This window comes from Erithacus rubecula, assembly GCF_903797595.1.
Source record: "Erithacus rubecula genome assembly, chromosome: 3".
Classification (NCBI taxonomy): Eukaryota; Metazoa; Chordata; class Aves; order Passeriformes; family Muscicapidae; genus Erithacus; species Erithacus rubecula.
The window spans coordinates 58,850,741-58,911,688 of record NC_136689.1 but is presented as its reverse complement, the minus strand read 5'-3'; the positions used below and the strand labels follow the sequence as shown (position 1 = coordinate 58,911,688).

The 60,948-nt window shown below is 39.3% G+C and overlaps 1 long non-coding RNA gene across 1 annotated transcript; it reads left to right on the top strand.

Annotated features, from left to right (window-relative positions):
• Positions 1–1,202: 1,202 nt before the first annotated feature.
• Positions 1,203–50,871, top strand: LOC306800530. The gene is made up of 4 exons (XR_013773854.1): positions 1,203–1,711; positions 3,613–3,712; positions 4,697–4,846; positions 45,972–50,871. It is a non-coding gene; the product is annotated as an uncharacterized lncRNA (long non-coding RNA).
• Positions 50,872–60,948: the final 10,077 nt, after the last annotated feature.

Sequence of the window (60,948 nt, the reverse complement as noted above, 5' to 3'; positions counted from 1 at the left end):
ATCAAAATACACAGAGGCAGAGATGGAAATTAAAAGAAGAAAAAAAACCCAGGGTATTTAGCTTTGTTGCCTACCATCTGGAAGGATTGCAGAGCCTGTGCTGTGTCCCAGGGTCTGTCAGTGGCATGTTGTATGACCTTAATAAGGAAACTGCATCTTAAGGTTCCCAAGATCTTACATCTGTAAAATGAGAACAATAAGAAAGGTGCCCTGAGTTCTGTGAATAAAAAGGTGCTGTATAAAAATTGGTTTAGTACTGCTAATGGTAGTAATAATATATATGATAATAACTGGTTTGTTCTCACCATAATTTTAATTCAGACAGAATTTTGTCTGTTTTTCTGTGAACAGTGCTAAGATACAGAAAGTGGAAAAGATACAACATTGCAATTTCTCTGAATGTATTGCATAGGCACAACCTGTAAAGATTCTGCAGTTCTTTGCTTTGTTTCTGGTGTGTAACATAGCCCATAGCAGTAAAGTATTTTCAGATCAATGCTTTTCAGTAGAAGTGTTTTGCACTTTCCCAGGAAATGATCAACAAATAAAACACATTGGGAAAGGAAGCTAGCATTCACTTTCTGTTTTTGAAGGTGGCTTATGTTTTGCAAAGCAAGATGGAAGGGGCTGGATCTCCCATAGCATTAGGATCTAAAGAACAGTGTGTCTTACACTGAACTAAGAGAGGTGGAATATAATAGATAAGAAGAGTTACATTTGTTTTTATACCTTTGCATCTCAATTATTGTTGCTGTAGCTGACTCTGAGGCAGAATGGGCATAAGGATTCATGGCCATGTCTTGGTATCAGGTGTTGTCTCTCAAGAAATAATCCTGTCACTGTCTCCTTTTCAATTGCACTGGCACAAATAAAAAGTGCATTTACTTTGAAAACCTTAAGTGTGTTCTTATAAGTGTCTAGATTGGAAAAAAAAAGCCATAGCTGGCTTATTTAATGAACAATCCTTGGTTGCAATCTCTGATTTCAAAACCTACCTTCTTTCAGCACTGTTGATGAGTTCAAAGGGGCCAGACTTGGGCAGATAATTCTGATGCTCAGTAAAACTGGAAATGAGCATGTAAATGACATTTCTGGCTAGTACTTTTTTCAAGCAAAATAAGAAGGTTACACCATAGACAGAATATTTTCGATGAGAAGGAAGTCTTGGAGTTTCCTAAACACTTGGAGGAGGAACACTTTCTTCCTGAAACTTCAACATGTAAATGAAGACTTACTGGGCTGTGTATTCCTTGTCTCTTGCTAACTTTATCTAAGCATTTAAGAAGTGCTACAGAAATAAGTGTGACCAGAGAACCACAATGCTTCTCAGAAAGTAGCTTTATTGAGGAGTGACACTGTCCATTTTATGTCATCCTGAGAGCCCTGCTAGAGCAGGGAAGAGCAAATCCCTCCATCACAAATGCATGAAATGGGCTGAGGATGGATTATTAAGGTATGTTTTCCACATCACTAATTATTTTCCTCTTTCCTACCCATTGCATCTATATAAAAAACATTGCTGGAAATGCATCTGGGAAATTAGCAGAATGTTTGCTTTACTTCTTTTCAAAGTGTTTTCATGGTTTTAGGTGAGTGTTTGACTTATGTTCATTGGCCCTTGCACAAGAGACTGAAAGCTATTTCCTTTTTCCTTAATTAGAACATGTGGAATATAAGATTTCTGAGCAGTGAATTTCCTTTCAGGAGATAGGTGAGCATATGTGGTAGAAGTGGTTGTTTTTGTAAACTGGAGAAGTTGGTCCTTCCGTATTTTATAGATACTTTTTAAAGCCAAACTTGTACTTTTCATACAGACAGAAGTGCATTTTTTTTCTTTTTTCTTCCCCACCTCCCCTTTTTTATTTTTGGAATTAAATAGAGACGTGGGAAGTTAGAAATATCTGAGGGAATTTCTAGGAGGGTGGCCATAGGAATGTGGTAGCAAATGTGGTGAAGGCAACAGCCCAGCCCTGTTAGTGTGTGCAACTTTATTTCAAGTCTCTAGAGCTGGTGCTGGTGAGAAAGGGAGAAAAAATTAAACTGGAGAGGTTGTGTGCTGTTTCTTAAAATCATGTATTTTTATCTCTGCTGGCTTGTCTGTGTGGGTGGGCAGGTATGAGTCTTGGTCTGTCCTCTTGTGCAATGTCAGAGGGAAGTTCAGGTCGGTGTGGTGGCCAGCCCACATCCTCCACCCACACAGACCCATGAACAGTTTCACACATCAATCAGGGAAAACCCTCAGCCCCTGGCATCTTTGGGGCAGGTGTGTGAGCTCACAGTGACATCAGATGAGTGTCACACTGCCATGGGACACCACCAGTGCCTGCCCCATGCCCTGTGTACATCAGGTCTACCTCCTGGAATAAATCCTATCCAGCATCCCCTACAACCATCCTTTTCTCTCACAGGTGCTTTGGGGTAAAACAAATGGAAAGAAGAATGAGGAGAATGATTTTGCAAAATGTTGTAGATCTCCTTTTAACACCCCCTGCAAAGTGCCAGGCTCTTCAAGTTGTCAACCACTTCTAAACAGACAGAGAGAGGGAAAACAAAGGCCGTGTCTAGTTAAGAGCAGAGCTGGCTAGATTAGTCATGACCAAAACTTTGGAGAGTTTCTGAAGCACAGACAGATGCTGTGGTGCAGTGGGGGAAAGTTCTTGCAAAGCTACTGCTCTCATGTCCATTTAGTGCTGCTTTTTTTTTTTTTTTTTTTTAAGCACTAATACTGCCCTATGTTTTTGTTCCTTAGAAGGTGAACCCAGAAAAAATGCAGCCTCACCCTACCCAGCCCTCTCTTTTGCTGTCTCAATGTTCCATAGTAGTATACCAACACTTAAGTGTAAATAAATTGACTGTGTGTAGTGTGTAGTAGTAACTCTGCATTTTACTTTGTGTCCAGGTAAGTGTGGAAGGACATCACTGGCTTAATTTGCCCCTGGGAATTTTGTGGGGTGTCTCTGGGTTTTATGAGCACATATGAGAGAAGAATTCAGTGTCACCTTCTGGTGATTTATAAGATATAGGTGATTTATAAAGGATATCTGTATTAGCCCTTATTTTGCTAAGCAGATGTGGTGTATTGGATCAAATTTTGACATATGCCAGTGGGCAGAGGAGGAGATCCAAGGACTGTGGAGATGGTAGGTGACTCCAGTCTTGGGCATGCTCTTATGGCAAAATGACATCTGCATTATTTGTGGGTGGGATCTCAAAAGTTTAATGTCTCCAGAAATTAAATTTAAATTGTGTTTCAACCTGCCTGTAGCAGTCTATCCTCTCAGAGCCTGGAGGACAGGATGCATGCATACCATCCTTCCAGCTGCAGTCTAAACTTTCCTTATGAACAAGTGTATGAAGAAACTCAAATTAAAGAGCTTATTCAATTATTTTGTTTTTACACATAAGCAAGAGAAGGCAGGACTTTAAGAAAGAGTGGTGTTAATCATTATAGCAATCCTTTCTAAGGAAAAAAAAAAAAAAGCACTTTTTCATCCATTAAAATTAAGTGTATTCACAGACATACAAAATTACAGGGTAAGGGCCTGCTTGGGAACAAATTGCCCCTATATTGCCATGCCAACAGTGTTCATGCTTTTTCCATTTCACCAAAAGAAAATAATAGGCATAGATGCCTAGACCCATGAAAGGAGGTGGCTGCAGTTCTGCTGTGCAGAGTTGTTAAAAGCAGTACAGTAATTCTGACTCCTACAAGGTATTTCCAGCTTTGAAACACTGTTTTATTTAGTGATAAAATACAATGACTTTGCAAGTGTATAATTAATATTGCCACAATATCTATGTAGCTTACCTAGCTAAAGAGACTGTCTCAGCTGTGTTACATAAGGTTTGGTGTGACATTTATGAAAGGGGGTCTGAGCCTTTCTGGCTTAGGAAGTGAACTCACCACCACTGAACTGCTGTGTAGGAAGAAGTCTTCCCTGTAGGAAGAAGTCTTCTCTTCCCCTACTCCTTTATTTTTCTTTCCTGCCAATAACCTCTCCTGAAAATGAACTCCTGGACCAGCTACTTCAGTGTCATGGGATTTTTTTTGCTTTTCCTATAAAACCTGCTCCCTGCTTGTTTCACCCTCAGGAGCCACATGAGTAGTGGTTCTGCTTTAAGGTACTGGAATTGCTATCCATGCATAACATTGCATGGATGTTGACAAACAGGCTGATGCACAGAATGACCATGCACAAAACAGATGTGCTTGGCTTTACCTGCTCTGGTTTGCTACTTTACCAGACAAATGAGCTCACTCTCTTAATCAAGTTTTCACAGGGAAAGGGTAGAACAGGCTGGTACAGATGGTGGAAGAAATCAAGGCAGATGGAGAGAAAGAGAGAAGAGAAGAAAAGAAAAGAAAAGAAGAAGGAAAATATTTGTCAGGCTTGATAGTGTTAATGAAAATGTAAAAAAGAAAGGAGGAAAGCAATGTTTGGAGAGCAAAGAGTGACCTGACAAATGTGACCTCTGTTTTTCCCAAGGGCTTCTGACTTTGAAACCAAAGATGCCTTTAATGTTCACCAGGTGCCATGAGGGTGTTTTGATTGCCTTTATGGAAGGGAATTAGCCTCATAGCTTCAGCATCTGCACTTCAGTGAACTTCAGGGACAGGGTGTATTCTTGTTCAGATCATAACCTTTAAGGTTCAAAGGCCATGAGCAGCTAAATAATTAATTCTGTTCTTCCACAGGAGGCAATGAACACAGACCTATACTTCACACCAGTTTATCACAGGAATTTTTCCAGTCCCTGCTCAAACAGCTTCTGTCTGAACATCTCTGAACTGCAAACTGGAGCAACTGGAAAGCAAAGCAGACACAGCACAGAAGCAAAGCTGGCAGTAAGATTATTCCTCATCCTAAAATAATACTCTGAAGTTTGTATTTTGTCAGTTGAGATTATAGTTCAATTTCTCAGAAGAAGCAAGATGCTATTTTGCTGAAGACATATGGCTTTCTGTCCCCTGTTGTTATATAAGCAAATTGTTGGTACTTATCATCCTCTTTCTGGCTGCTTCCTCACCACAGGTAATTGTGCCTCTGATATTACCTAGATATCTCAGCCTTGCGTGTGACCTGAGAGTAAATTTTAGCTCTTCAGGTAATTGTCTTGTCCTGCAGATGATGGATTTATAGGAATATTGCATACTGCCAATAAAGAGAAACAAACCAACTGATCAGTGGGGTTTTTACTCCCCCTCCCCCTTTCCTCTGAGCGAACCAAGGGCCAACCATTTCTGGACAGCTCCCCCTCCCCTTCTTCCTCAGGGGATTCAAGCAGCTCATCTAATCCTTTGGTGCTGTGTTGCAGCAGGGAGGAAGGTACGATAGGCAACATATCCTCAACAGAAGAGATTTTCTGGGAGGAGGAGCAAGAGCTGCCCAGGCGCCAGCTCAGGATCACTGAATCAGGTCACTGGAGTAGTGGGGTGAGTAAGTTTGCCTTGAGAGGTCCTGTCCAGCAATGACTCTTCAATACTTTGATTTTCTCAGCCTTAATTCTGGAGCAAATACATGCTTTAGGAAGACAATATGATAATGTCTCTAACATATCTAGTTGAGCTGCAGGATGTCATGGGTCCAGATGTGCAGCAGGATGGCCACTGCTTCAGCTCATCAGTCACCTTCTGTACCCAATATCTGTTCATTCTACCATCTCCTCCCATATCCAATTATCTGTTTTACATCCCATTAATTTCAAAGTACAGGACCAGAGTAACTTCAACAAAAGACAGGGAAGCGGTTTAAAAGGGCCTGGAAATTTTGCAAATTTGCAAACAAATGTCTGCAAATGGTCATCATATTTGTAAAGTCGTGGCAGTCCAGTGAAGTTGTCACTGATTGGAAAAGAGACAAAAGGAAGACTTGAGTAGCTGCAGGACAGCCAGTCTCACCTCAGTGCCTGGCAAGATCATGGGAAAGATCCTCCTAGAAACTGTTCTGAGTCATGTGGAAAATAAAGAGGTGGTTGGTGGCAGCCAACGTGGCTTGTCTAAGGGCAAATCATGCCAGAAAAAATTGGTGACAAGGTTACCATATTGATGGATTAGGGAAGAGCAACTGATGTCGTCTACCTGGACTTGGGCAAAATATTTCACAATACCACACAGCACCCTCTAAATTGGAGAGGCACAGATTTGATGGCTGGATACTTGGTGAGTAAGGAAGTGGCCGGACGGTTTCACTCAGAGTGTTTCAATCAATGTCTTGATGTCCAGGTGGAGGACAATGATGGGTGGTATCCCTCAGGAGGCAGTACTGGGGCCAGCACTGTTTGGCATCTTTGTCAGTGACATGGACAGTGGGATTGGTGCACCATCAGCAAATTGGCCAACAGCACCAAAATGTGCAGTGCAGTCAACAGGCTGGAGGGAAGGGATGCCATCCAGAGGGGCCTTGACCAGCTTAAGAAGTGAGCCTAAATTTCAACAAGGCCAAGTGTAAGATCCTGCACCTAGACTGGGGTGCAGGGTGTACCTGGTCTGGGGTGCACCCAGACACAAATGCAGGCTAAATGGTTAAGGAATGGATTGAGGAGCAGTCCTGAGGAAAAGGACTTGGGAGCGTTGATTGAAAGGAAGCTCAGCATGAGCTGGCAACGTGTACCTGCAGCCCAGAGATCCAAGAAAATATTTTTTAATGAGAATGATAAGGCAGTGGGACAAGTTGACCAGAGAGCTGGTAGATGCTTCTTCTCTGTCAACATTCATGTTGAATGGGTGTTTGAGCCACCTGGTCTAGTAGAAGGTGTCCTTTCCCATGGCAGGGATGTTGGAACTGGATGATTTTTAGGGACCCTTACAGCCACAACTGTTTTATGGTTTTGGGATTTGGAATGCTGATGTGCACCAAGGATCCAAGAGTGGATTAATTCACTGAGCTGTACATAATAATGTTGTTAGTAGTCACATTTCATACTGTGGCACAAATTGCACCTTGTCTTTACCTTTGTGTAAAAGCACTGGATTTGTACTGTAGTAGTGCTTCTTATTTAAAGTGAAAAATGACTGCATAAAGTGGTATTTGAATCCAGAGGGAGCATTTCATTAATTAGTAAATAATGGTATGAATTTGAATCATATTGCCTTTTTCAGTTTTTCTTTGAGGAGTGCCAGCTATGAAGGTGTGTGCACAAATAAATTGTTTCCTTATGTCTCAAAAAACATGTTGTGGAGGTTTAATTTAATTTTATTGACAACAACAGTTTAGAAAGGAAAGGCTATTCAAAGACAAGAAGTATAGAAGTAAGATTTTAATTTTATGAGTTTTAAATAAATTATTAGATACATATTCTGGAGTGACAATATTAACATGCATATGTATAGATATATATTTTTGTCTTGTTAATGTCAAAATATGTTTGAAAATTTTATGGAAAATTTCCAATGCAGGTGCAAAATCTAGGTGCCTGTTCTTTTGACTTCATGTTAGGATAAAAAGAATTCAGTTGCTGAGTGGGATTTAGCAGTGCTACAAGCATAGCTGCGTGCTTTGGGGCTGATTATAATCACTAGGGAGATTGAAGTGTATTGAAAACCAGAAAATCTCGACAAGCCTTTTAAATGAATTGTTGAAGCCCTCTAAGAGGATTTCAGAATAAAGGTATCTGAATGCATTCACATGTGTGGGGAAACCTGAGTGCATATGTGCATTCCTGGGCCCTGGAGTAATTTCATGTAATACTAGCATAAACTAAGCCTGTGCTACTGTAAAGTACATGTTGACTTGAATAGTGCCTTCCAAATCCTTTCAGAGCCATTATTAGTGTGAGGACACTTCTGATAGAGAACACAGACCTTCTTCAATGGCACTGAGTGATTTTTAAGGATGCTTCAACATTGGGGACTGAATAATTGAGCCTGGAAGAGAGTGATTCAAAGTAGATTTGAAAGAATAAGAGCAACCAACTTGGATTGGTTGCATTGAAGCATTTTCATCTTGGAAATAATACTGACTTTTTTGTGTTTAAGTGGTTTTCACATGGTTAAAAATAATAATTTAGTGCTTATGAAGTCATCTCTAGTTTGTGTTTAAGAGGAAGCTGCCTCAATATGTGCAGCTGAAAGGTTCTCCTGCTGCATTCCCAAATTTAACCTTCACTTTTCTGCAGCGTAGTTCTGGTTGCATTGTGAAATAAAAAACTGATATAATCTTTACTACCTTTATTTCTTTCTGCAAAAAGAATTTTGTTTCTGTAGTAGAAGAAAAACCGTATTTGAAGGTGTTTCTACCAAGGTACAGCTAGAAAAAAAAAAAGTCAGAAAAGAATTCTCATTATTTGCATTAATAAAATATCAACTAATTCAAATACATACTTGGCAAAAAAATTTCTGAAATTTTGACCATGTTCTAAATGATCACCTGTTACTGGTGATGAATCTTTATGATTGTATGAGTGAACAGAGGAAAGCTTGCACTCAGATGTCCTGAAGTTAGTGTTCTGGATGTATTTTGATTGGTTGTTTTTTTCACATTTTATTCCTCTTGCAAATTATCCCACAAGGTTATGAAGACATAGGTAAGCCAATGAGTTCATGAGTTTGAGATACTTAACCTATATACTGTGTATACAATTTTTTCATGTTGTAAAGTGGATATGAAATGGAATCATAGAATGGTTAGGATTGGAAAGGACTTTAAAGAGCACCCACCTTTCATGGGCAGGGACACCTTTCACTAAACTCAGGTTGCTCAGGGCCCCATCCAACCTGGCCTTGAGCACTTCCATGGATATCAACAGCTTCTCTGGGCAACCTGTGCAGGTGCCTCACCACCCTCACAGCTAATAATTTCCTCCTAATACCAAATTAAACCTGCCCTCTTTCCATTTGAAATCATTATCCCTCGTCCTGTCACTATCTGTCTGTATAAAAAGTCCCTCTGCCTCCTTCCCTGTCCCTACCCCACCCATTAGGGTATTGGAAGGCTGCAAAAGGATCTCTTCTCTGGGCTGAGCAACCCCAACTCTCAGGCTTTCCTCACAGGAGAGGTGTTCCAGCCCTCTGATTTTTTGGCAATTCACCAGTATGAACTGCCAATGAGTGTTAGAGTAGACCGAGTTTGCACCATCAACTCTGTTGCATCTTTGAGACGCTGTGGATTTAACGTATTTAATATATGTATAACAATGCATTTGAAGAGACCTGTGGTGATTTTCTGTGCATGTATCTGTTATGAAAACTTTATTGCAGACAAAAGCTCTTTTTTTCTCATTGTCCAGATATCCACAAATACAAACAAAATGAGAGAGGGTGTTGATAATTGTTATTAATGTTTTCTCTATGTACCTAGTTTTTTCAAATAGCCAATTTACTGCTAATGACAACCTGTTCCCTGACCAGCAATTCCATCTACAGTCTTAAGTGTGAAAAGAAGATACTGGGGTAGAGGTAATTAAACTTCTGGAGGAGTTGTTCATTATACTAGCTGCTTCCTTTGAAAATTCCTTTAATATTAGTAGGAAATTAAGACCCATAGAAGTGAAAATGCATTGATGACAAGGGAACAGAGACATGGTACTGCAGTGCTTACAGCAAAGACAGCTGATGTGGGAGATGTCAGAACTCTTGGGGAGATATCTCTGCATATCTATGCCATAATTGCTGCATTCCAGGTGCAGCAGCTCAAGAAAATAAATCTCTGAATCATCCCTTTTTAAAAAAAAATTGTGGTGTTGAAACAAAATGTGATTTTTTTTAAACTTTACTATTGACCTCAGAGTTCCTAAGGGAGGGAGAATAAAAAAAGTGTTGGATTATGAAGTACTGGCACACCTTTGTCTACAGAATACAGGTGGGTGTAAATGTAATAATGTTGTAGACATATGAAAAAGGGACAGAGTAGACGAGTACATCTGCTGACAATCTTTCTTTTTAATTTGGAGCCACCTGAAGGCAATAAATATCTGGATAATAAGTCCATTCCCATACAGCTTCTGGTCTTTCAGATTAATAGTGTGCAGCAGGGGAAGGGATAAAGGAGTCTACCTTTAACTCTGGCTTCTGTTCACCTTTTTGTAAGCCTGAGAACATTTCCTGTCTGCTTGGTGATGGGAAATGCAACCAAAACAGGCCTCAGTGAGTGACATTTCTCATCACTGGCTTTTGACATTGAGTTTTCTGTACCACCTCAGAGATGCTGCAACATGCATGAAGGGGAAATGAGGCCAGATCTTTGCCATGCTTTGCAGTTAACTCACTTCAGTATTTTACCTTGTTGGTTTCTGGGTATATATTGCATTGTATCTAAAAAGCATTTCCCAGTTATAATTCCTTAGAGCCCAGTATTGCAAGCAGCAGGTGAATACTGTCAAATAAAATACATGTACTTCTGTGAGAGGCATATTTTGAAATAAGGAGTTTTACTTTGGTCTAGAATTTATATATAGACTTTCTACTTATAGTTTACACATTTTTGCTTTTGTAGCTTCCCGTACTTTCCTTCCTGTCTGTGTTCTCATATTTCCTTTCTAAATTATAGATATGAGGGAACAACCATTTTCCTTGAAAAGGCCATTACTTTTGGGGATAATCTATGGCCATTTTAAGAAAAGTCAGCAGTTCACAAGGGTGTTGCCTAACATGGGATTATATGAAATAGGACTTCAGGAAAAACAAACCAAGATCAACAGCCCTCAGAACCCTGCAATCTTGAGATGAATAGTACTGGGAAAAAAAATCTTCATCCTGCTTGTTTTTCTAGGAGGGTTTTGTGCCAGATTATAGCTCTTGCCCTGTCTCTGTCAAAATTAGCTTTGCAATGCACATTCACCTGCCATGTGAAGGGCGTGGCAAGGAAAGGGGGATGACTGACTGAAGAAAGGAACAGCAGAGAGAGAATTTGTACTTTGGCTATGTTTAGTATTGATGCTACACTAAATCACTGTAAACATGTGTCAGGGGTGTAGATTAGGATGTTTGCAACTTTACTAGAATCTGTTGCCCTGTTGAATTGTTTAATTGCATTAATGAGAGAATGTGAAGTGGAATGTAAAGAATTCTTCTTTGGGAAGAAATGGTGAAGGAGACAATCAACTCACCACGTTTTTTTGGACTTGTACTGGAAGATATCCTTCTATTTGTTGGAGATAAGAATTCAGAGTTTCAGTTTTGAAGAGACACAGGCATGGACAAGTGAAAACTGTATTTCTGTGAGAAATTGTACTGGGAAAAATGACTTGGAAAAATGTGAAATACTGAGAAATGCTTTGCTCTCCATTTTCCTCTCCTTTTGCTTGCATCTATAATAGAAAGTTTAGGTGGCTCTTTGTTGATTTTCTGTTATTTTTGTCTGCAGATTATTGTGTCTTCCAGCTCAGCAGTGCGTGGTACATACTGATGTAGAGTAAAACTCTGGGTCTCATGTGTTTTAGGCCGAATGTGCAACATGGGTGAACGGGTTCCAGAAAACCCAGGGGAAGAAGCTGGAAAATCCATCCTCTGGTCTCTGCTTTAGGACCTTAGCAATTATTGTCCTTTTCTTCAGTGGGTTTTAGGCCCTGCAGAAGTGCATTGCCTGTCCCTACATAGGCAGTGTGTTCATATATAAAAACAACTCAGAGGTTTCTGTGATGTTGTGAGTTGCATGTATATTTATATACTTGTTTATCTATAGTTATTTTTTAAAGAGAAGGCTTAGTATTTTACTTTTGACATCTTTGTACTCCTCTAGATGTTATTTACAGGGTCAGTTTTGCTGTTATTACTTCATCTTTTGAGAATGCTGAATAAGGATTACATTTGATGTGGCAAATTCTTGCTGTTCTACATATTGTCCTGTTAAATGTTCTTCACAGAATTGTATGATGGAGCTTAAACATAGCTGCTTTCACTAGATAAGGAAAGTAATGAAATTCTAGTCTGAAATAATGGTACTGTGAGGTTGTTCCATGTTTAAGAGAGACTTGGTACCTGTATTAAACCAAGGGTCTGATTTGACAGTGGACAGGAAGGCTGAGTCTGACCTAAGAAGTTAAACTTGCCTGGGAGTATCCTCTGGCACTGAGGATACGGACAGCCCATGATGAAATCATGCAGCTCTCACCCTCCAAAAGAAGGTGACCACATCCAATCTTAGGGGATTTATCTCTGGGCTGTGTTTTTCCCCTGTGGTGCTGGGGAGTCTGCCAAACCTGTGCCAAGAGCTTGTCTAATAACTGAGCTGCAAGACAATTAAATTCTACTGTCTGGGTTTGCTTCTTGGCGCTGTTTAATTTGCTGATGAAAAAGAGGCCAAAGAGGAGTGTTTGACTATTTATCTCTGGTTGTGTTTATTGAGGATCAGCACTCCAACTGATGCATCTCATGTGTTTGGAAACTCATTTTGTCTTATCACTGCTGAAGGCTTGGTTATGGTTTTGCATTTAAATGACACACATGCTACTTCTGCATATCTCTTGGAGGGGAGAAAAAATTAGAAATTGAAAAAGCAGCACTGTCTGTTACACATGAGGCTCTAGGATGATAGAATTGAGAGAACTTGCCTTTGTACCATGAGGTACTTTTTGCTGTTCCTGTAGGATTTCAGGGGTTGATAGTGATTTCTTTTCACCACAAGATACAGTAAGCTCTTCTGTGTGCTTTGGGTGCATGCCTGTGTCTCTGCACACCCTCACTCATACATGCACTGCCCATAAGGGGGTCTGTGGTTTCTGTGCATGACTTCCATTAAGTGACAGTGACAGGTCACGTGCGTGCTGGGGGCTGGGCGCAGCGGGAGGTGGTGCACATGCACCTTCAGCATTAGCACAATCGACATCCTCTCAGGAGAAGGGTGGCTGGGCCTTTCCCTAGGAAACATATGCCAAAACTATTACCACAGTCTACGTCATGGCCTGCAGCAAGCTGGACAGGATGTTAATGAGGAGGGAATTGTGGAAGGAATCTCAATGCATCCCATATTATTGAAACAGAACGCTGAATAAACAGATTATTTCCATTGCGGTGCCCTGTCAGCGATCTCAGTATTTTGATCTTGATCAGGTTTCTGCTGATAAAGGTTTATTTTTCATTACTTAGTTGATATGGGTTTGGGGGTGTTTTAAATTCAATAAATAAATAAATAAACAAATGCAAACATCTGGGAGGTTATAAAAGACTGTGGAGCCAGGACAGCTCATTATTTCTCCTTGACGAAGAAATCTCTGGTGCATCCTGTGATGTCTGTGACAGTGTGTAATGAGGCACTCCACTATGTCAAACCTAGAGTAGTAATTCTGTCTTATCTGCTGCAATAATGAGACTTTTTGCACTACTGAACTCAGCAGAAGTTATAGGTGTAAAGAAGATGTGTGCGTTTTGCAACTATTTACAACAGGTGAAGGCCAAGGAATTAAAATTGTTTTTTTTTTCATTCAGGGACCTTGCTTCAGAACCTAGCTTCAAATTTAAATTGTGTTGATGATTCCAACAGTGCCTGGCACTAAGTTAATTTCATATTTGGTAATTTTCTGTAGTAGTCCTTGTTCAATATTTTATTGCTTACTTTGCTTCTATTTGTTCTTCCTTTATCTTTTTCTTCCTGTCCCTCTTTCCCTCCCTGAAGGTTTGCCTGAGTAGTAAGAGTGAGATAGCTAAAACAAATACCATTGGTGATAACAGCTGTCCATTTAAAGCAATTTTTTAGATACGTTTTAGATAGCAAAATGCCAAAGCAATATCAAAACACATTTTTTTCCTCAGATTCCAGCTGTTAAATATCTGCATTGCTATGGATTGATCATAAGCCCAACGTTACTATTAGTTTGATGTCCCTTGAAATGTTAGGCTGTTTTTTCATAAAATTAATTAAATATGGCCGATGTCATAGCAAGTCCATTTTATAATTACATTTCAGCTGCCTTGTCTTCCCTGGACAATGGATGTATTTTTTCCCACCCCTTGGCTAACGTGCAGTAAGTAGCATGAGGTAAGCTGGAGTTGTAATGTGAGTTAGCAGGGTGACGTGGCTCTTGGCCTCCTGAGAAAGCACTCACATACTCCCTTGTCCTTGTGATGGTTTCACCAAATGTCAGCTCGTGTGTGCTAAGAATAGGTCTTGCTGCTCTCTGCCTCGACAGAAGTGACCTCAGCCCTGACCTGGAGCTTCCCTGTCTCGGGTGGAGATTGTTCATGTGCCAGAGCCACTCCAGTCGCAGCTCCTCAGCCCCTGAGGTGAAATCTGTGCCCTGCTCTGCTAGAAATGAGAGCCTGGGTGACACAGACCCATCCAACAGCCCTCGACTGGCAGTCACTGTCACTCATTGTCAACCTGAGCTTGTTTTCAGCAGCCAGCTACTGGAAAAGGTCTCCTGAAAACATTTATTTTTTTTTTTATTTTTAAATTTTCCTTTGCAGGGAAGATACCTGTTAATATGAGGTAAAGAAAGCAAGAAGTTGGATTTGATCTATTTGTTTTTGTTCCACACCATCATTCCAGGTGACCTAGTTTAGGATTGTGATGAGATCTGAAGAGTAGAGTATTGAAAATGTTGTTTGTGAGAGCCTGTGTGCCAGAACAGTATGGGGTAAAATCATCTTAATGAGATGCTAGATCATCTATAGAGTGCATCTCTCAGTAAATACAGTGGATTTATTTTCCTTAAGGGGAACACAATGAACCTTTTACAGGAATGCACTTTTCTAAGGCTGAAAAAAATAATAAGCAGATGCTTTAGTTCTTTTAAGGGTTAAACAGAAGCAAATTTGTGCAGTACCCCACAGTTGCAGCTGTCATGGCAGTTGTTGTCAGCTTGCTCTAGATTCACAACTAATGATGGAATATTGGACGAACTCTTGTGTAAATTTCTCCAGAAATAAAATAACTTTTTTGGTTTGTCTAAAAAAAAAAAAAAAAAAAAAACCAAACAGAAAAACAAACCAAAACATAACTGTGGAGATGTTTTATTATTGTGAATCAAGATCCAGAACCTGAGAATCCAAAACACTACTGTAGCTTCCATCTGAAAATCAAGGCCTGTCAGGCGGCATGAGATCCACTCCCTTTCCAGCTTTATTTGACCCAAGAGGAAATTCATTGAAATGCTTGCTAACCTTTACTGAGCAAGAAGAGTCACTTAATAAACATGATTTTCCCCTGGGGAGTTTTATTGCCTGGCCTAGGTTTAGGTTTCCCTCTTGACATTTTTCTACCCATGTTCTGACTCTTCCAAAGAACACAGTAAAGAGACTGGTTGCATTGATGCTCCCTAGAAGAAACACAATATTTGTTGATCAGGGCCTTAGCCAAACAATTACACTATACAACAGCCAGTAAGAAGGGCAGATTTTACTGTTCTCAGCTTGCAAGGGGAATGTCATAAACCATATGAGTTTTCATTATCTCATTCTTTATAGGGAAAAGGTGAAGTATGGGCAACTGTGGGGAAACAGAAATTTTTGCTTTTCCTTTTACTAGCATCCTGCTAGTAAATTTGTACTGACTGCAGGTTGGGTTATAAAATGAATGAATAAAAGATGAATAAAGGTTATTTACAGAAGGGAAGTTGCCTTGCTTTTTTTTCCCCCATCCTGATTCTGCTTGATGACATCCTCTAGTTAATTAGTTAATTTCCATGAGCAAAACTCGTAACAATATGTTACTGTTTTTCAAATTACTAAAAAAAAAAAAAATTAAAATCTGTTTCTCACTTTTCTCTCCTTGTTTAGAGTAGAATCCACATCTCTCAAATGGAATACATGCAGGACTCTATTGATTTTTCTTCTCTTAGTCTATATCCATTAACCACAATAAATTCCATATTGAAATAATAAATGTCTTCCCACCAGGAGAATGGCATTGCTTTTCCTTTCACTTCCAGACCTGAGAAATTATTTGTGCTTGTTTGTTTGCTGTGTTAGCATTTCTTTGCAACTCATGTGTCACCAAAAAACCTCCCTTGACAGAAATCTTCCACTTTTTAATTGTCCCACTCCTGCCTGAGTGTTCACTGTGAGTGAATGTCTCAATCCAAGGGTATGCATTAGAAATAGAGCTGATAGCCTATTTAATAGACTTGCAGGCTGAAGTAAATAACAGAACTCCATCAATAGGAGGTGAAAATTCAGACACAGTTTTATAGATGGATTGGCCTGGCTACTGCTAGCATTTTTCTTGTTTTTAAAGCCTGTGTTTTGAGACACATACTGACACATGTACATATGCAAATGCATGGTTATGTGTGTTTAATAAAACAGAATTCTTTTTGGGCTGGTTGGATACCTAATTCTCTACAGAAAACAAAGGTAATGAGCATGAAGCCATCACTTGTCAAATAATTTTAACTCAGTTTTGCATTATACCCTGATATATCTCTGCTTTGCCCTCTGATGTGAACACTACATTATGTTGCACATTACTTCTTAACAATCATGCAAGCAGTACCCATCCTTTTACCACTCTTGGACAGGATATTTATAGAGCATAGGTCACTCTTATCCAAATAACTTCATTGTTGTGATTTTACTAAAGAAAAGTGAAATGTGGTTAATATGAGATGTTTCGGTATTTTAAAATTCTTTTTGGCCTTCAAAGAGCATAGTTCAGTTTTCTGGGCCAAAGGACTTTCTTCATTCTTAATGCTTCATACTTCATTTTTTAAAGAGTTATCAAACTTGGAAATAATTTTTCTGGTTTCTTAATATGCTTTAGCTTCATACACAGCATTTTTCTCCTATTGTTCTTTCTTGGTAGGATTGCTTTAGAGATAACTGGGAGCATTGAAGCTTAAGCTAACATGACTTGGGGTGATGGCTTATTACTTTAACATTGATGTAAGCAAAACTGGAGATTCTACCTAATAATTTGCATGAATAATACTTAACTTTCTCTTCCATAGCTTTTTCTAGTCAATCACTTGGAGGTGGACACAGAATAAAACATCAGCTATCAAGTTCTGACTGATGCATTTTAGAATTCTGGTTTGCATCCCCTGGTGTACATCTTCTTCCCTTGATTAAGATACATTTCCCATCATGCTAGATTTTCATCAGCTTAAAATGCATCAAAGTATAGATATATGATAATAAAATATTTTTAACATATGTTTTAGCTAAGGCATGTTAACAGCTCACTTTTAAATCTTCATCTAGATAAAGCCTATGGCACCATTCCACATTGACTTGTGTATAAATAAGGGAAGACCTTTACTCCATCCTTGGATGCTTGGCCAGGCATCTGTCATATTTTATGATTCATAGTCTAATGAATAATTTTGTGCTCGATGTGTTAACCAGAACTGAGTCTTTTCTTTTAGAGCTGTATGAGTAAGTGGAAAGTCACAAAACTGAGAGTTTTATAGGTGAATTACTGCTGGTAATAAACTAAGGTTTAAATCAAAATATGAATTTGCTTGCTTGCCAAAGATACAGTTACACATTTTCTCTGGCAAATTGTTCTGTAGTTATTGTGTCTCAATTTCTGTTCACAATGCACACTCTGTTTTCATTAATTATACATATCCAGTGTGCCCATGATTTTTACTGTGGAACAGCATATATACTACACACAGATTTTGTATTTCAAAAATTGACATGACAATGGTATATTCTTCAGTATTTTATGGCAATTTTATCAGCACAAAAAAAATTCTACTGCAACCTCAAATTAATTTCTTGCAAAGGGTATTTCTGTCCCCCTCCGTGTTCATTTGAATGGTGTTTAAGGCCTTCTCTAATTATCTGAAAATAAAAAACACATAGAAGAGAAAATGAAGCAGGAGATGGCACTGGCTCTAACCAAGGGCTGATTACACTTCTGAGAGATAGGTCTTGGCAGTAAAGTACCTTAAGCCTTGAGGGAAATTTCATAACTGTTGATGATTTATAATATTTGATACAATGAAAAGAAGGAATTCTGCCTTATATAGTGCAATTCATGCCAATTACCCTTTACAAATCAAAATATAATGTATGTTAAGATCTGAGAATTGGGATATTTTGATCAAAACCAATGTAAATGCATTGTTATTAAATGGCAGTAATAATGAACAAAATAAGCACAAGAACAGCTGATGAAATTTTCCCCCCCCCTTGTCAAAGAGCAATATTTGAACACACTTGCTGCTCACAGAGCATTATTGACATGACTTTTGTTAGCTGTGATATCCTCTTCCTGCTCTGGTCCTAAAAGACCATGCTTTTAAAAGGCATCTCCCATTCCAGATTCCCAAAGTAGGAAGGGATTCATAGATGGAACATGACAGTAGAAATATTCTTATTTATAGGGTTTACACTCAGATGACCCATTACACTGGGTAAGAGGTTTTGGTCCAAGAGATAAATTGCTTTTGGTTTTTCCATCATGCTGTGAGTGAGTTAACATTATGAGAGAAAAGAGATGAGATACAATGGTGGCAAGCAGAATTTAAAGGCTTACTTAGTCTGCAATAATTGGAAAATATTATAGAAATTGTGAAAGTGAAGCATATAGGCATTTTCCACAGAACAATGTACTTAGAATGTTTTAGGAGCAAACCCAAAGGATATACAAGTCAATGATAAACAGTATGGTTGCCCACATGTCCAAGATACTGTCCTGTCCCTTGAGGAGATACAGGTATTTGACCTGAGCCCAAGTACCTAATAACAATATATTTTTAAGTGACTCATCAGTGCTCTGAGAAAATGCAGGATATACCTATCACAACAAGAAAAAAATAAGACAGTTAACTTATATAACATTCTTAAGCCTTCAGATAAATTTTGAATCAAATATTCCATTGTCACATTCTGTTGTCTATTACCAGGTTTAGCTTATTTCTTCTTTTATTAAGGATTAATAAAAGGATTAAGGAATACATTTCTACTTGTTTTTACACACATTTTTAAATAATTGTGGTTATAACAAATCTTTAGGTAAAATGCTGAGAAAACATTTTGTATGTGCTTAAGAAAAGACACAACATAGGGTTTATGACTCCTCTGTCATGCAACTGAACACATCTTGATATTTAGTCTTTTTTTATTGAAACTTACCCTGAAACTTTTGAACAGTGCAACTCATGGAAATCCAACAATGCCAGAATGAAGGCTGGACCAACATATCTTACTGCGAAAAGAAAGGAAAAGGTAAATCAGCATTCTGATAGAGTTGGAGGTGAGTAGAGGTGGTTGGAGGAGCCCTTGCCTTCCTCAGTTTTCTAGCTTTCCAGTGATGTGTGCTACAACTTAGAGCTGGAGCTGTTTGTCAGTGGGACTCACATAACATAAACAAAAAGGGCAAGAAGGAGGACCTAGGAACTACTGACCAGCCCACCTCACCTAAATCCCTGGAAAGGGGGAGTGCCTCACTCTGGAAGACACATGGAGGATGAGAAGGCGATCAGAAAAGTGAGCAGGGATACACTAAAAGTAAATGAGGTTTGACCAACCTGGCTGCCTTCTATGATGGAAGACCCTCCTGGATGGAGGAGGGAAGAGCAGTGGATATGGTTTGTCTTGCCTTCAGCAAGGCTTTTCACACTGCCTCTCACAGTATGCTCATAGGCAAACTTTGGAAGTGAGCACTGGATGAGGGGTAGTGGGTTGGATTAAGAACTGGCTGAGCAGCAGATTCCAGAGGATCATGATCAGTGACAGGGTTTAGTTAGAGGCCTGTCACTAGTGGTGTCCCCCAGGGTTCTATACTGGGTCCAGAGCTGTTTAACTTGTTCATCAATGATTTGGATGTAGGGGCAGACACCTCCTCAGCAGGTTCACTGATGACCCAAAACTGGGAAGAGTGACTGACACCCCAGAGAGCTGTGCAGCCCTTCAGAGGGTCCTTGACAGACTAGAGGGATGGGCACACAGGAACCTTTTGAAATGCAACAAGGGTAAATGCAGGGTCCTGCACCTAGGGAGGAATAACCCTGACCACCAGTACAGGCTGGGTCTGATCTGCTGGAAAGCAGCTCTGTGGAGAAGGACCTGGGGATCCTGGTGGCCAACAAGCTGTCCATGAGCCAGCAGTGCCTGGTGGCCAAGAGGGCCAATGGGATCCTGGGGTGCATTAGGAAGAGCATTGCCAGCAGGTCAAGGAGCTGATCCTGCCCCTCTGCTCAGCCCTGGTGAGGCACATCTGGAATTCTGTGTCTAGTTCTGGGCTCCCCAGGACAAGAGTGACACAGGGCTGCTGGAATGGGTCCAGTGGTGGGCAACAAAGATGATCAAGGGACTGGAGCATCTCTCATGAGGACAGGCTGAGGGAGCTGAGCCTGTTCAGCCTCAAGAAGCAGTGATAGAAGGGACCCCATCAGTGTCCATCAGTATCTGAGGGGACACTGTCAAAAAGATGGAGCCGGGCTCTTCTCAGTGTCAAGCAACAGGACAAGAAGAAATGGCCAGAAACTAATGCATAGGAAATTCCACCTAATTATGAGGAAGAATTTCCTTACTGTGCAGGTGGCCAAACCCTGGAACAGATTGCCCAGACAGGCTGTGGAGTCTCTCTCATACAAGATATTCAAGAACCATCTGGACGGAATCCTGTGCCATGTATTCTAGGACTACCCTGCTTGAGTCAGGAGGTGGGACCAGGTGACCAATTGTGGTGCCTTCTAATATGACTTATCCTGTGATTTATTGAAATACAAAATTTATAAATAGAATATAATAAATATATATATAATATATAGTATAATATATATATATAATATATAATACAATATATAATATATAATATATAATATACAATATATATAATATATAATATATAATATATTATATATTATATATATTATATAATATATAATATATAATATATAATATATAATATATAATATATAATATATAATATATAATATATAATATATAATATTAATATAATATGATAAATATATAATATTATAGAAATATCCTATTATTATTATTATTATTATTATTATTATTATTATTATTATTATTATTATTATTATTAATATCTTAAAATAATCTTAACTTTAATCTTAAACTGAGCACAGCACAATTTCTGGCGTCTAGGAACTGTGCATTAAATACCTAACCAATGCACTTCTCCTCAAGTTTCAGTTAAAACTGAAGATGCCTCACTCTTGATTATTTTTACACTGCAGATTAATGAGCTGAAATGGGGAGAAACAGTTGTAAAGCAACTGAAAACCTCACTGTGATATAAAGCAAAGAAAATCTCACTTCTTGATAACAAGTACACCACATCTGTAGAGTTTTGTTTTATATTTTGGGAAAAGTTTTTGTGCCTGTAAATTCCTTTGCTTGGTGTTTTTTATTTTAATATGATTTTTGTGAGCTGGTGAAAAATATTACTGCCTGGTTAGGTGCATGGTTAATCTGTCAGAACAGCACAGTATTTGCAATCTTTTGAAATTCTAATGTAGTAATCCAGACCCCTATTAATGATGCTATGCACTATTATTTATTTATTCCATACACTTTATCTTATAGAAGGAAAGTTTCATGTTTTGTTTTGTTTGTTTGGTTTGGTTTGGTTTTTTTAAGATGTATTTTGGATTGGATGTTGGTGTCCTTAGAAGTCAAGACTTTGTGACCGAGAGGGAAGACCTCAGAATTAGAGTTACAGATTTCTCTGTTGTATCACACCTCTGGAGGTCCCCAGCACGGGGTTTGCAGAACTTTGTCTCCTTTCCACTCTTTGCTCTACTTGTTATAATAACTCTCCCTGTAATCTTCATTAGTGCCTTCCAGTGAATTTCCTCAGTGCTCTGGAAGATTACTTTAAATAGCAGTGGCATGTGCACATTACAGGCAGTCCACTAGACCAAATAACACATAGTTTAAAATTGAGGGCATTGTGCTCTTTCTTGCATGGTATTTTCCTGTAGGCTTTTTTCAAGCCACAACTAAAGTGTTTGCTGTTTCTAAAAGCAATTTGCAACTGTTCATACTAGCAAATTTTAAAAAAGTGAGAGATGAGTGCTTACAAGATTCATTTCTTGGTCACACTAATTAGTTGTTTACAGACACTCAGTTTTGGAATCTTACTGGACATCTAGCAGGCCAGACATTAAATGTTCAAAAGCAAATGCATCATGTTGGATGATGGATATCAAAAGCAAACTTGATGGAGTTGAGTCACCTTAGGGACTTCAGGTCCTTTTGACAGTTTCACCTTTGATGTTTCAAGGTGGCTGAAAACTTGTGTATAGTTTAGAGCTGCTGAGACTTGGTTTTAGATACAGCTATTTAACCTTTGGCAATCGCAGACAACTTCATAGTTCTTGGCTTCATGAAGGATGATGATCTGCTGGGGAATGACTGTTTTATCAGTGAGAATGCAAAAGTGGCTGCAGCTCTGTTTGTCTGCTCAGTCTCCTTTAAAGCTTCAGTCCTGTGGGTGATACATTATCAGGCCCATTCCAGTTTCCTGTTTATATAGGGTCTGGCTTTGATGCGAGTACAACAGATTAAGAAGCAGAAGCAGAGTTCCTGTTTTAGTACTTTCTCATCAAGATGTATATAAGACCAGTGACACTGTGCTGACAATTATTAAAAACATCAGACTGGTGAGCACATATTTTTACATCAGCACCAAAGATTTAAAGGCATACAACCTCAGCAGCAGCCCCATCAGCTCATCTTTCATCAAAGCTGCAGATTAGGAAGAAATTTTTGCATTTTGTCTTACATGTGTTTTAAACTAAGGAAAATCATTCTGAAAAGGCTGATTTGTCTATACAAGAGAATTTTAAAAAGTAATTCCTGCATTAAATTAAGTTCACAGTTTTTGTCTGAAGTCCATTTATCAACCAAAAGGATCTGGAATCTTGTTTGTCTTTCCTGGCAATTTCTTAGTTGCATTTTGCATTACAAAGTCATATGATTTCCTTGCAGTTTCAATGTCTTTAGCAAAGTTTCTTGCCATTATCTCTCACTATTTTGGTTTTTTTTTTTTTTTTGATACATTTTAGTTCCTGCCACAATAGAGCTCCTCTTCCTTGGGATTTGGATAGAGTAACTTGTTGCACTGACTCTTGCCACTCTTGCTAATTATTTTTTGGTAGCTCAAAAATTTGGTTTCAGTGTGGAATCTGGTTATTCCTTGCCTAATGTTCTGTCAATGTGTTGCCTGGTACAGCAGTGGACCTCCAGCAGAGCTGTCTGCAAACCACATACACGTCTTATTCAAAGACAGAAAATAGAAAAACACTTATGGTGAAATAATAACAATAATCATCATCATTATATAATTATTGGTGCTTGTAAATAAATCTAATTTGAGTGGCAAGTGCTATATCTTTTGTCACAAAGATGTGCAGTTATTCAGAGTAAGTTTGTAAAAATTCTGCAAGAAACTGAGCTCTAAAGAACATCCCAGCTTTTTGGAAACTCATGCAGGCAGACCAGGACACTTTTTTCCTTTGGTCTGTGGCTTCTCTTGGGAAAAGCTTTGTGATGACCCTGCTCCACTTTAACTTTTCCTGAGCTAACTTTCCAAGTAGACTATAAATACCAAAGTGTGTATTGTAATGCAACTTGACTGTAGTATCTATCCCAGTTAACCCTGGAAAACTAACTCGGTTCTTTCCCCCAGCAATAGTGGCTGCAAGACTTGGGTGCTTAGGGTACTCTTTTCAAGCTACACCTTGTGTTAGTAAGTTTGCTAGTGTTCTAGTTTAATTGGTATGTGAATGTAACACACCAGTTTCTCTTTGAGTTGGTGATGTTTACAAACTCATATTCTATTTGCCTTGTTTGGGAGTTTCATCAAGAAATATTCCATATGTCTATGCATATGAATTCCATAACACACAATATAATCTAGTAACAGTACCTATGATAATTACAGCATGTTACCAATAAGAGAAAGCCTATACTTTCTTTGAATAATCATTTTGCTCTCTAATTACATTTTAGAACTGCCTATATTTAATTTATGCTGTGGTATTTATGCTCTTAATGACTATGTGTTCCTTTCTGCTACTTATGGCTGTGTTGCTTAGATTTACTTAATGAACAAGAATGTTTAGAAAATAGAAAGAGCATAGTCTGGTATAAAGGTACTCCCATCAGAAGTGGTTTAGTTGTCAAATGTTAAAACTAAACAAGAACTAATTGTGTATAAGAATTAAACTAGGACTTGCACTTACTGAGGTACACACGTACACATTGGAACTGCTGAACCCAGAGGTGGACTGGGTTATTCTTATATTAGTTTTTGAAGTTATTAGCTCTTGAAAAGAAAAAACAAACAAACAAAAATAACAACTTAAAATGAAGTGAGTTTACTAAGCTGAGTTTGCTATCTTTACTGAGGCACTATGCCACTTTGTGGAACCTTCCTTCTCCACACCCATCCCCAGTAAAATCAGTGGAATTTAGTTTGCAAAGGGCTCACAACTGATTGTTGTTTAAAAATCATGGTTACTGCATGTGCTTGTGGAACAATAGACCTTGAGAAGGGTTTTCTAGGTATGTGATGTGAAAGCAGATCTCATCAATTGAGGTGGTGAATTGAGGTAATACATCTTTTTTATAATCTACCTGCCAATGAAAAAGATGTAAGGAATCTCTGTGAACACAAATTGTGATGTTTATGTTATCAACAGATCTGAGAAAATGGCATATTGGTCAGTATAATTCTTAAATTTATTTTTTAGGAATCCTGAAATATCATGATTTTGATTTTTCTTTGCATGTCAAACTTCTGACAACTTGCAGGATGACTGAAGAACCAAATTCTTCTCCAGACAAACCCTTATACCTTCTGTGTGTTACACAAGTATATTCATGGGGATAAATGCCTTAGAGGGGCTTTAAACTGTATAAGGGAGCCTAATAGGATTTAAAAGCTGTAAAGTTGGTTAGCAGAGTTTATAGCCTACTTGGATGGCTATGGTCTGCATTTTTTTCAGGCCAAGGTCAGTGGTATAAATGGTGCTGTTAAAACTGCCCGTGAAAAACTGAAAAGCATACCACTGATTGAGACAAGGCACTTTCAACAAATATTTGTGTTTGCAAAGCAAACTTTTGGAGGTGGGGCAGAAAAGTGGAGGACAACTTTTTCCAGATCTAGACTGTAGCTCCAAAGTTTCGGTTGACATTTTATTTGTTAAAATTTTCTTTCTCACAATATCACTCTTGAGAATTTTTGTCACTTGTCTGGGAGCTATGGCTGGTGACGAAAAGAGGGTATTTGCTTTCCTGAATTGTTTGAGCTAATGTCTGTGGGTGCAAAATGAGACTTATTTTTCTGAAGTGGATTGTGTAAAATTTTCTACTTGGTGCCACTTACTGTCATAGTCACAAGGCCACTTAATACATGGCTTGTGACCAATTGCTTCCAAAAGGAATGGAAATGTCACAAGCCAATTATTGCAACATAAATGACACAGTGCAACAAGACTATACCTGCATTCCAAGAGTGTTATGAGGTGGGGGGCTTGCCTTTTGAAACCCTGTGGTTACCTTGCTTAATTACTTGTCTGTCCTGCACAAGGGGAGCCATGGGGCTTGGCTGATCCTTGTATGATGCCTGTGGGCAGTAGGCATTGCCAGCACACTGGAGTCAGTGTTAAAAAATTCTAGTACCACCACTTGGGACTGGGTAAACTGAGCCTTCAGCTGTGTATCAGAGCACTGCAGCCATCTAACCCTGCTCCACAGGTCCTCTTCATCCTCTTGATACAAGTGCATGTTGAATTTCAGTCAGACAAGAAATGTAGACCTGTGAATTTGGACCTGTGCCAAGGCTTGTTTGGCATGCTCATTGTCAGGCTGTTACAGGGGTGCCCTTGGCCAGCAGGGAGTGGCTGGAATGATAAGTAAATACAGGCAGCATACACGCAATATTTATACCAGGTTTGATATATTCTCTTTTTTATTTCTCCCAGGACAATGTTTTGCTCTGCTTTAAACCCACCCCAGTCTCCATGAGAGTCTCCAATATTACTTCTCTCCCTCATATCTGTGAGAGACTTCATAAAGATAAGGTGGTGGTTCACAGACTATCATAGTCCTTACAAGGTTAACCTTACATGGTTAATACAGTGACTTTTCCCTAGCCAGAAATGACCTTCTGCTCCTAATTCATGACCACTTACCACATTTGCTGTTCTCTCTCTCTTCATGCAAAATGTAAATATCATGTCACTGTGCATATAATAAAACTTACAGAGCTTTTAACCATTTATATGGTGCTATATACACAGAAATGGAGCAGCCAGCAGATAAGAAACATAACTATATCATAATGTAACTGTGCCATCACTACTGGAAACCTCTTGCTTCAATTGATTTAGCAGCATGTAACATAAATTCTTCCTGCATTAATCAGGCATTGTATCATGAACACAACAATAGAAAAAAAAAAAAAAAAAAAAGGAATTTAGAAAGCCCAACCTCAGGAGCATACCACCTCTGTTTTTAACAGAGAGATAGAAAAATCTTTTCTCGTTGGCTGTTCTATTTACTCAAGAAGAGTTTCAAGAAATTGCAGTTCTATTGTTTTAGGCAAGAGATAGAAACCAACAAACAGAACAGTTCCAACAAACTGCCTGTAGATGATGAAAAAAATAAAATAAGTTTAAAATAACAATTTAAAAAAGAAAAACAAATATCAAACCCTATCAATCCCTTGCAACATATCTCTAGGCAGAGCTACAGCCCTTTTTCCCCCTACTTATTCCAAGTAGGGAGGGGCAGAGTGGCCTGCAGAGTTTGGCAAGCTATCCCATTATTTTGGAGCACATTTAGCCCTCAGTTTCATAAGCATCATGAGCAGCTTCAGTTTTAAGCTTGAGATTTTTGTACATGTAATTGGTATTTTATGTAATAAATATGACAAATGGGATATGTTTTATTAGCAATAAGTTACTGAAGTTTGTTATTGTGCAAAGGTATACATATAGAGATAAGTTTTACTTACTATTAAATATTCAAAGCCTGAGTTACATGGGATAGTTGGGATTTAAAGCATGGGATATTTTTCCTCTGTGCTGGCTTTTACTGTAGGCCAGTGAAAGAACTTGGCAGTGTTTGTTTATGGTTTCTGGAATATGTCTAAACTTCCTAAAGCACATGTTTTCCAGATGCTAAAATGAAGACACCTAGTGTTTTTTAGCATTGGGGTTGATATTTTTATCCTGCAGTGATGGTGTTGGAACGAGCAACGTTCAATCAATATGCTACATTTTCTTTTTTTCCAAGGTAGCTGTAAGGGTATTATATAGGGAAGAGAGCTGCAAATGTGTGAACTGAAGTTCATATGACAAACAATTGTCACAGCTCCTAATGCCAAATGCAACAAACTAGAATGAGCAGTGCTGGAACAAAATAGAAATTAGGAAAAAAGAAAAAAGGAGTGGACTCTGCCTTTAAATTAGTAAGCAGTGACCCTTGTAAGTATGAAATAACCCATAAAAGAGCTCATGTCGCAACAACTATTTGGACAACCACATGGAATTAAGGTATTTGCATATCCCAAGAGGCTGTTAATTTTTAAGATGTACTTTTTCCTCTGCTTGGTGGCACATATGCTGTCCTCAGCTGACTGTTATTGTGCTGCATAATATTTTTCATATTTGTTGAAAAAGTTTAATTGAGCAAGTTTCAACCACGGATAAATATCAAATGTGTTCTGTGATTAAATTTTGGATTTGCATTAGATACCAGCATTTTAAGTTCTAGACATAAAACTATGCAACGCTGTCCAAAGGCTCTTAAAGGAAACCACAGGCTGTTTCCCAAGCTGGTTATACAAGGAGCCGCTCCAAGGGACTTGGTGCCGCAGCCCGGGAAGGCAGGAGCTGAGCTCCCATGGATTTTTGCGGCGCGCTGTGCCTTGCACAGGAGCCAGCTGAAGTCAGCCCTGGTGCTCCGTCAGACAGTTCAAAGGGAGCAGAGCTGTCATCATCGCTGGCAAGCCCGAAGGGTAACATGAGGACAGGGCGAGGCTGCCAGAGCCGCTCCCGGCGCTGAACTCTCCCGGGTCACTCCTCCAGCCCTCGCTCCAGCCAGGCACAGCAGCTGGGATGTGCTCCTGCCAGCCCGCTGGGGCTCTGGCTGGTGGGCTCAGAGCAGCACTGCCCTTCTGGCCTTGTGTGCTGGGAGCCCTGGGTCGTTCTCCCAAAGGTCAGCTTCCCTTGTGTGCTTGCTCCATCCGGACTTCAGGAGTTTCAAGTTTGTGCTCGTGTGTTGGGGTGTGTAGACACTGCAGAACTGCTGTTGGCCAAGGAGATGGTGCAGATGGCAGCAATGCTTCTACCATTTCTGCAAGGTCTTGTACCTGCCTTTGAGGTGAAAGCTCACCATGAGCTCTGTGCACACACACCACCTCAAAAGAAGCCCTGCTGAAAATTTACCTTTGCTGCTGTCACACAGAGCGACTAAAAACCCAGCTCATGCATTTTCATTTAAATATAGTCTTTCTAGCCCATGTATTATTCAAAGGAACGTTATCTTATGGAGAGCCCTATTATTCAACTGATTGCATTAAATGTTGGCATAAACCTTTAAGTTAAAGAAGTAGTTATTCTTCTCCACCATGCCTATGCTACCAAATAATTTATGAAAAAAGTGTGTGTATGCGTGCGTGTGTGTGTGTGTGTGTGTGTACGTTGCCCGTGTGGGGAATATGTGATCACACAGCCCACGATAAATGTTGAAGCGTTCACTGGTTCTGTGATAGGCAGGCTCACTCAGGATGTGCTTTTTCTTTGACAGTGCCATGTAGCAGTGCCTTGATTAATGTTATTACTCTAAGGAATATAATAAAAAAAAAAATCCAGAGGAGCAAGAAAATTATTGTTACCATAAAAGCCATTCAAATGAACATGCTTATTAACATACCTCTCAATTGCACAGAGACTAAAAGACACAGAGTGTGTTCTCCTCTTCCAGGTTGCTCTGCATATTTTGTCATTATGCTGCAGAGCTGTCGCGACTGCTGTCTCCTGGTTATGATTTTCAAATCCCAGTTGATGATTAATACCTTTGGCTCAGACAGTTGTAAAAGGCCGGTGTTGTACCTGCATACATTTTCATGCTGCTCTGACAGCAGTGATGTGCATTGCAATGTGGAGGGGCATGGGGGGTGGAAGGGAGCTGTGAGAGAGAAAGAAAGAGGGTGTCATGCAAGAAATAATTTTTTCTATGCGTTTTCCTGGATTGTCAGGTCAGCACATTTAAAACACACTAGAAAGCACACAGGTTAGAAACACATCACATGAATGCCTTGCATTTCTGCAAGGCCTCTTATGCTGCCACCTTGTACTTAAGAGCATCCTAAAACCTCCTGTGATGAGATAGAAAATGTAGAATTCATGGATAAGGATAAGAGGCCTTCAGTGACCTCAGGTAAAAAGGAAGAGTGGATATGGTGCAGAATTTCATTCAGATTCTGCTGGAAACTATATCTTTGCCAGGGAAAGATTGTTCCTGGGCTGTGTAGGGTAACACAAAAAATTAAGAGAATGTAGAATATATGCCTTGTGGCAATGGCAAACTTAAATCTGTACGCTCAAGGAATGTAAATGTAAACACGAGTAGAAAATTAATATGATATTAACAAAAGTGTTACAGGATCCCTGACATTCCTCATTCTTTTTTCTGACTGTGCTCTGTCTATGTCTCTTTCTTCGATCTTCACCTGTTCTCCACATAGCCATCTTTCCTTTTGGTATCTTCTGATCCACCATAGAATCCACCCATACTGTCACGAGTTCCCTTGGATTCCCTCTCAGAGTCCCAGTGCCTCTCACCTGATTTTTGGGCCCCACTCACAAAAGGGAAGCATTTTCAAAGTTTTTGTTCATAGATGATTATCCAAAACAAGCCCAAGGCACACAAAATGGGGTTGGACTTTATGATCTTGAAGGTCTCTTCCAACTAGTGATTATGTGTGTGAAACATCAGTTTGAAGAACCTGTGTGGACAGCTGTGCTGATGTGATTTATCGTGTAAATGGATCTGTGGAAAATCCAGTATCATTGGATTTTGCACTGGGGTGCTGGGTGAGCTGTATGTTGGGAACAGTGCTGCTGTACCCCTTCCCTGGGCGAGTGAGGATGTTTGCCACGATGGAAGCATTGTTTGGGGTTTGGCAGAGGCCGGAGCAGGGTGCAGGAAGCGCTCATTTCCCTCATTTCCCTCATTTCCCTCACACATTTCACTGCTGCCAGCTGCCCACAGCCACTCAGCCTTCTGTGGCTACCTGCTCCAGCCTGCTGCTCCCCACAAATGATGAGGTGGCGATGATCCCACAAAGGATCAGAGCCCGTTTCGCAATGCTCTGCTCGGATTAGGGGATGTGTGTTCCCACTGAGTCGGTAAACGCCGGCAAGCGGGAATGTCTCAGCGGACAGCGGGGAGCTGGGCAGAGCTCTGCTTCAGAAGCTGCTTTTCCAGCAGGATGCAAAGGAGATCCTGGCAGACAGATGGCTGGCTGCCCGGTTTGCAGTGCCTCCTTTCAGACCTCAGTCTCAGTTCCTCCCCCTGCAAAAGCATTCATTATGTTTTGTCACTCGATACATTAGTTTGTTTTAATGCACTGCAGCCCCACATACATTTAGCAGTCTCTTTCTGCTTGTTTTATGGGGCTCCACTGTGTTTGGAAATGAATTAAAGCATCTGAAAGGCCTGGCAGTTTCATTAGAGAAGGACGGTCCAATCCAAATTAGTGTAACTCATTTAAAATTGAAGTAAAATGTTTTAAGGAGAGTGATCTGATAAATATTGGCTTAAACTAATTGGATTTTCAATAGACAAATTACTGCATTTTTCTCATTACTTAGTGCTCTGTAAGGCTTTCACATAGTATGTGAGAGTTCAGTACATTGCTATGGAGCTGAGAAGGATGAGTGAAACCACTGACTGAGGATGCTTTCCAGGTCTTTGGAGGCTGGATGGCTCAGGGATGCTGAGTGGCTCGGCTCTCCAGGCAGCTCAGCCTGTTGGGGAAGAGGTGTTGCCATTTTCTGGTGATTTTTACAGAGATCTGCTGATCCTCATCCTCATGGCTTGTGTGAGACTGTCTATAGGCTGTCTGTGGCCTCTCCAAAAAAGGTGCTCCCCAGGATAAACACAACATAAAGCCTCTCATGTTACATGTAGAGTAATCTGGGCTTTGTTTATTTGGGGGTTTTGTTTTCATTTCAGTTTATTGGTTATTTGTTTTATTTTGTTTTTAAATTAGCAAAAGCAATGCTTATTTCCACCTAATTTCCAGAGGACAGAAAACCATCCATGCCTTTCCAAAGCGAAGTTCCATATTACAATAAGCTATTACATACAACCAAATGTGATCTAAATAAATACACAATTGTTTCTTCTTTTCTTTTTTTGTTTTTTTCCTTTAAAAGTAGAAAATAGAAAAATAGAAGTAGAGCAGAGGTTCTTAAACCCTTATCTGATGTTGCCAGTAATCATCATTTGATTCATTTATTTGTTTCCTGGTACTCGTTCAGTTCTCCTTTCTTGAATGTCAAACCAAGTATCTTATGGAGAAAGGAGGTGCTCCTCAAAAAAGTATTCAGCAAGGTACAAGAATATGGGGCCTGGGAAGTGAGACACCCTCTTGCTCCCTAGTACTGAAATGTTTGTATGAGCAGCAGCAGAAACAATGTATTTTAGTGTCTGTGTGGTAGGAAATTGCATGTGGATGCAATTTGATAATATTGACAGTAACAATGGTGGGTATGCAAATAATACCATGATATTCTTCTGTCTAACTTCCTGCCTGGGAAAAAGTAGGGATGAAAAATGGAGTGGTGCTGTGAGGACCAGTACTAAATTTATTTTTCTAATTCAAAATATTCTACAGCAGGCATGTCTATGTGATATGTGTTCTCTCAGTTTAGGAGAGTCAGGAGCTGCCTGCATGGCCATGGCATGCACATATGTACTTTTACAGGGCAGATTTGATGTATCTCATATGCAAGCTTGACCACCCCAGTCCACTATCCCAGCTGAAAATGGTTTCAGTCAGTCAAATGAATTTCCATGTGATTATGCTGGTGTGCTTATTTTTTGTTACCTTTTGAATAGATAATTTAAAATTGCTCTCTATAGGGATGTTCTCTCTGCTTGTCTACCTATCAATCTTGCTATCTGCATGCAGAAGTATTTGATTAGTGTATTTAAAGTAATAAAGATGTCAACAGTAGTGTCATATTGATTGATGTTAATTATAAGTCTTTAATGGCTCTTCTGGTTTGGCCACTCTCCTTGCAGATTGTGATTTTATGGTTAAAATAATGCCCTGCTGTCCACACACTCGGTCATAAATTGTGGTCTATCTTTCTTTAATGACTTTGCATGCAGTGGTATAATCCCAATAACATACATTATCTTTGGTAAAAGGAAGGCAGTGACTTTCATTGAGGTGATGGATGGATTTATAAGGACTAGCTAACGGACTGGCTGGGATCAAACCAGAGGTAAAGCTGATTGTCCTGCTCATGCATTGCCATAAGCACAAACAGTAGGCAGGCAGTCTTGGATAAGTGATGATTTTCATTCAGTTCCTCTCTTTCCACTCCATACCATCAGTAAAAGTTAAAGAAAAGGCTGAGATGTGAATCAGTCTCGTATCAAAAAGTTAACTCATTATTAAGTAAAAATCTCTAGGTATCTGTCAGCTGTACTGAACAATAAAGTAATGCAGATTCTTGCTTTGTGGACATTTCCTTTAAAGTAAAGAAAGAATGCATGTTTCACCTTACAGAGGCATATTGCTTGACTGAGCTCTGAGAGAGGTTTCACCTTTTTTGGGGGAGTTTAATCATTTTGCATGCATGTGAAAAGTGAAATATCAGGGGTCCATACAGTGATGTGTTCAGGGATGCCCACCATACATATGGATGTGTGCCATGTTGCACATGCTCCTTTTAAAGCAGATTCACTATAGTGATTCTGAAACACCACCTTCTTGCTTCTCAATCCATAATGGGCTCAGTGGAGCTCCAGCACAGCACAGAGAATCCCATCAGGCTGTGTTCATGCAGAGAGGTGCACACAGAAGCCTTCAGAGCAGCCTGTGCTCTACAGGGCCTGGGGTATGACTAGTGAACCAGGCTAAAAAGATGCATGTTTCCTTGCCTCTGAAAAGATGGGAATAGAAGTTAATTTGGAAAAGACACAGTTACAGAAAGTGATTTCTTGGAACCCTAATCCTGGCCTTTACTGCTTGGTAGTTCCCTGTAGTTATACTGTGGTACATGGTAAACAGCACAGAAGTCCAAGGAAATTATTAGTAAGGAATGTGCATAATTTTGTTTGGCTTTGTTATATTTGCTGGATTAAGATGGGTTTCATAAAATTAGTGCTGAGTAGAGCTGTAGCACAAACAATGGTAAAATATATGACAAGATTTGGAAGCATTTGGATTTTATTGCAGACTGCAGTTCCAGAACTGCCTTCTGTAGTTTCCTTATACAGCTGCTGCTTGATGAGTTGCTTTCTAAATCAACCTGATTGCTATTTGTTTATTAAGCTAAAAAGCTGTATCACTTTTCCACAGAACAGCAATGTGGATACACTTAAATGCAGTAAGAAAGTCAACAAATAAAAAAAAAAAATCTCCCAACCTCAAGCCAGAGAAGGATAACAGCATTTGCAAGAAGGACTTTTAGTCCCTTGCCACCAAATTTTACTAGTGTTAAGTTTTCTGACAAAGCAGTGGTATTCCTTTGCCATATTGTGAAGTGGATGCTTCCAGAAGTCACACCAGCAGGACAGCCTCTGGCTGATGAGCTGGGCAGGCAGCTGTACTTGCAGCTTTGGAGTTTTGGTTCTGTCATGAGAGACCCTGATGGTGGGTGTCTGCATCACGTTGCTCGTGTGAATCTTTTGGGTTGGTTTTGTTTTGGGATGGTGGTGTGTTTAAATTGTTTTTGCTTTTGTTTTTGTGTTGGTTTTTTTTTAATATTTTATTTATTCTGTAATTGATCAGATTTTTTTTTCCTCTGCAGTGTGTGCTGGGGTTGAGTTTTGTGAAGCTTTCCCCAGGTCCTCAGCTTTCCCTTGTCCCAGCCCCTGCTCTTTTTTGTTTACAATAAATTAGCAGTAGTTCCTGTGTTGGAGATGAAATTATAAAAAAAACAAAGCAAAACAAAACAGCATAAAAAATCCAACCCCAAGGCTTCAGTTTAAAAATGCAGGTTAATCCTCCACAGCTTTCAGAAGCATTTCTGTAGCATGCTACTAATTAAGATAAGGTTACCATTTTAAGTTATACCAGGAATGCAATTATAGCTCTTACTAAGAACTGTAGCAATCAATTTTATACAAATTATTCAGACCTGGTAAGGTGGAATGCAGTTGTAATAGGACAAGAGAACACACTGTGGTTTTATTAAATATAATATAGATTTAAATTATTGCTGAATGTTGTACTGCTGTGCATTCAGCAGGAATCCATGTATCTCTTCCTAAAATCTTTTCTTAGGTAGGATTAGTTCAGCATTATTTTCCTCTCCTTTTCCATGTACAGTTTCTACTGATTTTTGATTTTGAGAAAGGGATGTATAAATGTGAATAGTGTAGAAATTGGTGTAAAGGAGTGTTTGGTATGCATGTACAAATGGATACAACTGCAATTTATGACCTATGTAGCTTGTAGATCTGTGTATTTTCTGCAGACACTGGGCACAGGTGATCAAATCCATCTCCAGTTCAGGTAAGGTAAGAAAACAGTGGGAAGGTGAGTGGCCTACATTTCCACCAAGCCCCCTGTGCATCAAACAGTCTGGGATGTTTCTATATCTGTGAACTTTGGCCAAAAAGAAAAGCCCAAAAACCATCATAGTGTTTTAGTGGAAATAATAAATAAACATGCCCATTTTCACTTTTTTTGGTTTATCATTAAGATATACCTTATTCTGAGGAATAGTGTGCACCATAGATATACAAATTGTAAAAGTATGCTGTTGTGGAAGGATTTCACAGAGTTGTGCAAATAATACAGTGTTTTTTTCTCTGGCTCTGTTTTCCAAGTGGAGAATGCCTATCCTTCATGTTTTCCTGAAACATTTTCATCTTTAACTTAAACCCTGCTCTGGCTGCCTCTTTCTTTTGTAGCTGTGCAAATGTGTGTACCTTGAATTATACTCATGTTTTACAGATGGCCTTTCCAACGTTTGTAAAAGTGGACAGCTTTAAACTGCAGTTAATCTTGAGCGTCCGTGTGGACTTAATAAATAATTTTTAAGTTTAATGACTGTTTCTCAAGTGTACTTAAAAACTCAGCAAATTCAGAAGAAAACTTTACCTAGAAGGAAACAGAACACATGGAATGTGGGTGAATTCACACTCCACCAACCCTAATCCTGTGATGTAACAACTTAGTGATCTCTGAATAGAATTGTCCATAAATGAAGATTGGAGGAAAAGTATTTATGCAAATGCATTAGACTATTTCTTGTTTCACTTTTTTTTCAAAGAGATGTTAAGATGGTTTTTTTTCTACTTTAGATGTCTTTTATAAGAGAAAATTTTCCTTAGGAATTGTCACTTTTTTTTTCTCTTTAATGCATGCTAGAATTTTTTCAGTGGTAGTGTGTTCTTCTACAGGGTGGGAAAATAAAACCTTTAACTTCTACCTCCAGCAGATTTGCATGAGGCTGTCCATGTCAAAAGAACAATGTTTAATTAATTCTTTGCTAAAATCTTCAGCATGTGGGTCAAAAAGAAATGTATTCAGCTGTGTTTATTTGAGCCACAATACTGTACTTCCCAGAGACTCTGTTACCTACAATTTTTTATTTTCTGAGCTGGACTTGCCAGCCCCACTGACCTGGAGGTAAGGCATTCCTCCATGTTAGCATGGATAATGCAGATAGCACTCCTTAGTTTTGGGATGACTTTCCTTTCAAATTCAACCATAATCCAGGGAAATAAAAACTGCTTTTTAATGAGAAATCTTGTTAGGTTGTGGTTTTGCAGTTAATTTTTTTTTTTTTACCAGCATGTGCCATCGTTTAACCTGGGTGGGCATTGAGCAGCATATACTTCTCCTCCTCTGGAGAAGGATGTATGTGGTATTGCTACTTTATTTTTTTTTAATGAGGAAAACCTTTGTTTTCATTTTTCTAGCATGGGAAGCTGGGACAGGGAAGTAGAGCCCTTTGGGGCTGAAAAGGTGTCAATAGTCAAGTAAAGGCCACTGAAACATCACAGGCAAAATTCTGTGGTACCTGCATCCATATGCATCTATGAGTGTATATATAATTTGACAGTTTTTCAGCTTATGGCCAGACTCTGAAACAGAAGTATTCATTTTAATTTGGTTATCCTAACAGAAGGAATTGATGTTAGGGGGCCTTGGCTTGCAGAGAGCTGATCTGCAGGATGGCCAGAGGCAGGCACAGCAAATGCAAACCTGTCTCTCATTCTCCTCATTTGTTTAAAAATAGCAGGGGTTTGGTTTTGTTTTCTTTTCAGGATGGGTTGTTTTTGTTGTTTGTGAGGTTTTTTCTTGTTGTTGTTGTTGTTGTTTTGGGTTTTAAGTGCTTTGTTTTTGTTGTTTGTGAGGTTTTTTATTGTTGTTGTTGTTTTGGGTTTTAAGTGCTTTAAATATGTAATTCTAGAAAAGAAAAGAATGTATCATTGTTCCTCATTTTGAGACTAGTCTGTCTCCTGTCTGACTGGTAACTCTGTCAAGAATTTAATGTTTGGAAAATATTTTCATGTTGCAGGCAAATGCCCTTTCATGTCCAAAAAGCTGAAAAAAGATAGTATTTTTCTCTCAAAAGAAATTGGGTTTGCACAGAGTACATCAGCAGCTTTGCAATCACTCTCAGGATAAATGAAAAGGCTGTAGCATTACACATATCAAGATATTTTAGTACCTTATGTGAAATTCAAATCCATTCAAGTCTGAAAAAGTTTTGTGTTGATTTAAGGAGGACAAAGGCAGCAGGTTAATTGAGTATGCTTTGTTGGAGAAGTACATCCAGAAATATATGTCTTTAATTTAGCTAATGGGGTAAAGATAGTTGGATTAAGAAAACATAGTTTAGGAGCAAAAAACACCCCTTCATGGAGATGATCCTCTGCAGGTTGAGGGCAAAAAGATGTAATTAAATATTTTTGCCAATTAGACAATCATTAACACTAGAAATAAATAAAGCAAAGGTGACACTAAGGTGCTTTATGTTGTTTTCATTTCATTCTGAGTCTTGCTCAGGCTTATCCAGAGCAAGTTCATTAGCAGTGGTCATAGACCTTGTTAGTGCACCTGTAATCTTACAGGTGAAGGTTATTTTGGCATGCACAGAGGTAAAAGAATTTGTATTTACAAAGGAATTCCTGTCTGCCAAATTGGAGGAGGGTTGGCCTTCATTAGCCATAAAACATATATGGGCTGATAACATGGGAGGATGTCAACTTCATTTATTGTTTAACTTAACAGTAAACTGTTAGGTTGGTAAAAATGTCTTTAAAATTAACATTTAACATTATAAGTACTTACAAATAGCAGTGGAGCACCACCTTTTTGTTGGATCCATATCTAATGAATAGCAAGATTTTCTAGTTTGGAGTCACCTTTTCATAGATCATATTTCATTGCCAACAGATTTTATTTTGAGATGTTTTGAAATGCTTGAAAGCATAGGATGGGATGCTAATGATGAGCAAAAACAAATATTCCAGAGCTGAATTTTGTAATGATTGTTCGAGTCAGAGGAACTTTTAAATGGCAATTGAGTGCAGAGACATATTCAAAGGACTTCTTGGGGTCCAGGAACCATTCAACCTGTTTGCCATAATTATTTTTAGAGCTCTTTAAAGTTTTTCACCATTTGTGTACAATTAAACACGTCTCTAGTTCACAAATTAATAACATTCATCTGAAGCTTTTATGTTGTTCAGTCAGAATAGCTTCTGTAGTCCTGACTCAGGAGAGAGTCTTTCCCAACAAAGACCAGGGAAGGATGTGCTTCTATCATACTGAAGGCAGCAGAATATAAGCAAAGACTTACTACATGAGCCTAAATAGGTCTAATTTTAGGGTTTTTGGATAAATATGCTTTTCTTCAGTTTGTTTTTTGGACTGTCATTATTTCTGATAATAATCAGGCTTCTCACTTCTTTCCTAAGCTCTACTGTACTCTATTTTGTTTTTTTTTTTTTTGCATGCCCCTGCCAGGTAGCTGCAGTTCTGTCATCAATATTTCTTGGTTAGTACAGTAGCTGATGAGATGGATTGCAAGTACTTGTAAAAATAATCAAAAGATTAAGGTTCATAGGTCAACAGAAATACACCTCCAGCTATTTCTGTGTCTAGAATAATGCCTTAAATTATACCATTTATGATATTGCAAACACAATTAAGTTAGAAAAACCTTTATAAGGTTTGGGGCACAAATACTTAAATGTGACAAACACCAGCAGTGAAATTGTCAGTAATGTGGACATTTGTTCAGAGTCTCTACCTGTTTAGAATGTTCAGTTTGGGATGCACTATGTTGTATTAACAATTCAATTTCTACAGGTTTCAATTGTGGTTGTAAATACTCATCTGCAGAACCTCAGCTTGGGGGCCTGAGCATGAAAATAAACATACAGAACTTGTGTGTAATTAAGAAATATTATAAATCATTCTGCCCTCACACAAGGGCAGAAGGGGGTAAATTAATTCCACTATAATATTTAGAAGTTCAGATGTTAGAAAAAAGAAGAAATTATAACATTAGCAATTTGAGTTCAAACGTGAGGAGAAGCAAAAAGCAACAACATGATGATCAAAATACATGGTTGTAAAGTTAAAAATTCTGGCAGCAATTTTTGGAAGTAGTAATATTTTACAATGAAAATATCAATAGAAATGGTATGGTTTGAGGAGAAGGACTCTTAGAAATTTCTAATGCTATTTCATTCTACATTTACAAAATGAGGCAAAATAAAATGAAGTAGAGATGGAAATGAGGCTTGATAGAGTCAAAAATAACTGTTAGAAAGTGAGTGGGAGACAATGTTAATATTAAATTATGCTACTGGCTCTTCTCCCTAATCTTTACTCACCATTTCAGCCACATTCACACACATTTCACTTACATATATTTATGTATCTATTGCATGTATAAATATTTATGAAAACATATATATATAGGCAATGTTTGTATATTTATGTGGGCATATGTATTAAAAAACAGTATGTGAGGTTATGTTTGCATGTATTCTTTGTACTGAGCGACGAGAAAATCAACCAGGGTTTGAATGTGTGCTTATTCTCACTTCAGTGTTATGCTTTTGGTTTCTGGAAGCAGCCTGTCACACTTGCAGTTTGGTCCTTGACCTTCTATCACTTTTGGAGATGTGCCATACAATCTTTGTTTACAGTAACAAGCATGGAAAAACTGACTTCCTGACAGTAATGATGAAGTCTAAGTTGAAACCACTCACAGGTGAAAAAACATAGCTCTTCCACTTTGAACTTTTAATGTGTGTTTGATGTAAAATACCCATCTAAAACTGGGCAGCCAAGGAAAGGAAACCAGTCTTTTGCCCAAGACCAAATATTAACTGCCTTGTCTGCAGTTTCACTAAGGATTTGGTTGCAATGTTTTCTGTGTTTTTCCATTAGGAGCATAAAATTTAGATTTACCTCCCACCCTTCCCCTGCCTCTAAAACTGTTTATTAATTTTTTTTTATAGTTATGATATGAATTGGTTGAGCACTTCAAGGACTTGTAGGTATTGTATGTGCAACTCTGATCTCCATGTAAGCTCTTCATCACACAGCTTTCTCACAGGCAGGTAAAACACATTGGGGTTTGCAGGCTGGTTTGTATGAATCACAGAACCATTGACTGGTTTGGGTTGGAAGGATCTTAAAGATCATCTATTTCCAACCCCCTATGCTATGTGCAAGGACAGCCTTGACTAGACTGGGTCACTCAAATCCCATCCAACCTGACCTTGAACATTTCCAGGGATCGGGTATCCACAACTTCTCTGAGCCAGCTGTCCTTGTGCCTCACCACTCTCACAGTGAGAACTGATAGACTGCACAACTTCCTCCTTTCTTGAAATTTGCATCACTTCTCCTAGCTCATTAACCCAACACTAATGACTGTAAGACTTTTAAAGGAAATTGGGGTATTTGCATGAGGAACTTCTGTGTTCAGATTACATTCAATTCTTGAAGTGCTGGTTTACCTAGCAAAGCAACAGTTGAGTTTTGGAGTAAAAATCAAGAATTAATGCAAATCTAATGGAAGATGTATGACACAGATCAGTGTTCATGCCTTTGGTAATCTTGCTTAGGTGATGTGTTTTGTAGCTAAATTAAATATTCCAGAATTATGTCATAAATGTGTTATTTCACACTTTCAAGAAAATAAAAGGGAATTGTAAGATCACTGGAAATGTAATGACAAGTGAGCTAGTGAACTATTCCTATTTTACTACAAGCTGTACATTTTAACACATGCTTTCAAATACTTTCTTCAAGTGTTGTTATATTTTTATATCATTACAATAGTTACAGCCCTCTACATTAACCTATGTCCCAATGTGTTTTACACTGGCACATACATTATGCCAGTTGCTTTTGAACTCCAAGAGTTTGGCCCCAGGACTAACTCACCTGTTAGAAACTGTTTTTCAGTAAGTTAGAGGAATAATGCAAATATTAACCTTAGGAAACTTTCACAAATGCAGAGAAACTTGTATGTTGTTGTTTATCATTTGGTTGCATTTACATCAATGTTTCACATTGTGCTCAGTTAATAGCCCTATTTCAGCTCTGCCAGGACTCCTGCTGAAGTGTTCTTTCTTACCCAGTTTGCAGAGTTCCAACAGGACAAGGCTTAAGTTATGTAGATTCGGTCTTGTAAAGTGTATAGGCATTTTCTATCATGCAACAACCAAACATAGGTGAATATAGAGAAAACATCATTCAAATTTCAAAGATAGCACTTGTACTCACACTGGAAACAGGTTTTCAAATATGATTAAAGACCTGACCAATACAAGCATGTGTGGCCAGTGCTGAAATACCTGAAACTTTGGGACAGTAATTGCAATAAACTGTCCATCACACATCCATAGAAAATTGAATTAACTTGGGAAATTTTTCCAAGAGTAGTATTGAATAGTCAGTGAATTGAAATTAATTGTTTTGGTTTCAGGTGACTGCAAGAGAAAAGTGCAGAACAGTGGTTCTTTACCAGTTTCTTGTCTTGAGCATCTCTTTGCTGAAAGTACAGAAATACCACTTCCCTATTTTTTCACATGCATTCACTTAGATGGTCCAGGCAGATTCTAGTGAATTTTACCAAAAATTCTGCTAAAAAAGGTGGACTCACAGTTATTTTTTAACTCTTTGGAAAAATTAGCCGTGTCTTTTTTTTATGAGAAGGTAGTTAGATCTCCATTCCAGACACCCTACAGCTTAGCAAGGAGATGCCAGAAGATGGCCTTGTAGCAGCCCATCAAAGTAGCAAAGGAGTTGATCTGTAATCACACAAAACTCCTCAAAAGATATTTTGCCTCACTGAAGGTGTACAATGTAGATAAAATGCTTTTGGGACTTGAGCTGTCAGGTGACATTGACCTAAGTGTTCCTAAACCATGGCAGTGTGTGTCTAGCCATACCCTGTGGCCACTAAACTTCTGCTGGTATTCTGTGATACATAGGGCTCTTCATGCCCTGGCCAGTAGCCAGCAAGGCCCAGTACTCAGACCCATGTGTGGTTTTTGCTCTCTGACATGTGTTTGTTTTGATTTGAGTCCATAAGGTTTGAACGCTTGAGGTTCACTTTGAGGTTTTGAGTTCAGTGAAACGTTAAGTTTTGCCTGGCTTTAGGGTTGAAACCTCAAGCCTAATGATAATTCTTTCTCCATCTGCAGATTATAGAGAGAAAGGTCATTGAAAATGGAACCCTAAAGACTGATTCTTGCTGAGAGCCATCAAGTATTCAACTGGACCATTCCTTGTGATTATGTGTTCCCATCAAATGAGCAACTCCACATTTTACTGAAATACACAAGTGTGCTAGCAGCATTCTACTCTAATTGAAAACATATTATTTATCCAAGATTCTGTTATTTTTCAGTTCCTACTTCCTAGGTGGCACTATTTAGTGCTACTCAGGGATGGCATATTTTGAGTGTAATAAGGAAAACTTAGATTTATTGCTGGTTCTGTTTTTTCTGCCCAGTCTCTTCAGTGCCTGTGCTATGATCAACCAAGGTGATGTTCTGCTTCCTTTGACTTCAGGAACTAAGAACCAAACTGGAGCTCTTCCCAAAAGGAAAGGCTGACACTCTAAAGGTTTCTTTTTCCGAAACCAAAGTTTTGTTTTTCACTGAAGTATTTTACATCACACTTGCAGGGATCCATGTTGCTTTGAAGTAATGTACCAAGCAAAAAATTAGCCATACAAAGAAATATGTGGTTTAACAGCATCTGAAAATTGCTCCACAAAATTCAGTAGCCTTTAAGCTCTCATGAATTAAGATTTTTTGGGGCTCTCTGTATATTGGTCTGATTCTTCATGTTCATCTAGAGTCTACTCAGCTGCTGAATCTTTGCTCTGAAGCCTGTCCCCTGTGGACAGTTATATCAAATCAAACATAGCTCGTGTATCCCTAAGGCAGCACAAAGCTGCACTAATATGGAGCACGATTTGTGATCAAACGTTTGAGAACCGGTCTTCAAATCCTGTCACCAAATTGGTCCTGGGAAAATTTTTGTTGATGACTTGTCAAGGCAGCATCCAAAACAATCCCATCTCCTTCCACATGTTTCAGCCCCAAAGATTTAATGTGAACACAAGCAGTAATGATCTCTACCCAAAATTCTTATTTGTACCCTCAGCTGTTCTGTTTGGACAACTTCCAAGTTCTCCATTCTCTGGAAGGGAGAAAATATGCCCTGGAGCTAAACTGAGAAAGTCATATTAGACAGGTAATTTAGAGTCTGCTAGTGAATTACTTTGAGAGCCAACAACATCTAACAGGGTAAAGTACCTATGTTAGAGATTTGAAGAGGGAAGAAAGGTGATTACCCATGCTGTTAAAAAAGCTGTTAACTTATTGAGGAGTTTATCTGAAGTATAAGAATTACATTTCCAAGCATTATGTGTGTAAGGCTGTCTTTCATAGAGCCTTTCTTAATCTAGACGTTTTTACATTTCTGATGGAATTATGACTGGTCTTTCTCTTTGCTATTCTTATCTCTTCCCCTTCCTCCCTCTTCATTGACACCTTACATGACTGGGTATTCCCTGGATCTTCCTTAAAGGTACATCGTGTACTTGCATAGTAGTTTTTTCACAAGATTGTGGATATATATTTATAGATACTCTAGGGCCCATTTTCCAGGTCTTTCCAGATTGAAAAATAGATCTTGTTATTCTGAATAAACCAACTTTCTCCAGGTACCATGTTGGTTCAGCCCCAATACTGACTTCTGGGTGTAGTTTAGGTTTCATATGCAAGGGATCTTTGAGTTTCCTCCTGTTTCTCATGGTAACACCTGGTAGAACACTGGGATTGTTATCAGAGTGTTCACTAGCATTTTAGTGCTTTGAAATGGAAGCATTTGGAGATTAAATCATAATTGTGTGGAAACAATTTGGAGATGTTACTATTTTGAGCTTAAGTTGGTTAAATTCCTATGAAAAGCCCCTTCATTCCTTGCCACCTTTCTTGTGTTTTCAGTGGAAGATCTAGGAAAAGGTATGCAATTCAGCAGTGAAGGTTGCTTATATAAGAAATACGGAATGAACATTTATTTCCTGCATATTTATTTTTCCAGGAAGGAAGGTCAGCACTGGAAGAGGTTACGGAATCTCCACCTCTGAGAGTTTTCAGGATGAAGTTGCATCTGACCTGATGCAGTGTTGGTGATATCCAGGGGTTTCACTAAGTTGCCTCCAGACGACCCTTTCAATGTATCTCTAAGTCAGAACAGATAAATGAGCTACTGGCATCAAGTGGGAAAGATCATCAACTCACAAACTGCAGCAGATATGTCTTAGAAACTGATAAGAATAGACTAGAAGCCACTCAGAGCCACTATAATGTTGTTATAATTGTTGTAGGTTAAAAACAATGGGGCTGGTCACCAGGACAGTTCCTCTCATCTTGTAATCCAAAGCCCTGAAGATATATATTTTGCTGCACTCAGTTCTTGCCTCAGTAATGTTTATATTTTGGACTGAGAAAGGAATCCATAATCTGGATTCTCCATTTTATCGGACATTGCATCTGAAAGTACAGTATTGTATTGATTAGCTACAGTCAGATTTTGGGTATACTTCTACTGTTTTCCATCAAAGATTTGCCAGTATTGAAATTATTAACCCCACAGGTGACAATGCCCTCAGATGTACATTTCTGCACATGCAGTCTTGCACCTCTCCTGAGCACTAGCAGCACTGCTGAGGCTGAATGCTACGACTGGATTTTATGTGGAATTTAGGCAACTCCTAGGTGCAGCCCATTGCAAAACCTCTTTCTGAGAGGAGCCAATGAGAACAAGCTACAACTGCCTTGTGCAAATTTTTTACAATCTGCTGTTGCGTGAACAGTTGGGGAGGTTGAAATCAGCACAAAAGAGCACTTGGGTTTTGCTCTGATTGCACTTTACTGTGTAAGGGTTAAGCATGTCTCTTCTGGGGGGATTCTGTGCTTCATCTCCATTACATAACTTCAGAGATTGCAATGGGATCCTGTGCAAAGCAGCTGTGTGGATTCACGGCAGCTCTCTTCCTATATTTCCTCGACACCGTGTACAGTTTCAGTGTAAAGAGCCAGGGAGCGCAGCGTTGCAAGGTGGTGCCCAGCTTTTGCAAACAAAGGGGATGGAAGACTCTGTGCCACCTGCTCTGTCACTTGAACAAATGTTAGGCATAAAACAAGCTACCAACCGCTGACTGTTTGTTGGATGATAACTTTGTGAGCAGCAATTCCATCGATCATCAAGGTCAGCTTTTCTGCTTTTGTTTCTCGAGCGAACCAGTCCCTCGGTTCCATGCTCCTATAGGCAAGATGGTAAAGCAGCCAAGGATGTTAACTGCTTGGTGCCCTGACAGTAAACAGCATTGCGAAGCTGCACTCTCTCGTTCGGGGGTTGCCAGAGGTGCCCAGATGTTTCTGCGTTAGACAGGGTGCCACAACACCTCTGCAGGAATTGGCAGGCAAGAATGTTTGCTTCTTGGCTTGGACTGAAAGCTTTTGAGTCACCAATGCGAAGAAAGGGTTGTCACCATCTGCAAACCAGAGAGAGCCCTGTCATGTCCATACATGAGAAAGAGGAAAAACTCTTCTGCTGATTTTTTTCCTGATTATTTTGTGGACAGTGCATTTACTAAAATTACCGGTTAAGGAAATGGTGAATGCCTCTGTGTTTCTTGCTGTAGTCGCTCATGGAGTGTGGGGCTGAGTGGGAAAAGGAGTAGTCCTGGAAAACAGCTTATTAGTCTCAAATAAATTATTCAGAGTGGAGGTTTGGATGCAGATTGCAGGGAACGATAATGGAGATGGTTTTCTCAGTCTGTTCATGTTAGGGAGACATGGAGTATGCTTTTCAGGAATTCACTTAAGTGCAATCAGTTTAGAATAACGTAGTCTGGAAGTAATATTGCTGCCATCCAGCTAGTGTCTGTGGAACAGCATTCTCCTGCATCCTGAAGCATTGGCATTGAAGATGGATAGATATGGAGATATTTATATTTTGGGCTGCTGCCTTTTTTTTTTTTTTTTTTTTTAAAGGGAAATTCATTCTAACCACTAGAGAGGGGCATGTTTCGGTCGAGATATTTCCCCCCCTCTGCGAGTGAAATACTGGACCACATCAGCATCCGATTTGGGTGCGTCATGTGGTTTCTCATGTGATGCTGGTCTCACTGCGCTTTGGAGAGTGAGCCTTTGTGACTCTGCACTCTTGGACAGTAGCATCCAGCAACATAGGATACTTTGGGAGGGAAAGGAAAAGAGGAAGCCTCGCAGGAAAGCCCGAAAGCCCAGAAAAATAAAGTTACGACAATTTGTTATAGTTATTGTTTCTTCTTAACTGTTTTGGCTTTTATTTTTAATTCTGGGTCTTCCCTTTTCTCCGTTCCTGCAGGCATAAAGATGCACCGTTTGGAAGAAGCAAGACCCTCTTTCCTCCCAGCTACGCTGCTGCACCGCTTTCGACAGAACCTGCTTTTCCCTCCATTTACCTGGGCAGCTGCTGCTCTTTCTGCTGCTGCTGGGGCTGCTGCAGTCTGGCTGCCTGCGCTTCGCCCTGGCTTGGCTGGCTCGAAACTCTCTCGTCTGCACATTGCTAAGGAAGAAGAGCGATGGAGCCGCGGATTTTTTATTGGTTCTGGAAGCCAAGGGTTGCAATATGTGATGATTTTGGGGTTTTGTGTGGCGGGGGGGAGGGAGGAGAAAGGAAGGGTGTTAATCTAGGATAGGGTGGGTGAAAGCTTAAAGAAATATTATGTCAAGTAATCCAGTGCTCGACAAGGGCATCAGCAACAAGAATCCAGTCTCTGCTGCTCCAGAGGATTAACATGGGGAAGTCACAGTGCTGCAGTCGGGTTTCACCTCAGTGTTGTGCTGGAGATGGATAAATAAGGTATCGGTTGCATCTGCCTGTTAAGGCAAAGCCAAGGGAGAAGGAGAGAGCGAGCGGATGCAAATGCAAAGGAAGAAGAAACGCTACGTGCCGTTTGTCCGATTCTGTGGATTCTCACTGCAGAGAGGATGGCTTGATTAACAAAGCAATGTATGGATGCAGGGACTGTAAATTGTAGCTTGAGCACTCCTGGTGTTGTCAAGGAGTGAACTGATGAGTTAGGTGGCTGCAGGAATATCCCCAGGGAAAACAGCAGCCTCGCACTCTGTGTGTATATCTGTGTATGTACGTGCTTTTGTGTGTGTGTGAACATGTACAGAAATGAAAGAAAGACATTTCTGACCAATTTACAGAGGACATTTGTCAGTTTGCTGGGTCAGACTTGATTGCAGCTTGTATTTTCAGCTCTAGCTCTACACCCATTTCCTGACTGAGGTGGCATTTTGTGAAAACAGATGGTAGGCAGTATTCTTTTAAGAAATGTGAAAGCAGATCCTTTCCGCTTAACACCTTGAAGCACTGAGTCTTCTGCACTGTGCTGAGAGAAACTGTGGGGTTTCGTTTTCTCCATCTTAAAATCTCTATAAACACAGCTGTATTCAGTATGGTGAAAAATTCTATACTGTAAATAGAAATGTGATCAAACTAATCAAAATAAATGCATCCCAGATGACTTCTAGACCAGCTGGCTACCACAGTCATCAGATGACTAAATCCTCACCTGGCATTCGTATTCAGTGTTATACTTGCATCTTTTTCTTTTTCTCTTTTTTTTTTTTTCCCTTAGATTTTCAAAAGCAGCCTCTAATTGAAAATTACTGAGAAAAGGCAATACTTATGTTTGGCAATTGATGTTTGTGAAATGTAGCTGGGTGTATTTTTTATTTCAGAATCTTCTTGGGGTAGTTTTAGAGCAGGTAGACTTGTCACAGGACAGGCACATTTCATTTGGTAGGTAGTTCTGCTTGGCCATATCTGAACAATGCAGAAACAGGGAAAACAAGTACTGCACTCAGCTAGCAGGCCTTGGCATGGATTCTAGCAGCTGCCTATTGAGAAAAGCAGGGTTCTTTCCTTTCCTTTTTTTTCCTTTTATACAAAGCTGTAGACCATAATGTCATACTAAAATGTGTATGAGGGGATTTCCCAATAGTCATGGTGAGCTACCCTGCAAGGCACCCGTCTGGTCCTTCCACTATTTGTTGCCCAGCCTACAAAAGCAGCCCTGTGTGTGGAATTGTATTTAGCCAGCTGTTGTATAGCATTCTTGTGCTGGGGGCTAAGGAATCTTATTACTCCCAAACTGTAGTTTTCTATTTGCGTAAAGAAAAACAACTTTGGCCATGGGGCAGGCTCTGCAAAGGAGTTTATGCCACACCTATACCTTTCTGAATCTGCTGTGTGATTCTAACTCGGGCAGTTTAAAGCAAGCAAGGAGGGAGGAGGAGAGACTCTGAAATCGCAGCTTCAAAGCTGCAGAGACGAGCAAAATGTCAGCAGCTTGTAATTAGGAGCCCACAGTTACGTCAGTGACTGTATCTCTCCAAGAATTGCTATGTGATGTGTGCCACAAAGCAAAGGAAGACTCTCATAACCTGGTTAGCAAGCCTGGCTCAAACAAGAAAGAGCAGAATTGGATTAATGAATCTGCTATGTTTCTAAGTCAGATACGGATGGATTACATGCACAAGGTTTGCTGAATTCTGCACCAGTGAAGACTGAGTTATAGGATGCATTCACCAAAAGTGCAAATCCTTCAGGAAAAAATGCAGATGACCAGTCCATCTTTGAAAATTTCTTTCCTAGCTCTGTCCAGTACAGGCAGCAGCACAACATGGAGGCATGCTCTGAAGGAAGAGACCTGCGAGCTGCACAAAGGTGTTTAAAAGGAAGGGTGCAATTAAACACAAAGCCAGCCTGCTGAAATTCTGTTCTGGCATCACAGATCTGATACAGAAATACCACCCCAGAGGAGACTGGCTGGGCTCTGGTGTGGTTTATATTAAGGCTCCTCTGGTTAGGGGCGAGGGGGGAGGGACAGGGCTTCCTGCAGCATCTTGCAGCCATGCAGAAAGTCCCCAGGGCTGTGGGAAGCAGGAGGGATGGACGTGCTCTTAAAGACACATGCCCAGATCCTGCCACGGGGCTTTCTGACCTCTGCAATTATTTTTAGGTCTGTGAAGTCAGCTCTGCAGTGCTTAAGCAGTGAGATTGCAGGGAGTGTTTAATCTGCTGTGACTGGCCCTTCTCTGTGTCATGGTTGGGAGAGGTTTGTAGGGCTTTTATCAATACCCCTCCACCACATACAGCCTGCATGTCTGTCACTGCTCCCAAAGAACACTTACTGGAGGTCTGGGGTAGCTCCCTGCTCCCAGCAGAAGTCACTTGCAGTTCAGCTCTGCCATAGTTGCTCTTTAATTTACCAGGATAGGTAGGTTCTATTATACAAACAGTGGGGGTGTTTTAGGTTGGGTTTTGGTTTGGATTCTTTTTTTTTTTTTTTTTTTTTTTTTTGGATTGTGAACACAAATTTGTAGGAGGAGGTGACTCTGTATATTAAACCAATAGCTCTTTGAATTGTGTGTAGTATAATTTAAATATACTTACTTTAATTAATAGAAGGCTACAAAAGCTGGCATTGTCTGGGACTGTTTAATTTACATCTTAGGTTTAGTCAATGAGCATAACCTGCCTGATTAGAAGAGTGTATTCTGCACGGCCAACAGGGTGGAAGGCATTATTTTGTTTGTGTTAGTTCCAACAGCTGGTCATTAATGCAGGCCCCATCTCCAGAGTGAAGTGCTAGTGGACATGAATGGCTGCCTGATTAATGCTGCCCCTGGACGGGTCCTCCATCCAGCAGCGACGCTCGCAGCGGAATAATGCAGCGGGATTTGATTGCGCTCTAACAGGGCAGTATGTCATTGTGTCACCCAGCGATCGAGGTTATTATGGGCTAGGGCAGACAGACGGGACAGTGGGGTTACTAGACCGTGGCATTTTTAGAAATGCAGGGCTGACCTACTTAGAGTTATTCTTGCTGGCTGGCAGCTGCCTGGTGCGGGGCTCCCCCGGATAGGCTGCGGCTGTTGCTAGGGGGAATTAGCATGAATTTTTCCACATACAGACTCAGTGATTGAATGATAAAAGCTGACTGGAATTAAAGAGATTCGGTTCAGTATTATGCAGATTTATCTCCCTCATTTTTTTTTTCTCTCTCTGTCAAATGCATAAAAAGGAGCAGAAAACAGTTTGTTTCCATTTATTTTTGACCTATTTTTTTTTTTTTTTTTTTGTTTCCAGGGGAGGGCAGAAGTGTTGTGAATTTTTGGTCATAATTTAATATTTAGGCTGTTGAAATGATATGATAGTGGGCATGCATCTTTAATGCATGGAAGATTAAAATGCTTCCACTCTGGAAGGGAATGAAATGAATATATTTTGTGTTCTGGTCAGGCTGCCACCTCTTTTTATTTGAAGCCATGTCTGATTCTTTCGTCTGGAAAAGGGAAACATATACCAGGTTTTATTGCATAACATTACTCTTAGCTATTTTTAGCTATCTGTACTTCAAAAAATTAGTCCTGATTATGCTAGTGGATGAAATTAATCCTCAGGCTATGCCTTATGTATGTGTAGACAGATGCCCAGGGTAGCTGCAGTGTTGTGCATCATGTTCATCTGAAAAGGTGTTTACATACTGCAGGCTTATCAGCACTGCATACCTAGCAGAGTGCTGATGCCTGACATGTAATCAGATCAATTAGAGAACTCTTCTGGATTTCAGAGTATTTTTCAGGCCCTAGTTGGAGTGGGATTCTCTAGATGGCCTTTTATTTATCTACATCTGCCTAAAACAGTGTTATCTTTTCAGAGAATTCTGTGCTCCCTTAGGAAGCAAATAAAAACAATACTCAGTAAAGAATCCTTTGATGTAATCATGAATATTTCCTTTGTTATTATCACTAATTATAGAAGATCTTTGTTTAAACTGCTATTTCCCTCTGTGTGATCTTTTACCATGCAAAGAAGTTCCAATTTAGTGCTTATAATTTTAGGTTAAATATTCATGGCAATGCCATCATGACATCATATTCAAAGAAGTGGGAATTTTCAAAATTTGAGACAGTGGGGGATGGGAGAGAAGGAACCACATGTTTTTGGAATTGCAAAATAAAAAATATGACTTCCTGCTGAGAAGAAGTGAACTCATTTTTTCTGTCTGAAACAGTTTAATTTCAAATATTTGGATGAACGAGATAGCTTCTAGAGGGGTGTGAACAGCTCATTTGCAGATCTGAGGTACCTTTCAGAGGTGTGTGAGCTGCCTGTGCATCTCTCTGGACAGCTGCTTCCTTGGAAACCAGAGCTGTCCCGCCTTAGCCCTTGGAATTTTCTGGGAAAGTATAAAAAAATGAAACCAGAAACAGAGACATGAATTTGAATGCATTTTGTGACTAAGGCATTCCGTTTCTACAGAGCTGAATTTCCTATGTCTCTTTCCTGTCATTGATTCATTACTGAAATTTGCACCGCTTCCTTCTCTGCTCCTTCCTGACAGTCTCATGGAGTGACAGATTTTAGAGAAGTGCAAGTGAGGAGGAGCACTATTTGATGCCCAGTAATTGTGTTTGCCTTGTCTATCCTTGGGGTTTACCCCAGAAAGTTGTGATCCTACTTCCCTCAGCAATATTCTCTTGATCAAAATCTGAAGTCCTGTTCCACTTTCCTGCAGGATGCTGATGGATGCTAGGCAACAGACAGCCTTTGGCTACAATTGTCTCTTGAGGTTCTTGCCCTTGTTGGTTGTAGCCAGTTGTAGCTTCATCCAGTTCACCTGGGATATTATCTGACTTGGGCTACAGCAAATAAAAATAAGCATGCAATATTATATTAATGCAGTACCCCATTTTCCAGAAGAAAGAATTTGAGTGTTTGGTATATTTGTGCTAAAAAAGAGGCAGTTCAAAGAAAAGCAACAAACAAGACAAAGCATATGCTCTTGGAAAAGAGTTGTGTCCTTGCTGTTTGTCTGGATTTCAACACAGTGATTGCTTATAACAAACTTCAAATCAGACAGTTTAACAAACCATCAAGTGGTGTATTAAACATAAAAAATGTAGTTCACCAGAATTGTATTCCTTGTAAAGTTAACCTGCTGAAAGTCTCTTCAATGAAAATTATTCCAAGCAATTGAATGTGTGAATGATGTGATCATAATACTTTGGGTAATTATGAGTAGCAGAAATACAGAGTTAATGAAACAAATCAAAAATCTGAGCTCTGTGTGTGTGTGTATAATGCATAAGAAACAGGATGCCAGAGGAGTTTGAAATACATCTGTGTTGAAAATATTATCAATTGTGCAGATTCTTTTGAAAAACCCATGTTAATCACTTTCTGATGGTCTCCTCTGAGGTTTCTATTCTTGCTACAACTTGCACCTCCTACCTTGAAGTTTCTTACCTACAAAAGATTGTGTTGTATTTTTCAACATTCTTGTACTATGACCTCTCCTGTGAGCTATGAAAGCTCTATTATGCTGAGTTTCATGCTCTAGGGTGGCTAAGTGAATGTTGATTTACTGGGAGCATATGCAGGCAATAATTTTTTTTCCCCCCATCAAACTACCCAGAATCCTGCCTCCATTTGCAGCTGTGTGGTGGCTGTACTGCTTGGCATATTCCTGACATCAAAGTCTTGGCCAGTCATGGATTTGCTGAGCATTTCGTGATTTTATGGCAACTTTCTGTTTTTCTGAAAATGATCAGAGGATACAGGATATAGAGCAACTCATCTAGATTCCCATGCCACAAGGAGTGAGTTGACTTCCAGCCCTCACCTCCTGCAGGGCCATACAGATCAGTTCTTCTGTGGCAAATGTGTTTCAGTTCCAATTTCAAACCAAAAGTACAAGGAATTGTCTCATATTTCTTAAAAGCCTGGCAGTTAGCACATTCCTTTTATTGCAATGCAGTAGGGAATACAAATGTTTAACAAAATAAAATAATCCTTACAAGATTTTTTTTCTGTGATCCATGAACATGGAAACAAATTCTGTAACAAATGCCCTTCCTGCATCCATGCATGTGTGTGCCTGTGCACTCAGAATTGCTGCATACATGTAGTGTGTGGGTGTATATACAAGGCACAAGCATAACTTACACAAACACAGCACAGCAGCATATAGCATGTAATCACAGTTGTCTCAGTGAAACACCAAAACCTGTGCCCCTAGATATATGATGCTGTTTTTTCTATGATTAAAGTGGCTTGATATGAAACATAGGCAGTTCTGGTGTGTAGCAGCAGCCATTGTGTTAATGCTGTGGTCCCATTCAACATCAGCAAAAACAAACAAAAAGATAATATTAACGCGTGATAGAAGCAAAACAAAAAGGATAGTGTGGTGAAAAATGGGGTGTACCTAAGACAGCTGTTTCATAACCACTCGTGCCTTTTGTAGACATGTAAAATGATATGTATGATGGGATGTTTCAGACAGAGGGAGATATTTTATATTATTGCTAATTCTTCCCTCCTGCTCTTAGGCCACACCTACTTCAAAAGTGAATCCAGACTCAGATCTTGACAGAGATCGTGACCCTGTTGAAACCAATGGCTGTTTTATTCTGGAATTCAGTTGGGCCAGGCTTTCATCTCTGGTATTTTCCCCTGAAAATGTCTTTTTTCTATACTCCTCCTCCAAAGTGTGGTGTTTCTATTTCTACTTTTTTCCCCCTTCTGTTCCTCTGTAAATTCTTTGAAAGCTTACTTTTTTTGTTAAGCAATTTACTATAAATTTGCTCTTGAGTAGGAGAAAATGTGGGGAAATATTACTTCACTCCTGAGTTAGTAAAGTAGGGTTGCAGTAAGTCTCAATAATTATGTTTTTCTGAATACTTCTGCTTTCATCATAAAATGTCTTTAGTTTTTAATGAAAGGGAGCAGGCAGTGAACAAAACAAATATGCCAAGGAGAGCCTGGTCTCTTAACAGGCTGCAGAAACTCGGGTAATGAGATGGCTGGTGTCTTGACCTACAAAGCTAGGGCTCTTAGAAATGTCGAGGGAGGCAGAACACAACAATTTCAAACAAGAAATGCTTTCTAGCTCTCTAGCCACTTGTGCTGTTATCATCATTAAGGTTAACAGTGAATTCATTTATCTCTCTTTTTTTTTTTTTAATTTTTTTTTTTGATACTTTAGTGTTGCATAAACAGTACTCACATCAATATTCAAAGAAATTATTCATATGGAGGTAGGTATACCACAGTTATGTCAGTAATGTCTGGGTCTGCCATGTTTTTCTTTGTTACATACAAAGTAATTAGGCTCTTTTGAGGTCAAAATGGTTTTGATATTTCAAAGCTGGAGACATTTGAAATAATGGCAGTTAGTAGAGCACACTGGAGATAGATTTTATGCAGTATTTTGTCTGCAGAAAACATGCAGAGTGGAGGAGGGGGTGCAGGGTGCTGAGAACCTGGTTTGATTATGATTGAAACAAATGGCTAGTGAATCTTGAAGTAAATCTGCTGCCCATGACCTCTACAAATGGCAGTGGGTGGATCTCAGCTGCAACTCCTGCATGCAGGCACAAACACATGTATACACTGTTTTAGCTGAACTATATTGGTGTGTCATCTCCAGCATCTCTTCACAACACTCCTTTAAAACTAAAACCTACTACTGCTTACAACTGCAGATGAGATCACAAGTTCCAGTCTTTCTTCACCTTGCAATGGCAGGTAAGATTATGCACTTTTTTGAGTTTTCTGAATGCAAAGAAGCAGAAGTTCCAGCACACTTCAGTGCCCTGTTTGCTGTGTTACAGTCCCTGGACCTTCTTTCCATGAAGTTTTATGTTAAAAGCCAGGGAATCACACACTTGCCTTCCAATTTGACTTTGGCTCCTTTGCATGATTCTCACCAAGTTTTTGTGATTTTTGTGATTGTGAAGAAATACTTGCAAACATAAAAAATAAACTCTGGTGCCTATATTTTTGTTATCTGTTCACATTTGATATGACTTTAGCGAAATATGAGACATGAAGACTAAATGCTGCCCTCTGAAATGTTTTCTTTCCCTTGTTTCAGGAGAATAGTCCTATTTCTTTTTGAAATAAGTGAATGGCAGGCCAAGGAGTCCAAATGGACAGATGATGTTTGATTTCACAAACCAGGTATTCATGTTATGATATGTTCCTAAGAAGCAGGACAGGGCACAAATGCTGTGCAGATCAACTTGGTAGTGTGTTTTCAAACAGCAGATAATCTGAAATCAGGGCTATAAGTCCAAGTGAAATCCTGGCCCTGGTGGAGCAGTTGGAGAGCTGGATTAACTGGGGCACTCCCACTTCAAAGGGAGGCTCCAAAGTTTCAAGTATTTCCAGCATTTGGTTCCTTTCTTTGCTCAGCCCAACTAATGCTGTTTTCAGCTGCTTGGCAATTGTAAAGAGGGGTAATGCCCTTCATTTAAATCAGCTCCCTCCCATAAACCTTGGCTTCCTGTTAACCTTAAGTAATCCTGTGTGTCTCGTACTAATATGGACTATAATGGGAGTCTGAAATATGCAAAAAAAAATCAGAAGGTGGCCAGCATTTTGGAACAGGACTGCTAACTAGTTGAAGATTTCTGGATGAATTGGACAGTTCTGTTGCAGAAATGTTACAAGAAATGCAAGGCAGTCAGAAGTCTTGGCTGTATTTCTATGCTGCATAATGATGGAAACCAATTCATTCAGTTAAAGCTCTGAAATTTTCTCACTTCATGGGTCTACAAGCAGGAAAAAACACCTCTCTGCTCATCCACTAGATTCAGTTCTCCACAGGCCCTTCAGAGATTCCATCTTAGGCTGTCCCACCTATTGCGTGCAAATATTTTTAAACATTTGGTTCATCTTTTCATTGAGCCATGGGGACTTAACATCTGTGCTGATTTTTTGAGGTCTGTGATTATTGATGGATTCTGGATGGTACCCATGCCTTCCTGATAGCCACTAGTTTATAATTTAATATAAGCTCTCACATATGCATTTTCTTAGAAAGGATGAAATGGCTTTTTGTCACTCCTTAATCCTACGTCAAAGGGTAGAAAATGCAAGTTTTTTTTTCTCTGTGAGCTGGATGGACATCAGAGACTCTTCTTTCTCTTTGGGTCTCACAATCCTGCTTTGAAATGTCCTTTAAAGAGATGAAAAGGGTGTAGTTGTAGCTTTAAAACCAAGAATTTTACACATAACTGAAATAAATAGTTCTCTCTTTTATTTTGGGGGTCCAGATTGAGACAATACACAGAAGCAAAAAAAAAAAAAAAAACCAAACATGGATGACTTCTATTTTATTGTTTCCTTACGTCCCACTCCCCCCTCCTAAATTTATTTTTGGGGTCTGGAAAGAAAAGCATGCTGAAAAGCCCCAGTGTATTGATGTGAGAAATTGAAGGAGTTTCTCACTCTTAGGATCAAGCCACTGTGCCCTTTGACAGGGTTAACATTAAAAGAAATATACTGGAAAGCATGTACCTAAGTATGAGAAATTCCTTAAATTCAGGGTGTGTTCATACAAAGTGAAGTTTCTACAGTGTGGAAATCATTAAACCTGATCCAGAAAAAATGCGAGGTGCCCCAGCCATTGAGATGTGAATCTCTTTAATCCGCACAAGCATTAGAAAAATCTGAAACATGTGAAAGTTCAAAAGCTGCAAAGCCATTACATGAATTCTTATTCATTTCTCAAATATTGTAACTTTCTATTGAACTGTGAAAAGACTTTTTCTTATATTTTTTTTTCTTTCCATAAGCAATAGATCAGTCACTCAGCAATGTGCCACTGCACATTGTGAATCTGAAAGTTTCACTTGGTTATATCTACTTGGATATAAATTTTTGATTTATTTTAGAGCATTTTATGTAGCATTTCAATTGTTGGTAACTTGTGACTTTTCAGCAGCTGCTGTTAGGGTAGGGGAAAAGGGCATAACTGAGTTCAATTTTTAATTTTTGTTAAGGTCCCAAACAATTTCACAATACATTTAGAAGTAACTTTAATGATTACCTCTAACTTTGCATGATATGAATGCATGCTAATTAAAAAACAAACCAAACAAAAATCTTAACAAAACCAAAGCAACACAAAATTCTTTTTTTCATCTTAACTTCGTATCTCTGAAGTACCCCAAGAGGAGCTTCAAATTCACTGAAAATTTCAGAGAAAACAGTAAATTATTATTTGCAAAAGGACAGACATGGTTGGTAACAGAAATGCTTAGCCCAAATATTTCCCACTATCACCTTCTGAAGTGCACATGTGTCTAACTGCAAGGGGCCAGGATTTTTATGCCTGGTCCCAGGCTGTCTCCCTGCTGTTGCAGTAGCCAAACCTCCTGCAGAGGCTTGGGCAGTCTGACAGATCTGGCTTTCCCTCTGTGGGAGTATTAATTTGTTTTGCATCTGCAGTTGTAACATTAGGCTCATTTCTGATCCTTTTGCCCTTTCTGTGGTCAGTTATACATCTCTGAAGTTTTCAAATAGTTGTCTCTCACTGGGGTATGAGTTGTGCTTTAGGCTGTTTGCTTAAATGCAGTACTTGTTGAGAGAAAGCTGCTGGGGAAGGGAGGGAGTCCCATACATCTGATGGTTTTGTTCTAGAAGCTGCCAGGGCTGTGCTGTAACACTACAGTGTTTGAAACAATAATAGATCTTCACATATAGGATAGCAGGCTTTCTTTAGGGTAAAAAAGAATTGAAAGTGTCTCATTGATTTGTCATCTGAAAATCAGCCACAATTTTTTGTCAGTGAAGCTCCTGTGAGAAGACAGTGTAATTACTAAAACCAGTTGGAGTTGGATTTTTAAATGGCAGGCAACTGTAGAATCTGACAAAGAGACTTTTTGAGTCCTCTTACCACAAAAAAAAAAAAAAAACCCAAAAAAAAAAAACCCAAAAAACCCCCAAAACTTTTAAAAGACAGGGAGAGGCCTGTTTTCCACATAAAAATAGTTGGCAATCTGACTTTCATTGACTTGCCAAAAGGTCTATCAGAGGGGCTGAGGTAATCCACTAATTTCTGAGGTGGTGAAAGAGAAAGGTGCAAGTGGGCTAGAAACAGGAGCAACTGCAGGAGCAGAGGGAAAGGTCAGCTGAGAGCTCTGGGATCTCTAGAGGCCACCACATTCTCAAGCAATACTCATCATTTAGAGTTATAAAACCTAAGTAAAACAAATGTCTCAAACCTGTGCCAGGACCCAAAGAGTTTGAAGGTAAACATAAGATAAGAGTTAGCTGTATTCATTCTGTCCTTTGCTGCCAAGGCCTCACAGCACAACAAAAGACTATTGATCAAAAAGGTCATGTAGAAGAGGGCAGGGTTTGAAGAAACTGAATTAAAGAAAAAAAAATCCCAAATGAGACAAATACAAAAATAGTAACTCAGAGATGAATGGAGTTCTGTACATCAGGCATTTCTCACATGCATACATTTGTCTGCACAGATATAGTGAATATCTATAATTTTCTGGGTTTGTACAGTGACAACTCTCTGTAGTCTCCAGAGCTTGAATTGGTGAGTAATTACAGGTATCCCTCTAAATGAAGTAGAAAAAGAAGCAAAAGAAAGCATGATGCTGCACTTGGCTTTTCCACTTGGTGCTCTGCACATCTTGCACAGATGCTTAAGGCTGCTCACATGAAAAGTGGTAGCCGGTGGTGACTGACCTGTTATTGAAGTATTTAGGACTCCCATAGTAGCAGCAGCAGCTGCTAAGGGATATTACATGAACAAACTGCTATCATCTTGATCTTTTTTGACCAGAAAGGTTTTTTCACTTTCAGGAGGTTATGTAGTAAAGGGGAATAATTCTTTGTACCTGGGATCTGCAACTTGTCAGCCTCTCATATCCTGAAAAATGTTAATAAAGGGCAACTTATTTATGTGAGTGTTGTTGGGGAAAAGGCTTTAAAGTACAAGAGATTCTAGTGTCATCTGCAGACAACAATCTTTTAAATGTGTTTGTGTTTTGGAGGACCAGCAGAAAAAGAGCATTCCCTCTGAATGACAAGTGCCAATCTCAAAATGTCATGTTACCATTGTGGATGAATAAAGAAAAAGGCCCATTATATTATATCTAACTAGAAAGCAACTTAACAAAGAAATACACTGTGTTGTTAGTGAGAGGAAGGATAGACTTGTGGTTAGGGCACAGGAGCTGCTGATTCAAATTTCTGGCTCTGCAAGGGACTTCCTTCATGGCCTTGGGCGACGCACGTACTGCCATGCTTCAAAATGGGAATAGCACCCAAGCTGGAGAGAGAGACTTCCCTGGGGATACCTTCCCATTGAACCACTCAAATGGGCAGATCTTCAAGATGTTGCAAAAATAACTTTTGAAAATATACCATGAAAATGGAAACTATAGAGTTTTTGCGCTTTTTTTCTTCTTGTTTCTCTTCTATTTTCCCCTTCCCCCCTTCCTTTTTTCCTCTCTCTTTTTCCTATGAAAGTCTGGCTCTGATGCTGGTTATTGAGCATTTGAGAATCTGATCCTTGACCTCCCTCGGGATTCTGACTTAGTCATTTTAAGGCCTGGCTTCCCTGCTGAAAATGGAGATAACAATGCTTTCTTTATCTTACTGCCTGCCAGTTTTGTCTCTTTAGACACTGAAGCATTGGGGAGAGCGATTATCTTCTATAGTATACAGGTATTTCACCCAAATCTTTGAGGGGGATTGAAAGAAATAGGAACTTTAGGCATTAGTGTTGAAAAAAGGCACACAAATGGTGGTAGGAGCAGCCATTTTGATTTTTAATAAATGATGATCCCAACTCAGTAGTATTAAAGACTGTCATAGAAAGAGAAGACAACTTGAGTCTGAGTCAGGATTTCTTCAAGACTTGGGAACGTTGAGGTTGAAACTTGTGGGTTGAGTACATATCTAACCAGAGTTAGATTAGAGTCTGTGTTGAAGTATGTTTTCAATTATATTCTGTTAGAAAAGTAATGCTGAAATTTATCTTAAGTTGTCACAGTGCTTCAAAGCATGGGCTTTTCCTCTAAGTCCTTGAACAGATGCAGGATGTGTTGCGACAAAACTGTTTCCAATTAAGCTGATGCATTCTGTTCTTTAATGTTTCGGGACTTTAACTTAAAGAAAATCCTGTTGCCAGAGTTCAGAAGGATGATTCAGATAAATTTGCCTGGAAAGCAGTCGTTTGCTTGAGTTTCTGTGGCTGTACTGTGTTAAGTCATCAGGGTGACACATAGCCATGAACTTCACTGACATTCTGCTGATTAATCTTGCCTGGGGATCCAGCTCTTCTCTGGGGTGGGTCACCGAATGTAAAAGTGGGAACTTGAAGCATCTGGGTTAAGGGACATAAGTTATTCCAGCAAATTTCTCTGTTGCTTGTATCTGCTGTAAATTTTTGCTAAGTGTGACTTGTCTAGCTGAACAAGTTTTTGGAGTTCCAGGGGTTTTCCCTTGACTATCTGAATCATTGCTCCTCATTACCCATCATTTCATGTAGTGTTGTGCTGAAAACTTCTGTTGTGCTGAAGATTAAAAGGGGATTATGAGGGTGTAAAGGGTTTTCCAGATAAATGTGTGTATACACACAACACATGAATTGTTCAGGTTCAGTTCTCCAACTCAAGACAAATTCTTGCACATTTGACACTCTGGTTTGTCAGTTCTTGGACCTGCCTCTGCAGGTATCCCTGAACAACCTGCTCTAGCAGCCTTCTGCATGTTCTCTGTCATGCATGCTGCCTCCATTCCTGCAACCTGCTGAGCAGAGATTTCCCTGCTGAATCCCAGGTAGCCAGGTTGTGTCAGAACTTCATTTGACTCACTGATGTGCACTACTTTGCAATGACTGGCCTGTTCAGTTCTGTTTTACAACCAGAACAAATTTGGGACCATTCAGAATACATACCCAAGATGGTTTTGGCAAAAGTAAAACATATGTGGAAATAATGATGAAAATAAATCCCTGGATTTTCATGTACTAAATGAAGAATAAGACTCTTGTGACATATGAAAAAGTAGCCAATTTCTTACTCTGGCCATTATCTTACTGCAGGGGTATATATGAGTGGTAGTCAGTGCTGAGTGAGTTTTGGATTTTTAAAATTTTTTCTTTTTTTTTTTTTTTTTTAGTCTTAAGAATGAAGTGTATTGTGGATAAAGATATTACTGAAGAAATTCTTCTAATATTATCCACTTAGCTGGATGAAGGTTGTGCAGTATTCAGTAATACATTAACCATCCGTAGGAAGATAACAAGAAAAAGTATTCATAAATTATTGAGTAGTGTTTTTGAGGATCAAAAAGTTTTTTTTCAGCTTCTCTTCACCAATATAATCTTATCTGTGTGACCCTGCAAAGTCTTTTCACCATTACTGCAATCTGTCAGTGTGTGCAGTGACAAGAATTGTAAGAAGATAAAAGCTTGGATTTCAGCTTCCTACTTGTTTCTGGT